Source organism: Schistosoma haematobium, chromosome 2, assembly GCF_000699445.3.
Source record: "Schistosoma haematobium chromosome 2, whole genome shotgun sequence".
Taxonomy (NCBI): Eukaryota; Metazoa; Platyhelminthes; class Trematoda; order Strigeidida; family Schistosomatidae; genus Schistosoma; species Schistosoma haematobium.
Window position 1 is genome coordinate 3,835,242 of NC_067197.1, and position 54,285 is coordinate 3,889,526.

Genomic DNA, 54,285 nt, shown 5'->3' on the forward strand with positions numbered 1-54,285 from the left:
CCAATCCTTGCCTATACGTCAGCATCTGATCTTAATTGTTTATCGATGATGCTTCCCAGGTACGTGAAGGAATCTACGTCTTCCACAGTTTCACCAATAATTATTATTGGGTATGTTGTTCTCAATCATTTTATTCAGTAAACAATTAGTTTATGAAAAATTATAAAATACGATTAACTTCTATCATTATGTATTTATAACTCACGAGGAATAGGATATGCAGATTTATCAGGTGATGATTGAATTAAACAATTATTAATATGACGTCGTCCAACACCATGTGCACCAAGTAATACTAATGTTCTACGACGAAATTGTGGTAATCTGACAACTTCTTCATAAGTAACTAAATCTAATTGATCATAAATAGCTGAATGTTTATTTTTGTATTTATCTTTAAAATGACGTTTACGACGTTTAAACCATGCACCACAATGTGTAATACCCATTTCATGTGATAATTCAGCTGCCTTATTTGCCATATGCCATTCTTGAAGTTCTGGACTAGGAATTAAACCCGCTGGTGCTTGACAGTCCGAACCCCATAAAGGAGCTTGAACCAAATAAAAAAAGAACGATGTTTATGTGCAGATATAATTCAAAGGATAATAAACATTCAGAAGATTATCCAACATGGATTTTAATGCAGGAGTAACTCATCAACTTTGAGCACATTACCTCAAGGAAATCTTTCAAAATAATTTACGTTCAAAATCAAAACGTACAACTTTTCATCTTTCTATAGTTCTAATCCCTTTTTCTCAACAGCAATTAAATGTGTACGATGGTAGAACGTCAGGAGTAATAAGTACTTGCCTTATTTTATAACGTCACAAATCACGAAAGGTTTTCAATGAGATTTCTGTAGACTATGACCTACGTTTTGCGCTTGTTAGGATTTATTTGCAAAATATATGCAAAGAATTGAGAAGTAATTCGAACGTTCAAAAATGTTTATACAAGAAACATGATTATCTAAAACAGCTTCCAAAATTTTAACGAAAGTGGCAATTATTAACTGGCCCGATTTTGTAAACTACTCGACAATCAATACAACGTAGTAGTATAGAGTCTCTGTAACTTGGCTTAGTAGCTCCACATTGAACATTTTAATTAATAAAACCAAATGATATGATAGACATTATTATTATTATTATTTATTATTTAAACACATAAACATTGGTACAAGGAAGCACTAAATAGATATACATCACATAAATCATTCAATTTGTGTGAGGGCTGTGAAACTGCCCGGTTGCCCAAATCGAACCAGGTGGTTTACTCGGGGAGACACACCCGGAGCTTTTGATCTAAACATCTGATCCACAAGTCAGTGCAGCAACGTCAGGAGATGCAGTCTCATGGTAGTCAGTGACCACCATTTGTTCCCTCAGGATACTGGAGCCCATGTGCACCATTGGTTTGGGATCAGGGTTTTCCAACTTCCCTATGTGGACTCTCCTTGTCCACTAACCCGGTTCAAGCGCTGGACATTCGCTTTTTGTCCTTTCAATTTCGTAACTAACAGCGTGGCCTCAAGGAGGCATTGAGTAGAACTTCCCTGTCAGCAGTTGTATGCATGTGGTCATGTGAGAGCATTTAGAGAGGGAGAGCTGACTCTCCCCACTCTTGGCCGTACAAGGACATTTAAAGGCGATATGATAGACAAATTACTGATCGTCTGTCTAAATTTAATAGCTCTATAACTATTGGTAGGGGTTTGTATTACCTTACTGCCAACAATAATCTAAACACACTACAAGCTAGTAATTCGCAGGTTAAATCGAAGCTTTCAAATAAAGTACATAAATCTCAACAGGAACTGAACAATTCCAGTCCAAAATATCAAAAAGATGGAATAGCATAAGGTTTTATGAATACATTATGAATCCATTAAATAAATGAGTGAGTACTATGAATCAATAGCTCAATGGTAGAATTTGAAGAAATAAGTACCGGGGTTTAAACTATCAATCTGACTATATTAACATTGAGGTCACAAATACATTGAGATGACAAATCTTTCAAATAGAATGAAACAAGTGTTTAGGATTCTCATTGTAAAACACAATTCAATTATACAAATGATCATAATGAAACTATTTTCACATAAAAACAAATGAGTTGATACATTTGAATGAAAATATCTACACATTCTTCAAATATAGAAACATATATTGTTAGTATGGGGATTTGTAGAGATTGTAGTATTTTGATAGTTGAATTCACGAGTTGTTCTAAACTAGATCATCATTGAAGGATAAACTGTGTCGGTTGTGAGATCGATTGATGATAGACAATAACACCTTTAGATGCTGGATCGGTGGCCTGCAGGTTAAGTGTACGCGCGCGAGACTGAAGGTCCTGGGCACGGTTCTCGCGTGCGGCATTGTGGATGAGCACTGTTTAAGAGTCTCATACTGGGGCGAAAAGGCCGTCCAGTACTTCTAGGTCTAGCTAAGTTCAACTCGTGAATACAACTGTTAAGAAAAATATTAGTCATAGATTCAATCACTAACAAAGAATATATAAAAGGTTTCCTTAGTATCATTAAAAACAGTTAAATTATATGATAAATTTAATGACAGATACACATATTAGCATTGTAAGATATGGTAGATAAATGTATTAGTCTATATGTTGTCTACACATTAGACTGGCATAACAAGAAAAGAATTTAACAAGATACAATGTCAGAATTAAAGAAATGTGAACACAATCATATTCATGGCTTCATGAACTGATTCTACGTTTTAATTTGACCGTCCCCAGCTTTCTTCCGACCTGTGTCTACACTAAGAAATATCGTATATCGAGATAGATTTTGATTAGAGAAACATAATATATATGTGTTAACCATTTCAGTAGGTGGAGTGTGACAGCTTCCTAAACAGATTTTTTTCATTTCTCCCAAGTACACTGAGTTCAACCTCAACATTGTTCACATTCATGTCTAAGACCTTTAATTACAGATTATTATTGATTTATATCACATGAGTTTTGTGGATATTATAGTAATTTCAATGGTTAAGATCATGATTCAGTTGAAGCCAGACCACCATGGAAAACCTGGAAGCACTGGATGGTCGTTCCGTCCTATTGTGACATTCCTGGGCAGTGCGCATCCACGATCTCGGGATTTGAACCCAGGACCTACTGGTTTGCGCACTGCTGAGGAGTCCCACAATAGGACGAAACGGACTTCCAGTGCTTTCATTTTAAATGAGTATATGATAAATGATTATAATGAATATCTATTTCTTACTTGCCACCAATAATGATCATCTTTACTAATAATTTGTAATATATCTCCAACATAACTCCGCCTGTAGCTCTAATAGGGTTACTGCCGGTCCCAAGCCCGGGTAAAGGAGGAGGGTTGGGCATGGGGTTAGCGTCCCCATCCCGTAGAAAACTAACTCGCTAAAAAAACGCTTACCAGAAAAAATTATTCAAACCATTTAAACTCTGCCCTGGGAGTTAGAAGGTCTTCAGTTAGAAGAATTAACAACCAGAGCAAAAATTTTTATAGGTACATGGAACGTTCGAACAATGTGGGAAACCGGGAAGACCAGTCAAATAGCAATGGAAATGAGGAGATACAACTTAGCAGTACTGGGAATCAGCGAAACCCACTGGACCCAAGCTGGACAGAAAAGGCTAGCTACGGGAGAGATGCTGCTATACTCCGGTCACGAGGAGGACAATGCTCCACACACTCAGGGAGTCGCTCTTATGCTGTCCAAAGTAGCACGAAATGCACTTGTAGGATGGGAGTCTCACGGATCCAGAATCATCAAAGCATCATTCAAAAAAAGAAGGAGGGGATCTTAATGAATATTATCCAATGTTATGCACCCACCAATGATAGCAACGACGACACTAAAGATCAGTTCTACGAGCGGCTACAGTCAATCATTGAGAAATGTCCAAGAAAGGACCTAACTATTCTGATGGGAGATCTAAATGCCAAAGTCGGAATAGACAACACCGGATATGAAGATATCATGGGACGACATGGACTGGGACAGAGAAACGAAAATGGAGAAAGATTTGCAAATCTATGTGCATTCAACAAATTGGTCATAGGAGGCACAATATTTCCACACAAGCGTATACACAAGGCTACATGGATCTCACCGGACAGCACTACAGAGAACCAAATAGATCATATTTGCATCAACAAAAAATTCCGAAGGACAATGGAAGATGTAAGAACCAGGAGAGGTGCTGACGTAGCTTCAGATCACCACCTAGTTGTAGCCAATTTAAAACTGAAGCTAAAAAAGAACTGGACAAGTGGACCAACAGCACTACAAAGGTTCAATACAGCCTTCCTTCGAGATACTGACAAGCTCAATGAATTCAAGATAGCTCTCAACAACAGGTTCCAAGCCTTACAAGATCTACTGAAAGAAGAAGAAACTAGTATGGAGGACAACTGGAAAGGCATCAAGGAAGCATTAACTTCAACGTGTCAAGAGGTTCTGGGCCTAAAGAAACACCATCATAAGGAATGGATCTCTATAGAAACACTGGACAAGATCAAAGAAAGGAAGAACAAGAAGGCAGCAATTAACAACAGCCGAACACGAGCAGAGAAATTTCAAGCACAAGCTGAATACATAGAAGCAAACAAACAAGTGAAGAGGTGCATTAGAGCCGACAAGAAGAAATACGTGGAAGAACTAGCAACGACGGCAGAAAAAGCTGCTAGAGAAGGAAATATGAAACAGCTTCACGATACAACGAAGAAACTAGCAGGGAAATACAGTAAACCAGAGAGGCCGGTCAAAGACAAAGAAGGCAAGCCAATCAGCGAAATTCAACATCAGCGTAACAGATGGGTGGAATACTTCGAGGAACTCCTGATTAGGCCGGCTCAAATGAATCCACCGGACATCGAAGCAGCACACATAGATCTTCCTATAGATGTCAACCCACCAACGATGGAAGAAATTAGAATGGCCGTCAGACAAATCAAGAACGGGAAAGCAGCAGGACCCGACAACATACCAGCTGAAGCACTGAAATCAGACATCGAAGCAACCACAAGCATGCTGTACCTTCTATTCAAAAAGATTTGGGAGGAGGAACAAGTGCCAATGGACTGGAAAGAAGGACACCTCGTCAAGATTCCAAAGAAAGGAGATCTGAGCAAATGTGAAAACTACAGAGGCATTACACTACTGTCAATACCAGGGAAAGTCTTCAACAGAGTGTTGCTGAACCGTATGAAGGATGCAGTAGACGCCCAACTTCGAGATCAACAAGCTGGATTCCGTAAGGATCGGTCGTGCACAGACCAAATTGCAACACTACGGACCATCGTCGAACAATCAGTGGAGTGGAACTCATCACTGTACATCAACTCCATTGATCATGAAAAAGCATTTGACAGTGTAGATAGGGGAACATTATGGAAACTTCTTCGACACTACGGAGTTTCTGAGAAGATTGTCAACATTATCCGGAACTCATACGACGGACTACAGTGCAAAGTAGTGCATGGAGGACAGCTGACAGATGCATTCCAAGTAAGGACCGGAGTCAGACAAGGCTGTCTACTCTCTCCCTTCCTCTTTCTTCTGGTGATCGACTGGATTATGAAGACCTCAATATCTGAAGGAAAACACGGCATACAATGGACAACTCAGAATCAATTAGACGATTTGGACTTCGCAGACGACCTAGCCCTCCTATCACGTACACACGAACAGATGCAGATGAAGGCAGCCAGTGTAGCAGCAGTCTCTGCATCAGTAGGCCTCAGCATACACAAAGGGAAAACCAAGGTCCTCAAATTCAACACGCAGAACAGCAATCAAATCACTCTTGATGGCGAAACTCTGGAAGATGTAGAGTCCTTCACATACCTAGGAAGCATCATCGATGAACAAGGAGGTTCAGATGCAGACGTAAAGGCGAGGATCGGCAAAGCAAGGGTCGCATTCCTACAATTGAAGAACATATGGAACTCAAAACAACTTTCAACCAATATCAAAGTGAGAATCTTCAATACGAACGTCAAGGCAGTTCTACTGTATGGAGCTGAAACTTGGAGAACTACAACAACCACCATCAAGAAGGTACAAGTATTTATAAATAGCTGCCTACGCAAGATACTCAACATCCACTGGCCGGATACCATCAGCAATAGCCTTCTGTGGGAGAGAACAAAGCAACTTCCAGCTGAAGAAGAAATTAGGAAAAGACGATGGAAATGGATAGGACATACATTACGCAAACCGTCAAACTGCATCACGAGGCAAGCCCTAACTTGGAACCCTGAAGGGAGGCGAAAAAGTGGAAGGCCAAAGAACACATTGCGTCGGATAATAGAAGCAGATATGAAAAGGATGAATTACAACTGGACGGAGCTAGAAAGGATTGCCCAGGACAGGGTTGGATGGAGAATGCTGGTGAGTGGCCTATGCTCCTTCACGAGGAGTAACAGGCGTAAGTAAAGTAAGTAAGTATATCTCCAACATGAAAATGTATACCAGCTTGACTACATGGTATTAAATCATCATTTTCAGGACTATAATCAAACATTGCACGAACATAGATCTAAAGAAAAGAAAATATATATAATTTAACGGGCTTTAAAATGTATTTTTTTCAAAAGAATTTTATTCATCGGTTGAAGTTCATTTTCTTTACAGAGTGAAATGACTAACTTCAGAGAATCTTTAGATTTATATTCTATGAGATTGATTAGTTGTTCATTCATTCATTCATGATAATAGATGACATTAAACCTTACAGATTCATAGATCCTCTCTATGAATATGAAGCTATGAGTTTAAAGTTCTCTAGAATCGTAGAAACTAAAAACTACAGCTACCAAATGTATCTCAGTTTCCAATAGTTATACATAAAATTCCAGTAAGTTTTCCGTAACTGGAGGTAATCACAAGAAAACTTTGAATTTAAGTATCATGTTAGTGTAACTTTTAAAGTATGAACCCATTACATCCGCTATCTCATTTCACGGCATCATTACCGAGCTATTCGGATTGTGATTGACCTCCTGTAAAAATCGATCAACATTGGAGACTAGATATGATGTTAGTTATTACACAATTGATCAATCCGAGAAAAGAACGAGTTGGAGTAACCGATTCCCACGTTTTCGAAAAAAGCCTAATACAAGTTCAGTTCTATGTGTTTGATAGTAAGCGTGGTAACAATTCACCTTCAAAAATCGATATTTACCTTTAAAAGCACAGCTATTTATTAACTACACTGAACAATGAAAGTCAAAATGATAAATGTCTATTCATTCTAATACATAATATGACAAAAAATAATAAATTATATTTTCATTATATTTCTGTTTTAACTTGTGACCGCCGTTTAGAGAGCAGTGGCTTATCGATCAAATCAATGACGCGTGAACCTGTATGAGTAGTCTAGTGTCCTGCTTGGTCCTGCTTTCCGCCTAGCCCAGCCAGTTAAGTTCACAACATCAATCTCAGCGTCTGCAATATGAATCATTATATTTAAAACATACTGAGTTTATATACCAACCAGATAGACCACCACGTACCATAAAATAGAAAGTACACGTTTGTACAAGATTTGGCCGAAAGTGGCTGTGAATGTGAGAGGTAGTGATTAATAGACAGGGCATAATTCAAGAATGGTAAATCGTATAATAATGGTTCATAGGTCAAAATAAAGCTCATGACAAGAGAGACATGAATATGCATACTTTACTTATTCAACAATTATACGATGAAAATGTACATATAGTTTTGATCCATAAATGGATCACAAAAGTTACCATACATTATGCATATCGGGACATAACATTTACTGACGATGTTTTGTAACCAAATGTAAGCCACTTCATGAGAGTTAATAAAATAACTAACATTAAATGAACACAAGTGTAAATAGTATAAAAGAAATAATGCAGAATAGTTTATTTGTTTTTCAGTACAATCAAAATCATAATAGGTCTGAATATGTCAATGTTAAGTTATTCTTGGTCAAGGTGAATTTGTATGACCAGTCACTGTATTCATTTTCCTCCTCATTGGAATATAACAAGGAAATACATTTATATTTAAATTCTTATCTAATGCTCCATTTATTTAAAATGATCATGTCCAATCTTGACATTAATGTTAATCGACTAGTTTTCATTCGTGGTAAACTTTTGTTATGGGATAACCTACTGAATCTTTTTGATGATCTGCCATATTTCTTAACAAAGAAATAACACAATATCAATTGACTTATGATTTCAATTATTGAAATTATTACAATCTCCGTAAACCCCCTTCTGAAATAACACAATAGTCTAATGATGAATTCATTTTCAAAAGTGTATTACGTTTTGAGTAGTCTATAAAAGATAAGATAACCAAGTAATCGATCTGTCATATTTTTAATTTATATACAGTCAGTCAGTCAGTGGTCTTGAGTGCTGTTAGTGGTTTGAGGGCGGTTATCACTTCCCGGTTGCCCACACCATGGAAGGGTTGTTCTGGAGGTGCCTGAAAAGGAAATTGGATTAGAGGTAGTCTTAGTGACCTGGAAGCGTGACCACAGTGCTCAAGGGACAACTGCTTAAGGTCGGTCACACACGACCTTTTTATGGGTAATTTTTGTGTTAGCTCCGTACTTGCTGAGACCATTACCGCCAGAGACAGATATCCGTGGGATAAGGCGAGGTGTGCATTTTTAGGGTCGACCTTTTCTAACCCCACTCCTCCATTTGGGAAGGTAGCATCGCTGTCACACCTCTGTACAGTCAGCAGTACGACTTCGCCTCCGGACCTTAGGTTTGTTGCTTATAGTTTTACCGCCCTTCAACTGACCTGTCTGACATGGTAGGACCTAGAGGAACGGTTGTTCCAGCCAATATAGCTCGGTTGCTTCATCCTGATAGGCAAGCCAGACCACCACGTCAAGGTAGCAACAACGGTCGGGAATTTATAAACACATATCATATTATTGAGTTGGTGGATGGTTGTAATAAAATGTAAGAAAACTCTGGGCTTCAGTTTCATGTCAGATGACACTCTTTAGCAAAGCGTATTTACAATCTTGGATAATTGATACTTTCTGACATTTCAACTCAGTTTATATAACATTGAGTGACTTAAATCAATGGTGACATTGCAGTTTGATCACAATAGAATTCGATCAGTACTATATCATTACACAATTTAGATACTGGTCTTGACTCAATGATCAATTACATATATAATACTTGTAGTTTTAAATAGATCAAATCTAAGGAATTTTAAATAGACAAAGAATACTGTCAACGAAATCAAATTGATTCAGTCTATTAGATGAAAAATAAAAAAAATTCATTATCCACAGTTCACTTTGTTATGATTCAGTTGGTTAAAAGTCCATTGTTTTTTATGTCTACGTATAACATTCAACCTTTGCTGAAGATATGAGAAAGAAAACATCAAAATTCACTTATTCATCAAAAGCTTTGAAGAACAAAAACCGTAAACTTGACCCCTCTACATAAGACAGATTACGACATCATTGTAGAAAAAATGGTGACACTTTAATTTATGGACGACCTTTGAGAGATACTGAAGTGACCATGAAAGTGAACACCTACAGATTAGGACTAAATGACAGTTATAAAGCAGTTAGAATTCTCATGCACAATTGATGGTTTGTGTTAGAAATTAGATTTAGGGTTTACATCACGAACTGACATCAGCTATAATACCAAAACTCTATTTATTCAAATGGACGGATGAATCTTGCGCCAAAAGTTCGTGACTCGTTATCTCATATCTTATATCTTATATAGTCTTGCCGAAAATTTTATTATAACAAATCAAACAAAGTTTTGATATTCGTAATGAATTTTACATATCTAATCATTAATTTGAAAAAAATAACCATTTACTTCACATTGTAATGGATGTGTTCTGTAACTGGGAATAATCTTCAAACTCACATTTCCACGAACACTACGCTTTGAATAGAAAATTAAGTATAAAATATCTGATTACTCATAAGTAAATAAGATTGGTTTAACGAAAAAATAAGGAAACGACGGTGGAAATGGATAGGACATACTTTGAGGAAATCACCAAACTGCATCACGAGACAAGCCCTAACTTGGAATCGTGAAGAGAAGGGAAAAAGAGGAAGGTCAAAGAATACATTAAATCGGGAAATAGAATCAGATATGAAGAGGATGAATAAGAACTGGAAAGAGCTGGAAAGGGTTGCCTAGGAGATGGTTGAATGGAGAGTGCTGTTTGGCGGCCTATGCTCCTCCACGAGGAGCAACAGCCGTAAGTAAGTAAATAATAAGGTAAGTAAGTAACTTGAGTTTACCGATTCAACTGGCTTTTATTATGAATATTTTATTAGCATTTTAGCAAGAAAAAAATTACCAACGTACACTTGAAGTTCGAGCGTAGTTTTTTCAAAGTTATTCAACAAATAATAAATTAATCCGTTCTGTTAGTTATATGTGTAACAGTTTCTTTATTATTTTTTATTGATATCATGAATCGAACAATGTTAGATCATCATTGAAAACCAGGAAGCACTGGACGGCCATTTCGTCCTAGTATTAGACTTCTCAGCAATGCGCATCCCTTACTAGGTTGAAACGGCGTCCAATGCTTCCAGGCTTACAAAGGTGGTCTAAAATTGATCGATTTCTGGTCTCAATCGAAACTCAACAATCTCCACAATCAAAACTGATTATTCCTTTATTATTATTATCAATGACCTTATGCAATATTATATTTTTGGTACAAAAAGAGCTCCAATCAATGTATTTCAACAAGTTTCATCTTCATATTTCTTGATCGATCCTGAGATAAATATCGAGTGATGTTAGCGGTTTAGGAAACGACATCTCAATAACGTTCATTCATTCTAATGCATATTGCCTAACACCACGATGTTTCGGATTGCACTATTTTGCAACTTGTACAGAAAGACGTCGTAAATCTTTCATAAATGCAGATGAATAGGTTATGCGATTAGTAGACATAATGATGCGATAAAACAAACAAAACCAGATAACTTGTTGAAGTATCTATATGACAGTAACAGGTAGCCCAAGTATTCAAGCAGTTTGCCAGTGTTATTTTAAAGTTTTCGTCATTTTCATATCTTTGCATTTTCAACTTACATCTGATCAAGTGATCATCCGAGATAAAAGTCAATGGAAAATGTTGAGATATTCGACATTTCCTTACAACTCTACTGACTAAGTTATGCACTTGATTAATTAAGTTTGTCAAATTGCATAAAGCTTCGTCGATTAACCCAAGTTCCTATACCACATCAATATAACGATAGAAATTTAGGAAGATGAGTAACAAAACAGATCTATGTGATACAGTAAGAATAATGGTAGGAAAGATTGGACATTGAGACTTTGGTTCCTGAAGAAAGAATGACAAGGTATGTAACAAGAAATACTGAAACTCGAGATTGACAGAAAGATAAAAAGTGAATGAATGTAAATAATTGTGGCTAATTTGTAGCCATTTCAACCAACGTCCACAACCATTGATCGTAGTTATCAAAAGGAAGCCAACACGTCTAGGATTAACAGTCGATGACTTCATGAACTGATATTACATTTTAATTTGCTGGCTTTTGCTTAACCCACCACTATTTCAGTCAACTATTCGCATAAACGTTGAAGAGGGGTATAGATTCATTTTCGGGGGGGGGTATGAGCAAACGACAACCGTTACTTCCACTACAAATCTAATACAATGATAACATTTACACAAGTATCATTAATAATCCCAAAAAGCTCATTGGTACACACACAGAAAAAAATATGAACTAGTTTTGGTACGAAAACGTTTACTGTCTCGAGAGAAAGAGAGAGAGGAAAGCTCTTGTAGGGACAAATATTACCGATTAAATATTGTTCACATAACCTTGAATTACAGCAAAATAAATTGTTGAAGGAAAATAAAACAATTGACCTTAAATAATCAATGGAAAAGTTGTGGTAAATGGGATTTAAGGGTTTTTCATTTCAATCAGATCATGAAATAATAATCATTTCAATGAAGTCACTGTAACAAGTACACAAAGTAGAGGTAAGTGTGTATGTGTGTGTATTTTAGCCATTTGATGATATAAAAGATCATACAAACGGATGTTGGCGTGTTGATATTGGCTTGATCCAAAAGTATAAGTCATTATTCTTATGTTGGACTCTTAGTGATAGAACTAACTTCTTCATAGGTATGATATTAAATTACAAAAAAATGAAGTACAATTTATGCTTTCAAAATATCCATGTTATTGTCAAATCATATTATTGAATGTTGATATTTGTTTGAAATGTAATCAGGCATTGTAAAGCTCTACGGAAGATGAAAATGTAACTTATTGTTATGGCTCAAAGCCGCCAATCAGAAGTAGCGAATAACCGATCGGACCAAGGACGCGTAAAACACGTGCGAGCAGCCTAGAGTCCTTATTGGTCCTGCTTGTTGCCTAGCCCAGTCAGTTAAGTCCAGAACACCAGTCACAGCCTCTGCAAGATGAATCGTTATATTTCAAACATACTGAGTTTATATACTAATCAAACAGACCACAACGTAGCATAAAATAGAAAATAACATTTGTACAAAATTTGGCCAAATGTAGCTGTGAATATGGGAGATAATAATTAATAGACTGGGTATAACAGTAAGTCGTATAACAGTAGTCTTTAGGTCAAAATAAAGTTTATAATAAGAGGAATATGATTATGAATTGTTTAGTTATTTAACAATTATACGATAAAAATATACGTTTAGTATTGGTTCATAAAAGGATTTCAAAGTTACCAATCATCATGTTTATCGGGACCTAACACTTATGCTCTTTCTTCTTTCTAAACATTTGTAAACGTGAAATAAAACTTGTCATGAAGTACTAATTAAAAAAAGTTTTATAAAGTTAGTTGGTGATTACACGTTTGACAAAGTTGTTAATGCAAGATTATTTATTTACTTTTTTATTTATTTATTTAACACATAGATATTGGTACAAGGAGACACCAAATACATATGCGCCACACAGATCTCATTCAATATGTGTGAGGGCTGTGATACTGCCTGGGTGCCCAACCCGGTGCTGAAGACAGGGTGCTTGATACCTGTGTGGTTGCGCCACGGGATTGTGCTGTGCTATTCAGATTGTAGCGTTAAAGCCTATACGGTATCTGTTTCTCCTGCTAAACGGGGTTGAGCTGTTCTGTTTGGGTTGTCACGTGAAAGTCCGGATGGTGTCTGGTTCCCCTGAAAACCAATGTAAAATTACCCTGGCCCACCAGGGTATATTATATAACTGATAAATTATGAGTCAAGATCAATGATTTATTTTTTATCAAAAGTGTTGAAAAATGGGAACTTTCAGCTTACATATATCAAACTTAAAATCTATAGAACTAGAAATTTTGAGTGGTAAAAGTTCAGTGTTAAAACTTTTGAAATCTTTTCAATCGACATGTATTTGTGAAATGCAAAATTTATGAATAGCCATTACTTAACCGTAATGCGTTTATTTATTTAATTATCTAAACATATAAATATTGGTACAAGGAGACACCAAATAGATATGAGCCTCATAAATCATTCGATTTATGCTTTGATACGGCCGAGAGTGGGGAAACTCAGCTCTTCCTCTTGAAATGCTCTCACAAGGCCACGTGCACACAACCACTGCTAGCGAAATCCTACTCACTGCCTTCTCACGGCGATGATGCTATTTACGAAATTGTATGTCCGGCACTTTAACCGGGTCGGTGAATATGATGGATTCACCTAGGAAAGTCAGAAAACCCTGATTTCAAACCAATGGTGCACATGGGCTCCAGTATCCTGAAGGATCCTATTGTTGGTCACTGGCTACCATGAGACTGCATCTCCTGACGTCTCTCCATCGCCTTATGGATCAAATCTTTGGGTCGAAGGCTCCGGTTGTGGCCCCTTAAGGAAATCATCAGTTTCGGTTTGGGCACACGGGCAGTGGCGCACCCTAATGAGTTGTGATGTCTAGAATGAATATTTCAGCACAAACTTCAGATAGAAGTGAAGTGTTTGAATTTCGCTTTATGCGTTTCACTGTTTGTCCTGTACACCTTGACGTTCAAGCCTCACGACCAAACTATCCAGCTCAGAGAACAAAACTCTATCAAAATCATCCACCTCAGCTACAAATATCCTCCACCAGAGAGTTTTATTAGTTTTAAAGATTGAATTTGTTTATAAATGAAGATTATCTCTTTTAATTTCTTACCATTGGTTCATCTGTACTCTTTTGAAATTGTACCAGACGTACACGTGTTACTTGTGGTTGATCTGTATCTGATTCCATATGATCATCTTCATCACCATTTAAAAATGATGACAATGGTGGTGGAGTGACACAAATAGCTTCAGGGCCATAAACTTCTTGAGCTATTACATCATACGTTTGTAATAATGCCTGAAATAACAAACTTTTTATCATGTTAATAGATATAATGATAATAATGGAAACTGTATACTGAAATTATTGAACATTTAAATAATAAGATTTTGAGAGGGGTAAAATCTTTGTAAACTAAGTCATTTCATTTACCAAAGCCTCATATGAAAGAACCACAACACGAGTTTTGTTTCTTTACAGAAGTATATTGATTGATCAAGATTTAAAGAGATATTTAATGATTATTCGACTAGAACCATTTTCTAATTGATTAATAAACTCAATGAATACAAAATGACATAGCAAAATAGAATGTCAATAACTGAATGATTCTAGCAGACTTCAATCTCCCTAGAGCCAAATTCGCGAAACATTCGTATTCGCAAACTCAACTGTAGCTCGGTTCTTTAACCTCATCGAGAATCTGAGATTATGCAAAAATGTGAAGTCAGCAAGTCGTTGGAAAACCTTTGGATACAGTCGTGCTTAGACTGGGTATTTACAAACGAAAAATTTCTAGTTGGCAACCTCTCAATTCTGGCCTCCCTGAGGAAAAGCGATCAAGCCGTGATAGACTTCGGTTTCGTCAGGTGGATTGGGATGTTCACCCTCAACTTGATCTGGATTTTCATTGAGCCTTTTTACTGCACACGCTCTTGTGTGCTACAAAGCACTCAGTTCCTCAAACGGTCCTCAATAGCTACAATCATCAAGAACCTCACTCTTTGTTTTCTAGGCCACAAAAGACACTTTTGAGCAGAGTACAAGCGAACTGACAACAACGGCGCGTACAGGTAATACAACCATATAAAGAACGTATGCACGAAGGCTATAAGAGAAGATAGACTCCAGTACCAGATAAAGCTTATGGATAAATGTGTCTCCAATCCGATAAGCTTGTACCGTTATGCAGCTTCTCGTCGTCAAGCCAAAACTGAAGTTTCCTAACTGATAGGCCCTAATGGCCCAAACAATAACAACAGCGACGCCTCTAACCTTTGGGCTGAACAATAATAATTGACAGTAATGATTGATAAGTATTGGTTTGTAGTAAAGAACAAGAAGAAGAAGGAATAGAATAAGACAGAAATAGAGGTGAACAGATTAAACAGAATTATGACTGAATGCTTAGTCGTTTGCTACAACTAAGATTAATACCAATTCTACAACTTGATACAGAAAATTTTACTTTTCAATATGGATATAAAACTTGTGTGGCAACCACTATGATGACTCACATTAGTTGCTTGGTATGTTTAAAAAAAATGAGAACAAAGTATCCACGTTAATTAAAGAGTGGTTTGCATTATATATTATTATAATCTTCGAAGATAACTAAGGAATTCTTTTATATTTCGAGACAGAGTTAATTAGAATTCTTTTTAGTTAGAAAATAGGCATAGTTGATTGATGTGAAGCGTTGACATACTTCCGTTTTGTTTTGGCGGCACTGTGACCTGATAAGCATCTTATTGTTTTCATGGAATTCATTTATTCTGTATATGGTGATTAATATCAGATAGACGTGTCAATATTAGTCTACATATATTTTTGTTATTTGTGTATATAAGCAGCTTATATTGATGAGCTTAGTCAAGCTTCTTCATACTTCTGGATGAAAATGCTACTTTCTCAATTATCCAGACGACAGAAAATTTTATTATTTGTTCTTGTCATCAGTGTAGCTTGTGCGGCGATTGTTGGAATCGCATTATTCGTATATTTCTCGAAGAGACATTCATCTGGTATGTTTTTCAAAACTATTTCATTTTACTTATATCATGATGATCTTGCTTTAGTTGGTTATTTGATGACATAACATGGTACATAAGATTAACTTTGACTGTATTGTTAGTTGTTAGATTATTATGCTACCTCTTATTGTGTGTTTTTTGTAAATTCGAACATCTGGTTAAACAGAGTTTAGTGAAACGAATCAAACCACAAGAAAACTGGATTCTTGATTGTATTTTCACATTTCCTTACGAATTACCATGGAATTCCATTTTCAAGTTATATTTTTATTTCGCATAGTCCTTGAATTTCTAAGTGACTAGTGATTACATGTAAATGGAATTTACATTTCAAAACATCAAGATTCTCTGTTTGGAATAACAAAGCGGAAATCAAAGAAGACATGCGCTTCATCATGAAAATATATCCACAAGACGTATCTATTTGTCAGAAGACAATTTCATATGTAGTGATGGTGGCCAGTATGAACAGAATATACGTTCAGTAATTTCTACTGATTATTTAGGACCTACTCATAACAAGCACACTGTGATGTTATACTAAATAACAGATTGATTGAATTGAAGGAAATCATTATATTCTCCATGAGGTGAATTAAGAACATGAAAACTGTTGACAGTGAAGACATATCGATTTTAAAACACGATGATCATAGACAGTAATAATAAATATATATACATATATAATATAAAGTTCGCCTATGAAACATAACAGAATAATAATGATGATACACTTCACACCAACACTGCCACATAGTTTTCTCCCAGTGAACTGAATTATTCGTGAAATGGTACATTGGCTTTTGGTCTTGGTAGAGTGAACTGTGTTATCCGGTACGGCAGTTGCTAAATATTCCTCTTATCTTTGAATAATTAATTGTAAGATTTTTAGAGATTCAGTCAATGAATGTTACCCTACATTCCTAAATTTACGATAATTGTACTCATTCTCAAGAGTGTGAATTTATTACTTCGTTGTTTCGACTTGAGTGATAAGCATGAAGTAACACTTACTCTGTATGAAATTTGCTTTGTCCTCTCTCGTTTAAAGTAAAACTGTGCATCAATGATAACTGTTCAACTGCTAATACCACTGGTAGTATCGATATAATCTGTGATAGTTTTGAGCAACACTCTTGTGACAAACACTCCCAAAATGATTATCCGGATAATCTGCCAGTTAAAACAGATGATATCATCATGAAGATGTGTGAGTTTCATATATTTTGTCTCGTGGTTACATTTGTTCAAACGTGATCTATTTACAATTAGTTAACGTCGATTTGGTTTGTGCTCGTTTTCATTGAATCCCATGCTTTGTATTCATAAGTATGTGATGGTTGTTGTTAAGAACTCGTCATTCGTTAAGCAGCATATATACGGAATTACACAACCAGGTACATCTAGTCATATTTATAAACGAAGGCTAGTTCTGAAGTATACATCACCATGGAGGTTGGTGCTGAATAAAACGAATAAGCAACGTGATACCGAAGTTACTAGTTTTCACGAGTCCAAAATAGATGTTGTCGTGCTTGCATTCTGACTTGCTACTTTTCAAATCTTGCTGTGAACTCTTATTTGAAACAATTTAGGAAAACTAGATCCGAAAATTTTTAACAAGTTTGTTAAAATGAAACAGTATGCTTGAATGAATATGACAGCTAGAAAGGTAGCATTAGCAGTTGGAACACAATTCATAAAGCGCTGATTGGATCAATGTCGTTCATCACCATTCAAAACATTATATATCTAATACTTCAATTCAAGTTTCATGTACAGTTAACACTTCATGCACAAATCCAATCAGAATCAAGCCCAACAATTCATCCGAGCACTTCATTGCTTTTAATCTGTTCATTTTTCTGAATATTGATCATTCCGCTCAAAATTCGGTGTTGTTAGCAGTCTAAATTAATGTAGCTAGAAAGAGAATGTACAGACCAGTTGTCTGCACATTCAATAAAGACAGAACATTCGAAACTGAATAATGGCTGGATTGTACCAAATAATTTGATGCTGCGTTCTAGTGTTTTGTATTGTTATTCAAACGTTTTTGCTCTGATCATGTCTCGAGAATAATTGTGTCTCAACTGGTTTAAAAAGCACTTTGATATTAGCTTATCTATTGGTGAAAACGTGTGTTCAGTTACGTGAACCGCCTCAATGCAATCATTATCTATGGAATATATAGTGTTCTTCAAAATATCTACACGGCGTTCTGTATGAGAAACAAGATGAATCTCAAACATCGAAGTGAGTGTTGGAAAACGACAAGTACTGTTCAACACAACAACATCGGGAAAATGAGTTGCTCAGGTTTGTATGCCTGAATCTCAACAACTGAATTCAGCGTCCTCTCCTGCATGAATGAACGTGATGACTGATATGTGGAATACAACGAGATTAATAAACGAATTGAATGATTTAATGGAGCAGTGTACTGCAAACCATCATGTATTGCCAAATATATAAATAGGTATTAAATAGATAAACATCACTAAAACCCACTTGACATTATCAATTTATGGATTTCTTTCACTTTTAGTTGAAAGTAAAGAATTTAAAAATTTATCGAGTATTAATGCAGCTAAAACTTTCTACAACACTTGCACGATTGACTATTCGAAGGAAAAATCGTTCATTCAGTCGAAAGTTCGTGAAATGGCAGAAGAACTTTTCAACGGATGGGCAATTTCATTAGATAATAACCGGGCAGCCTTTTTCTGGAACCAGATTCTTGCAACTGAAATGTTTAATCTGACTGCTTTCATTTTGCCACTGATATTTCAAAGTGGTAGAACAACTTTCTTTTCCATCAATCTAACTGAAGGTTATTCACAAGGAGATGATCGATTAATTCATGTAAGATTTCAAACAATACATGATTTAGTTATTTTCATGCATATTAAGTTCTAAATACATAGTTTAGATACTCTGTTCAGCTTACAATGCCAGCAATCTGAATTCTGATTGAAAACCAGTAAAATGACTGAACAGGTTATCAAGTACGTGAGTTATTCTTGAATAAATTTTAAGCGAGTCAGATTTTTCTGTGAGCAATTTCCCATTCAGTCCATTGATGAGTTTGACAACAGTACCGTCATGTACTGATAACTTCTAGTACATTGGTCTAATGATTTGTCCTAAAGTGCAAGTTGGCGTATTTTCTCGCTGTTCCATAAATCAATAGAATCTACTTATAAAGCACAAATTCGACTTCAGTCTATTAGTAGTTCCCATTACTTTATTCGGTTTGTGTCACTAAACACAGTTGTAAATAAACACACTCGTAATCAACGAAATTGGTACAATTTACTGTGACTGTTTCCTTTATCTCCAAATACATCGTCGAATTGCTTATTTTTGCTGACCTGAATGGGACGGCCACATGAGTATGTAGAGTTGAACGACGAAATTTGTTGGACGATATTCCAAATCTGTGCACCTTAGTTCGATGATGAAACACCATTTGATTTTGCCAATGACGTTATCTAATTCAGCGAATCAGACATGTTTATTTTCCTCATAATGAGCGAATAGGACTGTCAATGAATAACACACATTGAATGAAGTATGCGGTGAATGAGAGTTTGATGATTTCTGACAATAACTTGCGGTTATTACATTTTTCATTTTGACCCTTTCTAAAAGTGAACGTAAATTTGTTCTTCCAGATTTACTCAGGATCGCTCGACGCATTTGACAAGGAGAAGCTAAACATGGTACGATGAAACTGACATACGTATTCAATCATATTCATTGCAGTGATTAAGAAATTTTTGTTTATTAGTTTTTTGTTAACATGTTGCTAGTTGTGATATTCAAAACACGAAATAGTTTGTCAAGTTTATTTGAACAATTAGAGGAGTAAACGCGGTTCGAAGAAATTCATGAAATGATTCGACTAAGGGAATGTTGTGTACACTATTCCTCATGTCGATGTTTGAATGGATTTACACGTCAGTCAGGTCGAGCTTTATTCGCAGGCATCTATTGATAAAATGTTCATCAGCACTTCACCAAAATAGAGTCTTGTCTATCTTTCGAAACCTCAACCATGATTACGTGAAACATTTAAATGTGACTGGCAACTGATGATTTGAGAGTAAATAATGAGAAATACAGGAGGTTACATATACAGGTAAGCAGAATGAGGAAAGCCAAACTTCCGATGATACGATTTGACTATTTTGAGCGCCCAATAATTCAATATTGTTATCAATTGTGTGGATCTTGTCGACGATTAATTACAATTACCAGTTGAGATTTGTGAATTGAACAAGAATAAACCCAGTAAACATTGTCATAGGTCTATCAGAGCAGAGTTGATAAATAGGATCTATAGCTTCAATGTCAGTAAAGTTGTGTTGGTGAAACCAATAATCACTATTGAATAAAAGTCACAAACTGAACATTGTCAGTCAGGTTTGTACTATGGTTTCGAACAGAGTTGATGCCGAATGCTATTCATGATCTTGATATCTTACCGTAATTGCGACCCTGGTTGTATTTTGATCTGTTAGTTTTCATTTCACTTCAAAGACTCCCATAAACAATATTCGTGGATTCTCCTGCAATGTCATTGATGTGTTTTCTCAATTTCCTCTTCGACTGAATGCTTGTTTGTTGTTTATCAGAGTAGATTATTGCTATTATTTTACTGTCAATGTATTCGAAGTACTTTGAATAGGCAGTTATATATATATACCTTATTTTGCTAATGGTCTTAATCGTTATCCAAGTTTCAGCTTTGTACAATGGAGCCACCTTGACATTAGTGTTGAAAATTCTGTCATGTGTGACACTTCTTCTGAAATTCAGGTCAACCTCAATTTCAGAAACGTTTTCCTTATCCTGATGCTGTGTGCCTCACATCTACAAAGATTTCATCTCTCTCCACCGGGTTCTCATTTACACGCTGTCGAATTCTCTCTCGTGATCAAAGATGGTCTACTGAATCTTTGTAGTATCACCTGTACAACTCCTCAACGATTACTCATTATCATGTTTAGTTTGACGACGATCGTGTGATGGCCTGATGATATAACAGGTCCTTTCTTTGTTCTGACGTCTTCCATGAATATTGTTAGCCGTCTATTAACGAAAGTACGTCTTATCTGGCTTCGTGCTGGTTTGAAGGTTGGGATTTTCATAGTTCGTATGTGAATTTGTAAAAGAGAACGTGACTGCGTGTAACTTAGTTTTCAATAACACATGCAGACAACAACCACTCGCCATTCCTGTTCTCTGCACAAGTCCACGTCATGATATGAAGCGTTCATACTTGGTGTTCCCCATCATGCCCATGGTGTTTATCCTCCACATCATCATATTTTTGAATTCTTGTGGTATATGATAAGAAACAAATTTGTCTTGCGTTTTTCATCTTCAACAGTCAGATCGATCGGACAGCGAAGTCAAAGAACAAATTTTCAAATATCTACAAAAAGTAGGTGCTCGTGAAGATAATAAAAGATTGATGGAGGAAGTCTTCGAATTGTATTCAAAAATTAAAATCGTGAGTAAACCGATAATGATTTGTCAATTTTTATTCACAGTGGTAATTTCAAATAATTTTTATGGATTACAGTACTTAACAGAAATAAGTGAAATAAGTCGTAGTTGAGTAGAACGTATATTCAGTCGGTGGAAATCCATGGCATTTGGCTAGTACAATAGAGATCATTATCAGTCATCATCAGATAGGGCTTTAGATACAGAATTTCAGGAACAAGTGTATACACGAACACTCAATTTCCTACTTCACAATGACATATTTGAGTATCTTGCTTACTGAGTATAAAACAGTATGTGATTTTGTTATCAGAGAGATAAATATGAAACTAATGAGTCATTTTCACAAACGATCACTGACTTCAAATACCGTAGTCAATCGAACCAATACTGGTAGTGTCGAAAAACACGAGGCTGTCAGAAAAATCAACAATAGCAATCATGGTCCTATAACGTAGACTGCAAAATTAGATCAATAAAATTCCTGGGAATATTGACGCCAGGACCAGTCTAAACTAACAAGCATTGAGCAACATTTTTGTCAAGTTCTGAAATCAATGACAATTCATAATCAAGCTATTTAAATCTCCTTGAATATCGTGCATGAAATAACTGGTATCGTTTATGATGTCTTAGATACAGGATGAAACCACGGTTGGTGAAGCAACGCCTGTCAGGATTGAAGAACTGGAAGATTTCTGTTCGATAGTAAGTTGAGAATGAGGTCGATTTCACAGTAGTATGCTAACTCACTGACTACACTAATAATGTGAGGAATTCGATGTTCTTTACCCCGATTCGCAAGTGTGTGAATACAAAGGTTATATGATATTTTCAGGTGTTTGAGATAACGATGGATTGAAGGTCAGATTGAACTGAGAGTTTTGTGTATTACTATCATTGATTAAAATATTCTATTAAAAGTCACTTCATTCGCAGTAAATATGTGGTTGTGTCCATGGTTAGAACGAGGTAAAGCACAATAAAAAATTAGGAGAACTAAGGATAAAACACTTCCCTCTATTTTGGTTCATGGAAGCAGATAAAACATTCTCGTGAAAGCTTTTGAGCGTTATGTAGGCAGTGAATGGAGACTTGGTAAGGATTACCAATCCATTGTTTAATGCAGTCTTACATAATTTGTCAAAATCATACAGTGAACACACCGTTTGCAAATCTTTTATCAATCGTCCTTTGAATCTTTCATGTTTCTTCCATTTCTCAATTCTCTTATGATTCCCCTCCTGTCTTCTCAAGTACAGTCTTTTCAATCTTATTTAGACTGGCATCCAACTTCTGATTATTGTTACATACTGCTTAGGTCGACAGATAAACCCAGTATACACAACAGTATGCAGTCTACGTAAATGACTGTGTCAGCCAACATGAAAACAGTGGAATATTGTGTTAATGTGTGAAAATATTGTTGTCAAACATAACATGCCTCGTTGAACTTGTAAATTAAATTCAAATTATTTATTTTGACCAGATCAAATGGAAGGTTTTATTCGAAAATGTATACATGAATGAATCGTATAACAAATCACAAGTTATTGTCCAACATAAAGCAGCATTGCGGAAGACTTGCGAAACTCTCAGATCAGAAATGGAAAATATGCGTAGAAAAAGGTAAGTTTCTCAAAATTGTTTTTTTGTATTTATAGGAATTGGCGAAACTATAATTCATGGGCGACCTTTGGACGAATCATAAGTGACCATGAAGTATAATATTCATTCAGGAAACAGTTAGTGCATAGTAAAAATACAGTATACAAAACCAAAGAATTTAAAGGATACACTGCTTGAACATGGTTCAAAACTTGTCAAGGTTAGAAAGTGGGTCAGATGTTCCAAAATCCTAATGCATACGGTAGATAAACTCATCCATATGGCTCCATAATTGTCGACTGTTCGAGCCATGATATGACTGTAAAATTCTGTCAGCCTCGACCACATAGCTTCAATATTATTTGTGTGCAGTCCGGTTGTGTAAGCTTGTCATTATTATCACGTATACATTTCGACAATACTCATACCACTGAACAGCAGAAGCTTCAGCAACATTTACAAATGTTGCAGCTTTTGTTATTCGAGTGCTTTTGTTATACAGTTTGCAACAATTATGGTGGCTTGCCTTAGTCTTAGTCTGGATCGAGCAAAATAGTTCCTATTCTATCAGACTTCTTCCTTCAACATATATTACATCAAAAGACAACATCATCATGTTAGTCTGCACAAAGTCCACATGTCACTTGATTACCTTAATTACAAATAAAGGAAAGTCTTGCTAGTCCCATTTGTTGCAGCCGCTCAGTTGTCACGTCTTCTCTAACATCCGCTGTGAACAGATTGTACGTAAGAGTCAGGTATTCAAATTGACGCTGAGATTTTCATATTCCCTAAACGCATGTCATCGTCTCGTCCATAAATTATAATCTCACCGAAACAAGTTGCTTTCATAAATACCATGTTATCATATCCTGTCTGCATCTTGTTGTTCTCATTCATGTACACGAATTTCAAATTAATTTAGTTGAAAAAGTGCATCATGCATGAGAATCTCAGAGATTCATCTATGTTTATTATAAAAAATACTGTTTGATGTAGTTATTCCTAACAACAGACTGATTTATTCTCATTGGTTACTTAAATCAACATTATAACTGGCTGAATTCGAGTCTCAATATGTACACCTTAGGCGTGAAACGAGACAACGATAATAATTTTCATTGCAAAATATGATGACAGTTTGACATGTCTTTCAATACACACTAATCATTTTGTCCTCATCCAAAATTCATATGGACTGGAGCTGTATGATTATCAACAGGATCCTCTCAATCTGTAACCACAATTTGCTTCATAGCATGTAGGGAGAATGAAGTGTGTGGAAAATGACAAGATTATCATATGAGCTGGTTCAAATCACTTTAATCACTGTATATATAGGGAGTATACAAATGACTATTATATCAGTCGATTTCCCATCAAAACTACGGACAAGGAAATATGTGAAGAGTGTTTATTGTGTTCATTCCATATCACGTCTCTCTGATAAACCTACATGTTAAACTATGTTAACATCGACTCTTAGGAACGACAATCACTGTTGATTTTAAATTAAATGCTATTTGTACATGAATGAAGTACGGGGTCTTTGTAATTTTTCTTACAGAGATGTACACAATATGTTGGTGATAGATTTCTTGTACAAAATGCGACCTTACTTGAAGAAATATGTCGAAGATTTTTATCCTTCAGATATTGGTAAGTACCATTGCTAGTTACATAAGCAAAATTATACTGGACGTTTTCTGGGCTGATTGCTTCATCTCTAAATAAAGTTGTAAAATAGATAAAAGGCAAATAAACATAAACCATGTTTTGTTATTTGCCGATACATCCAACAAGATATGTGTCAACTTTATTTGAATACACGCCGGAAAACAAATCTGGACAAAGTAATTGGGAGAACTGATCAAGTAGCCGGTAAACTATTTCGCAGATAAATTAGCTTCATTTATCCACACTTAATGCATAGTGAGACTTCTTAAAGTGCCAAATCTTATACTTCAGTCAGATTGTTCCTCACTGCTCATGTTTATTTCGTTTTCCGTATGATTTGAACGATAAAATATAATTCAACTGAAAGTCATGACGTTGTTTGTCATTTCAAACTATACCGTTAATAGAAAATATACAAATACAGTAGAGGAATTATGAACACCATGATCCATATGATCTGAGAATGAAATAGGTTGTGTTCCTTTCAATTAATTATGATTATTCATGTTGAAAGTTATCTGTTTATAACTTGAACTATGTGTAACAACATTTTGATGTATTTCAATAAACATTTCAGATGAAAAGTCACCAAGTTGCATTCAGGAATTGAAGGAGAATTTCTGGTGGACAATAAACAAGCAGCACGAATATTCTAGTATAAGTAAGAGTACAAAAGACGAAGTGAGTTCCGATTTCATTAATTTATCATTTACCAATTGTTCATAATTGAAAGTATGACAGGTTATTACAATGACACGATTTACATATTGTGTTGAAGAAAGTAGCGGATAATGTAAGGCATAGTTTGAAAATTGAATTTTCTCTGTGAACATAAATTTGATTGAATGGTTCAACTAAGTCTGTGTTATTCTACAACTGGAACAATTATGAGATATGCTGAATAATAGGAAAGAGTGTAAATCAATTCTCCCGTTATCTATTCAGTTCCTAACTAGCTTACAGTCATATAATAAAATACAAATAATCTCTGATAACGTGCATCGGTTATTTTGTCACTTTGATCGTTATGTCTGTTTGTACTCAATAGGTGATTCAAATGTTTGACGGAATGAAGCGCAAATTGACTGAATTATTCTCTCAAGGATCGTGGAGGAGTGAAGATGACAAACAAAAAGCTATTTCAACGGTTTGTTTAGTTTTGATAGTGTGAATAAAAACCGATTGCATTATTCAGGTTTCCAATATGAAAGTAGCAATAATGGATTCAGAATCCTTGAGTGAGGAATACAAAGGCCGCGATAAAATACTCGAAGTACGTTCCTCAAGTGTAACACTAAATATTTTATTATTGCTTAACGTAATGATCAATGACTCAGCTAGATAATTGGCTGACTGTTTATGATTGAGAAAATATTATTTCTTTCTATCAATCTTTTCACCATCTGACTTGTGTGATTGTTTCCAACTCATGAATAGAACAAAATCAGAATATATATAGACAAGTATTACCATATTTCGAAGTGTTGAATTTGTCAAGCTAGATGGTTTGATTGCAGTGCCTTATTTATTCGTTCTGAATGGCATCTTCAGTGCTCACTCCATGCAAACGTATTAGTGTTTCTCTTGTAGGTTCCTATTTCTAACGTCTCTGTTTCACATTCAACACTCACTGTAGAATCCAAACTACGGTTTGGATAGAAGAATAGCCGACCGGGCACTTTAGACACGCGCCCTTTCCCGTCGAAATCAAGTAATCGGGTAAATAGCTGTTCTATAATTCATCATAAATTTAAATGTAAACCGTTACCTAAACAAATATTACCACCCGGCTATTCAACCAATGATTGTTCAATCAATCAAATCTAAATTACAATAAATAAAGAAGTTGATAGAAGATGAGGGAAAATTACCAGTCACAACAAATGAACGTTATTCTATCCTGACTGGATAGAACACACACAAAAGGAGGAGCAAATCAATATGGCTACCGCCAAGAACAAGTGTCAAGTAAAACAACACAGATGCAGTTCAGGAAGAGACACAAACTTAGTGAATGCGTAAGAAAAACAAAAACTATCATAAAAAAATACAAGTAATAACAATTCAGATGTAATCACAATACAACAATGTACAACTAAGGGTATCAATAGGAACAAAGTACAAGTATATACATGGAGGGATTTTCACCAACACACAAAACCTTCAAAATGGATCTTACACTCACTTCATTTAAGACAGCCTAGTACGTTCGCCTTACGTTGTCTAACGTCACCGACACGAAGCGTTTTTGCTACCCAAGACGCACTGCAAACAAGCTTATTTTGCAGCTAAATAGAAAGACAGATCGAAGCAAATACTACTAAACGAATGGAATAGCATATTAATTTGACATCGCGTAAGCATGTAAAACTATCTTGAACTAAAAATGATGTGTCGAGCTTCGATGTGTCGAGTTCTTTAGTAAACATTCACAGACGTTCATAAACGCTTATAAATAATAGTATGAATGTTCATTATTACTTGCAAATGAGTGGAGTTTATCGGAGTGATATCAATATGTGACGACAATGCTTCATTTTCAACTATGTTGATAAATACGTGAAGAAAAATTCAAGAAAACGTTTGCACCTACATTTCAAATCTAACATTGTATGAGAACAATATTGCAACCAATATGATAAAGAACTTGCGCTAAAAAAGAATAACTAAAGTATAAACTAGTATACGTTTCCTAACAGCTAGCCGTGCTAAACACTAGGATTGTAAAATTGAAACGGGAATGGATGCATATATGATACCATTAATCATTTGATTCTGTATCGATCATTTAGTCAACGATTGCAGTTGCGTATGTCCTTCGTTACACTACGTGTTTCACTTTCTTGATTCATTATCTATTACGTCTGTAAATTGCATTTCGATTTGAGACTTTGCATAAGAAATAAATATAGAGAGTAGAAGAAACTTCACTTGTTCTCACACATTCTTCTTCTTCAGAGGTGTCGTCATTCAGAGAAACTATTTCAATGTGTCCTGGTTAACCTTAACAATGACCATTATTTCTGTAACTGAATTAAGTCAGTTTTACAACAATAGAAATGAAGGTCTTTCATCAAGCTATTCTACTTAATATACCTCAAATCTCCGAGCATATGTAGATCAATCTTCAAAAGACTGAATTGTTTATGGTTTACACAGTTGTTTGCTTCATGTTTGTCCAGTGTATGTTATGCTGTCACCAACAGAATGTAGACTATCGTGAAAATATAAAAAACGCACTAGTCGTTTTGAAATGAACTATCGTTTAGTATGCATAGTTCATATCTGATGCCAGTATTGTTTTAATTGATCTTCTAAGCAAAAGTGGTCCACCATATTAGTCAGTCAGTTTGTCGTCCTTATTTTATGTACATGCCATAGAATTTTAATGAAATGACTTCCGCATTTAAAGAAATGAAAGTTGATATGTTGAAACATCTGTACGATTACGATTTCCTTCATTGAATAAATTGGTCACTTTGAAAATAATTTTAAAAAATCATTTTATTTCAGTTTCAGAATAAATTTTCTGCAGACAACTATCTTATAAATGCATACTACTCGATGAAAGCTAAATTTCTAACATCATTGAAGGCCACTTCGCGCAGATACGAAATGTGAGTTGTTCTTTGTTACTATGGCTTTTTAATCACTACTGACTCTCATGTAAAATAAACTCTTTGTTCATAGAACAAACACTATTTATGGCATCGTGATTCACAACTGGTTATGTTTCATATAGTGATTTTATGAATCATAGTAAAATAGGTGACATCATTCAATTCATTTGACAGTCAACATTGAAATTCTCTTTCGTTTAGAATATTGTCGTAACAGTAGAAGAAAACGAAACGTGTTTGTCAGTATTTCAGTGTAATGTATTTGCATAGCATTTAGGGAGCAAACTTCAGACTGTACAATCTACTTTGATCTAATGTAATCAAATAAGGCAAATTTACAACGATTCAATGAAAGTGTAAACACATTTAATTAGGCGATCGAATATGATCACGGATGTTTATTGATACTATTAGATGGGATTCAATAAGTTGTTATTCTAAAATAATTGACAAATTCTCGTTTAATACACCCTTATTAAATTTACCAATGTACATTTACCTTGCAAACTATGTATGTCAACGGAATGGAAATATAAGGCACTAGTTTTTATACTATTCATCTAGCGTTACTTCCCCTGCACGCCACATATAGGTAGATTATGTGTACTGTGTTGACTTCCAGAACTTAAGTCCATCGACACATAATCACTACTGCATGTGTAGTTTTACTGATCCTATCCACACATTCTCAAAGCTGAACATGAGATAACTGGGAAGATAGATTTTCAACATTGAACACGATGAGAAGGCCAATAACGGTGAACGGGGGAATACTCATTCAATTTGATGACATGGCTCAGCATTGCAGACGTGATTGTTCTATATATCTTGTCTTTATTCGCAATAAATATATTATTCTCTCTCCAGCTCAGATGTGTTCTACAAAAGTGCCAAGTATCATATTGCTAATTGTTACGACACGATGATTCAGTATAGGTAATAACTTGACTTCCACGTAAGATCTTATAGATTAGGCAGTCACATCATGACATACGTACAATTTTAGGACTGGGTCTATTATCTCAGCGGTGCTAATAACGATCTCTGAAATATTATCATACATATTCTCTCATTTTGTGTTGTACTTTGGATGCATCTATCATCAAGAGGAGAGTTGGTCTCAAATAGTTGCATTGCATGATGCATAAATGGTTTGAGATTCCTAAATTCGGTAACCCTACTTGAATCCCGTTTCATGGAACAGGATATTCACAGTACAACATATCATTAATAAATAGACTAAAATCAAATTAATTTATTGACAGGTTCATTCATCCACTCATTTTTCACGGTTTATTAGTTTATTGATCTCTCTGAATAAATTAATGTTCGTTGTTTGTTTATAAATATTTAGACCTAGTTTCTTCAATTTCCAACCGCACATATTTGACAAAAATCTTACCGTGGTTATGACATCCGGATTATTACATCCACCGTTTCTAAATACATCACAAATAATGCCGGAAAAGTATGGAATTCTTGGTTGGCTTCTTGGTCGTCAGATTATGTCTGCAGGTAGGTTTCAAGATATCAATCCATATCCGTGAACCACAATGGTATCACAATCAGGTATTAAGAATTGGTCACTAACAATTGAGAAGTGTGCGTGTATGTGAACTGTTTCTGTGAACAAACGAGGCCTCTATGAACTGAGACCAATGTTGCTTATAGTTGATAGTTTACCGCAATTTCAATACTGACGGTAATGTGGTTTTTCTGTATTACTCATCCGGATGCAAACAGTAAGAATGAAGATGTGCCATCCACATGCAATCTATCCAAATTCACAAGACAGTGGTTCGGTTAAGTTCTTCACCCGAATTCAAGCAGTATTAACAACGAATAATTGTTATTTAAACTTGTATTATTAGATTAGACGGCATCTGATTTCTGTGCAAATTGAAACTTTTTATTCCGAATATTCCTCATATTGATGTCGAACTATTCTTACATGAATGTGGCAAGTAGAATCCGGGTGTAGTTATTCTGATTTGATATATAAGTGATTGTATCTGCAATAAGATGGACAGTAATATCTTCAGGTATAAATATACTATTTTAGGTCATTAAGAGTTAGCATGTTAAGAGGAATGGTTTTCATTGCGATGTTGTCTTGTTAGCTGTAATATATGAAATACTATTCACACTTGACATAGAAACCACTATAGCACTCATCCTATTTACAATTCACGTTATATATACACGTATATTGATTCTCGAAAACCCAGTGCAATAAACGGATATTTACATTACAGTTTTCAGAAATGAACACGTACAAAATCAATCAGAATATCAGTCAAAGTGTTCACCATATGCTTCTACACCGTTAAGAACTCAACTATGTTGTTTATCAGAACAAATCAACTCTGAAAGACTTCAGAAAGAAGTAAGAAAAATTTAAACGTGCTTTTAATCCAAGAATTATTTCGAATCTTCACACAGTTTTCGGCATTTCAATTTCGAAATGATTTTTAAGGTATCCATACTGAAAGATGACTGGTACATATGGAAGGTGTAATTCATTCAAATTGTAATGAATATTATAGTAATAAAATACAGAGATATAATACATTTGCCATCTGTACATAGTTTCCGAATGATAAGTCGATCAGTCCTTCAGTAAAATAGAAAAATAGTTAAAAGCAGATGTGAATATTGATATCAATAACTTGCTAGAAATATCAAGTTAAGGAAAACTGTAGAATTGTATTCATCCAATATGTGAGTTCAGGTGAAATGTAAACCAAAACAAAATTAAATAACGGTTCGCCGTGTCTATTTTCTCACTGTTGCCTTTGTCGAGTTTCTTGGGATTATTGTCAATAATATTAAAAACTTCAATTAACAAAACGTCTTACAAAATGACCTTTTCTTCACAATCGGAAGCTATAAAGATCTAGTATAGTGTTATGTTGTTACTTCAGGGAAGACAAGTACAACGACTTAATCTTATATGAGGATCCACAAAACTTGATAACTTTTGACTCGTTCAATTTGTCAAGCTAACATAGTTGAAATCACTTAACATTGTTGTGCTTAAATAATCCAACAAATGCAGTGAATCACATATATGAGCAGTTGTTAGTGTAATAGTCATCTAATAATCAGTTATCACATACTGCGCAAAGATATTCAATGTCTTCTCTGAAATATAACTAGAATAATGAACGTGATTAATTGAAACGTTCCGACATCGCCAGAACTGTCGACAACTGGTAAATCTCATAAGTAACCACGTTGTATTTCAATCTACATACAGGCACCTAAGAATTCAACTTCTTTGAGCGTTTCTCATGCCTAATCGTTACATCTTACTTGTCAACGACACTATTTAAGTTGAACTTAAAAAACGTGATGTATATGTGACAGACGTTATATAAATTTATGTGATCTAAACTATTTTCATACCAACTAGAATTTGGAACAATTGTCAGCTGGTATAAATGGTCTTATGTTATCGTTCGAAGTAAGTGAATTTGAATAACACAGTATTCATTTTATTCCTCAATCGCTAATATTGACAATTAACACATGCATTCTGTATACGCTCTCTAGATTCAGAGTAAACGAACTCGTTGCTTGAATTTGAATTTCTTTGAATAATTTTCGAATGCAACATACAGTTGACCACGCTTGCATTTCACATTAAAGTGATGAATAAATCGATGATCTTTCGCTAGTGATTGATTAGTTGTCTAATACGACGAAATAATGATATATTTATGATCATCAAGAGTACAGAACATAAGATATTTAACTTTCTAAGATTTATTTTAGGTTGGTTCTCCAGTGTAGATAAGTAAAACTAGTCGATGTCATGGATATGACTGGTCAGAGCAATTTGTAGATGGTGAAGATAGAATCTGTCATGGATGTACTGAGAGAATGATGAAACTTGCCAATGTCAGAGAGATTCAGGCAAAGGCGACGATCATAGGGATACTATTGGGCAGCAGGTTGTGGGTGACGCTTCATAGAGTGACTCTTGTGGACAAGATAGAATCTTGGGATGTCCTCGATACGAATAAGCATGAAACAGGATGTCAGATTCTTTGAGTGCAGAAACGTCGTACTTTATAAATGACGGAAACAAAGTTTACTTAAACGTCACCACATGCCTTTTGTTCTTCGAAAGGAGCTTGTGGTTATTGAGTTACCCGGTAGATGTTCACTGTACAGAAGGATTCGAGTTATTGGCAACATGTTAGCTTGCATAGTTGATACGAACACAGCAAAACCGTTGATAGACGAAGAAAACTGTGGTAGAATAAGTCGTCTATTGTTCAGCGCCAGAAAGTAAAAGCACAAGGGCGATAAAACACTCGAAAACCAGACTCGAAGAAATTTCTAGCTGGAGAAGGCACGGAAAGATTCAAATGAGTGACCGAAGTGTATAGATGCTTATTACTTAAACACAGAAAGCTCTCTCGTCAACATTCGTCTACCCAATGCCTTGTTCAACAGCGGGATACTTTTCAATATATAATATTCTTTATTGTTAATTTACTCACATTTATTTCAGACATACAAGAGAAGTTTAACTGGAAAACGTGAAAGCTTAAATGAAAAGAAGTTGTTTTTCTCAGCATTTGCGAAAGTAAGTTAAGCACACTGTTCAAAATTCATTTGAACACAATCTCACTTTCCAACGATTCATGCTAAATGTGGTGAGCTGTAGTCAATATTGAGCTTAGTAGTGGCACATTTAAATTTCAACCATCTTATGAGTAAAAATGTTATGCACGAAAGAAGCTGACTACAGAGACATCTTTGAGTAAGCGGAGTATACCACTTGAAAAACAAAACTGTGAAAGACCGATTCAGAAATGGGCTCTTGTTCTGTCGGATTTATATTCAAGTTTTGCAATCTCAAATACAAATCTGTTTCACAGAGTGATAATCAACACTATGTCTGTTAATTACAATCAAAATAACAATGATTATAATGAGAAGTTTGTTGGACATGGCAACGAATATATTAAATTGACAAGGACTCAAAATTTTTATTCTCATTAGGAAACTGTAAATGTGGTTGCTTTGAACTTGAGCATTCACGAACATTGAATATTAACTGTGAAGGAGAGATTGCGTGACGTGATAAGATGTAGTGTTGTATTTGAGATGAACTATGATCAGAAAGAGAGTGGACTGGCTTGCCAAGAACTCACGATTCTAGAATTATAGGGTTGATTTTCAAGCAATCGGTGGCAACAGGTACAATTTGTTCACTCTGTTTTATTTTAATAAAACAGTTTACAAGTAAGAACAAATTATCACTCCTTCAGTCAACTGTCATTTTTCTGCTTCAACAATAACTTCACTGGGAATTTTACAGCCTAATATGTCAATCATAATAAGAATTTCCATTCATTGGCAGCCGCGGTCCAAGATCTACTGACACTATAAAAGAAGGACAATTACTCGCTGAGAAACGACAAATATGTCACATCTTGCAGAACCAAAAATGATCATGTTGATTTTCGCGTTGGTTCATTTATTTGAATGAATAACAATTACCCAGTACTTCGGTGTATCCTCGCTCCTTAAGTTGTTTATCTTAATGTGTAAGAAAACGTAGTTGAAAGCGTCTTTTCAGTTTTCTCGAAGTAACTTTCCTGTCTCATGACGTTGTGAAATGATCATTAGTTGCCTTCATTGAATTATAACTACACTGCACCAATACACTTTTGATTATTCTCTTCATTTCGCCTATCCTCAATAACTGAAGATGGTGTGTGGCGGCTTATCATCACAAATTGTTGATGACGATTTACAGTCGTCAATCCGGGTCTACAAATCCAGGTAATTCATTTGTATTTTCATAAGTTCATTCAAATATGTGGCCATGACATATATTTAAAACATTGGCAGTCAGTTGTGGGCTGTAACCACTATCATCGAATCTTTGATTTTCACTCAGTTATTTGATACAGAAAAAGCTCATGCTACAAATATGCTCTAATTTCAAGCTTAGTCTCAACAATGCAGATGTGATTGTAAACGTCATCCAATGTAAATATTTAGCATACATTCGTTGACATTAAATAAATACTGTCAACATTTGCGTAGTGTGTTCATGAATGAATTGTCGCAATAGCATATTAACTTTTTCATTAATAGTTCCATATAGTTCGTTCTAATTTTCTTCGTTTTCAGTGTGAACGATGTTGTGAAACACAGTGGAGGATTTTCAGAAACGTACCAATGTAAAAGTGGTTCTGCAATGAATCCTATGCGCAAATGCATTCTTTAAAAGAAAACATTAATCGTGTGTGTGTGTGTGCAAAAATATTCGTTTTTCTGTTTAATCGATTTCGTAATTAAAACTTTTGTAATGTCTCACTTTAATTCTTTGAATAATAAACATTTTAAAATTGCAAGTGAACTCGAATATTTGGTTGTTACAGTCGGATGAATCGATGAATCGCCAAATTATCTGACTGGAATTTTCGCAAACCGTACATATTCAAAGAGACTGAATAGTCTCATGATGATTTTTGATAGTTTCTAAACATTATGTCACTTTAAATGTACTCCTTACTGGAATACGCGCTCGTGAAGTTTTCTAAAGTAATATCATTTCTGCATTTCGTAGGAAGTTCCACTGGTACTGTAGTGGATCTTGATAAATCACCGGGGATTCGCAAAACATTTTTCCGAAATTACACTCATTGTAAGAGCTACAATCAGACGTCATGTGCAATAAAATATAAGCCTGTAGGCAAACATACATACTGTAACAACACAGTGGTACGCTTCTTCGTTCAAATATGTAAAACGTCGACAATTGATAATATGTTTTATATAATAGTGCACAGACTTTAAAATTGGCACGAAGATGATGCTGTCAGGTTAATTGCAATTATAGAGAATTTGAGAAAAACACCTTAGTGCTGTCCTACATTATACCCGTCGGTAGCGCGGCTTCATTCCTGGAAATCCGTTTGCCGATTTCAGCATAAATAATATTGAACCAATCGTTGAGATGCGGCCTGACAAAATGAAGATGCTTGTCCGGTCAATTTTCTCGCGTGAGTCACAGAAAACATTCTCGGTCACCATATAACGGTGACCGTGAAACTCAGGAAGAACGTTGCTTCTAAACTGGCAATGCATCTGTAACAGCTTAGTTTGGTTGATCGAGAGTTGACTTCAAACAACCAAGCATATACCAAAACAGTATAGTTCAAGTACTCATTCACCTCCTTATTTTGCATAGGCGTTATATATCCTATTCTCTTATATTGAATGTGGAGAGGCTTTGTTTGTCTGAACAAATAATCCCACGCTCCACTGTGACTGCGCGAAGATCGAAATAAAGACCTATTCACTATTTGGCAGGTTTCTTCTATCAATAGCACGAGGGTTACATTAAGACACGAAACTGGTGAGTCGTCTTGAACACTAATTTAACCTCATTTCTATTATTATCCGTAAACTATGTTGGGTAAATAAATAGTTTATTTTTTATTATCTTAAGTTATTCGTGTTATAGTTGCCTTCTCTCGTGCTAATTTTACTTCTGTATTGTAACATACCACATGTCAGACTCAATAGAAACCCATAATCTGGAGGATTTGTCACCAGTGGAGATAGACACTGTTATGACTACGAAATCCCGACTTCCAGAATTTGATCGTAGTGATCCTGAGTTGTGGTTTGCTCAACTAAAGCATCCTTTCACTAGACACAATATCGAATCTGAAGGGATTCGCTATAGAGACTTGTGTTCTATCCTTCCTCCTTAAGTCGCTAAAGAAGTCCGTGACTTGATTTTAAGTTCGCCATCACCACAACCCTACACCATCTTAAGACGAGAGATAATGAACCGTTTATCATTATCAGACAGTAAAAGAATCCAAAAACGTTCCCAAGGTGAAACACTAGGTGATAGGTTGCGGTCACAGTTTTTACGCCACCTTCAGTTCTTAGTGGGTGATAACCCAGTAAAGCAGTCCTAAAACAAGGATGGATACAAGCTCTTCCATGCTACGTCCAACACTGTTTGGATGCACAAGATCCTGAAATCTAATTATCTCATTTAGCGCGTATAGCCGATAGAATAATGGAAAGAGGTCCTCCAACTGGATCAGGCACGATAAATCACACACAAAAAGTAGAATCAGCAAACGCCCCGGTCATAGAAGGACCCATTGAGAGTGTTAAGAGTCTCGCTGAGGCTGTCACCAGAATGCAAATGGGTCATAGAAACAGTAGCAGGTGCCACAACGACCACGATCCAAGTCACAAAACAGGTCACAAATGTCCAGACAATCTGGGCGGTTTTGTTGGTTCCACTGGAAGTTTGGTGTCAACTCAACCAAGTGCATACAACCATGCACCTGGCCAAAACATAATTCCAAAACAGCGGGAAACGAGTAACCCCTCCTCATGTCACGACGACTGAGGAGGGGCGCCTAAACAGTCGCTCGTTTTATGTTAGAGACAGAAACTCCGGTATGAATTTCTTGGTGGATACTGGCGCTGCTCTTAGTATCATCCCTCAAAACAAAACTGAGCTGAGTCGAGAAACATCCCCAATTACACTTCAAGCCGCAAATAAAACTAAAATCGCGACATTTGGGCGGAAAAATTTAACCCTAGATTTGAGGGTTCAGGAGGCAATTCCCTTGGTTTTTCACGGCAGCCGACTTAGATCTGGCAATACTGGGGATGGACTTTCTAGAGAGATACGAATTTCTAGTTGACACTAAGAAATGGCGCTTAACATTGAAAGAAACTTCGAATTATAAAAAAGGAAAAGAAAGTCACATCACATCTCTCAACTTGATTCAAACTCCATGATAACAAATCACATTTGTTTGATATTAAAGAGATGGAAATAGTGCGCGCAGTACGAATAACTTTCGGGTTCATTGTTGAACCAGTTTCTCAAATGTCAAGTAAACGTTTCCTAAAAACATAATACTCACCGTTATGAAGTGTTATAATCTGTCTGTAGCTATACTATTCTGAATCAGAACACGAGACTATGACAATAACTTTTCTAGTTCTGAGCTTCTTCAAAGCTTTTTGTTCTTGTGGGGTCAGTTGGTTGTTTTCCTTCATCTGTTGAGTAAGCTGTACTATAGTCAGACTTATTTCTTAATGTGTTTCTTCGCTGATTCCGGAAGTTTTGAGTGATGATTCCAGTGCTGCGAAGAGTTCCAGTTTTGGGGCGTTGCTTGTACCTACTTACTTACTTACTTACGCCTGTTACTCCTCGTGAAGGAGCATAGGTCGCTCACCAGCATTCTCCATACAACCCTGTCCTGGGCAATCCTTTCTAGCTCCTTCCAGTTTTAATTCATCCTTTCCATATCTGCTTCTATTATCCATTGTATTCCGTGTTTTCCTTCAGATGTCGAGGTCTTCATAATCCAGTCGACCACCAGAAGAAAGTGGAAGGGAGAGAGTAAACAGCCTTGTATGACTCCGGTCCTTACTTGGAATGCATCTGTCAGCTGTCCTCCATGCACGGCTTTGCACTGTAGTCCGTCTTATGAGTTCCGGATAATATTGACAATCTTCTCAGGAACTCCGAAGTGTCGAAGAATTTTCCATAATGTCCTCCTATCTACACTGTCGAATGCCTTTTCATAATCAATGAAGTTGACGTATAGTGATGAGTTCCACTCAACTGATTGTTCGACGATGATCCATAGTGTTGCGATTTGGTCTGTGCATGACCGATCCTTTCGGAATCCAGCTTGTTGATCTCGAAGTTGGGCGTCTACTGCATCCTTTATCCGGTTCAGCAACACTCTGTTGAAGACTTTCCCTGGTATTGACTGTAGTGTAATGCCTCTGTAGTTTTCACATTTGCTCAGATCTCCTTTCTTTGGAATCTTGACGAGGTGTCCTTCTTTCCAGTACATCGGCAGTTGTTCCTCCCCCCCCCCAAATCTTTTTGAATAGAAGGTACAGCATGCTTGTGGTTACTTTGACGTCTGATTTCAGTGCTTCAGCTGGTATGTTGTCGGGTCCTGCTGCTTTCCCGTTCTTGATTTGTCTGACGGCCATTCTGGTTTCTTCCGTCGTTGGTGGGTTGATATCTATAGGAAGATCTATGTGTGCTGCTTCGATGTCCGGTGGATTCATTGAAGCCGGCCTATTCAGGAGTTCCTGGAAGTGCTTTATCCATCTGTTCCGCTGTTGTTGAATTTCAGTGATTGGCTTGCCTTCTTTGTCTTTGACCGGCCTCTCTGGTTTACTGTATTTCCCTGCTAGTTTCTTCGTTGTATCGTGAAGCTGTTTCATATTTCCTTCTCTAGCAGCTTTTTCTGCCGTCGTTGCTAGTTCTTCCACGTATTTCTTCTTGTCGGCTCTAATGCTCCTCTTCACTTGTTTGTTTGCTTCTATGTATTCAGCTTGTGCTTGGACTTTCTCAGCTCGTGTTCGGCTGTTGTTAATTGCTGCCTTCTTGTTCTTCCTTTCTTTGATCTTGTCCAGTGTTTCTGTAGAGATCCATTCCTTATGATGGTATTTCTTCAGACCGAGAACCTCTTGACACGTTGAAGTTAATGCTTCCTTGATGCCCTTCCAGTTGTCCTCCATACTAGTTTCTTCTTCTTTCAGTAGATCTTGTAAGGCTTGGAACCTGTTGTTGAGGGCTATGTTGAATTCATTGGGTTTGTCAGTATCTCGAAGGAAGGCTGTATTGAACCTTTTTAGTGCTGTTTGTACACTTGTCCAGTTCTTTTTTAGCTTCAGTTTTAAATTGGCTACAACTAGGTGGTGATCTGAAGCTACGTCAGCACCTCTCCTGGTTCTCACATCTTCTATTGTCCTTCGGAATTTTTTGTTGATGCAAATATGATCTATCTGGTTCTCTGTAGTGTGGTCCGGTGAGATCCATGTAGCCTTGTGTATACGCTTGTGTGGAAATATTGTGCCTCCTATGACCAATTCGTTGAATGCACATAGATTTGCAAATCTTTCTCCATTTTCGTTTCTCTCTCCCAATCCATGTCGTCCTATAACATCTTCATATCCAGTGTTGTCTATTCCGACTTTGGCATTTAGATAGTTAGGTCCTTTCTTGGGCATTTCTCAATGATTGACTGTAACCGCTCGTAGAACTGATCTTTAGTGTCGTCGTTGCTATCCTTGGTGGGTGCATAACATTGGATAATATTCATTAAGATCCCCTCCTTTTTTTGAATGATGCTTTGATGATTCAGGATCCGTGAGATTCCCATCCTACAAGTGCATTTCGTGCTACTCTGGACAGCATTAGAGCGATTCCCTGAGTGTGTGGAATGTTTTCCCCTTCGTGACCGGAGTATAGCAGCATCTCTCCCGTAGCTAGCCTTTTCTGTCCAGCTTGGATCCAGTGGGTTTCGCCGATTCCCAGTACTGCTAAGTTATATCTCCTTATTTCCGTTGCTATTCGACTGGTCTTCACGGTTTCCCACATTGTTCGGACGTGCCATGTACCTATAAAAATTTTTGCTCTGGCCTCGCTGCTTCCGAAAGAACTCGGCTTTCACCATGAAGCGTCATAATTCTTCTAAATGAAGACCTTCTAACTTTCAGGGCAGAGCTAAAATGGTTTGAATTATTTTTTCTGGTAAGCGTTTTTTTAGCGAGTTAGTTTTCTACGGGATGGGGACGCTAACCCCATGCCCAACTCTCCTCCTTTACCAGGGCATGGGACCGGCAGTAAATCTATAAGAGCTACAGGCAGAGTTGGCGTTGCTTGTGTTGTTGTTTACTCCTTTTCGGAGTAGGTGTTCTTCCGTATTTTTTAGGGGTTGTTTTGACAGATTGATCACGAACGTGTTTGTGTTTTCTTTCATGGGTGGATTTGAGATTTTGATTAGTTTTCTCCTTAAGGTGTTTCTTCTTTGTTCTTCCTGTCGTTTGCGTGATATCTCGATGGCTGTTGCCAAGATTTCCAAATATTCTGACGTGAGTGTCCTTTGTATCTTCATCTTTTTGTCCTCTATGAACGCTATGAGCTACAAATCTTCACCAACCCAGAAATTGCAGAAAACTGAAATTTTCTCAACACGAAAACGACTGGCTCGAAAAACAACTCGGGAATCTTCCAAGCCGGCACGCGTTAACGGCAACCGTAGCCGGTGAACATAGCCGTCTGTTATATGTCGCAGATGTGACAACGAGAGTTCGCTACCTCGTCGACACTGGTGCAGAAGCTAGCCTTCTCCCAGCACATCCTAACGACCGACTTCACGAATCGGCTTTAAACTTACAGGCGGCAAACGGAAAACCTATCGCTATGTTTGGCAAAAGGTACGTTTACCTGAACGTGGGTTTACGCAAACCCATTCACTGGATCTTCGTTGTTGTAGATGTTTCTTTGCCAATCATTGGTATGGACCTTCTACAACACCATTATCTAATCATCGACACGCGCGAACGGAGGCTAGTAGAGAGAAACACCAATTTTTCCGTTTGCGTAACCTCCTTTTCTGGTTGCAGATTATCCCCAGTTACAATTAATCAAATGATAGACCCACTTTATCAGCCACTACTCGATAAGTATCCTGGGATACAACAAACTCAACCGAAACTACCGTGTGTAACCAGCAACGTTACACATCACATCACGACTACAGGACCAGCTGTATTCTCTAAAGCACGACGACTAGCTCCTGAAAAGCTGAGGTTGGCGAAAAACGAGTTCGATCACATGATGGACTTAGGAATCATACGACCGTCAAATAGCCCATATGCATCTCTGTTGCACATGGTCGCCAAAAAGGATAGCAACGATTGGCGTACAACTGATGACTATAGGCGATTGAATGAGAAAACCATTCCTAATCGTCATCCGTTGCCTCACATTCACGATTTGACAGCTACTTTGAAAGGTACAACTGTCTTTTCGAAAATCGACTTGGTTAAAGCGTATAACTAAATCCCCATGGCCACAAACGATACACCGAAAACCGCCATCATTACTCCCTAGCATTCGTGCCCTCTGTTTGGCCATGGAACTTCGCAATTGGAAATTAAGTAGGCGGTGGTCAAAAAAAATAATATTCTAGTGGATAGTGGTTAAGCAGAATGATTAATTTATAGTTGACAGTTAATCTTGTATCGCTTATACCAGTGGATAAGTTACAAAGGGATATGCGTTCGTGTTACCTTGTGGCTATACTCACGAGTGGTTGATATTTTAACAGACATATTACACAGAAGCATTCACATGCTGTTAGTGCTTGTTAAAGAACCACGATAGCCGATTATAAACGTAGTTGATCAGTTAGCTCTATCGATTGAACTAATTATTTAGGTTTAAATGCTAATCAACATTGACATGAAGCAACGAAAGTTCACTGTAATAGATTAACATAGGCGATGATAAAAATGAAAGAGAATAAGTATAGTATGCAATAATAAAGGTTATAGTGATAGGTTGCGTTATTCGAAGTCTTGTTCACCAGTGTAGATCGTCAACGTAGATGATCTATGTCGAAATGATTGGAGGCCTACTCGAGTTGGACAGAAATACATTAGTTAAAGTAGATACAAGCGAAAGTGAGACCACTGACGAGGATCGATGATTTGCTTGATATTCAATGACCCGACTGCCGGATGATTTGGCTAGGGCTTAGTGACAATTCGCTGGCCCTACAACACAATCGAATTCAGTCCAGCTTCTGAAACGCTTGTTTAGTATTATACGTCGAAACACCACGCTTATGTCGGCTGAAATATCTCTTGAGTATGATGCACTACAGACAGAACTGGGCAATTGTAGAAAACAGTTATTCATTGCCACACTTTAATAACTGAACTGTTAAGTTATTCTTAATATACTGTATTCATGACCCTATCTACTTTTAGACAAAGACGGTGAGGGCTAGCTGAACAATCGGTATACCAGACCAAGTTGATGTGACCTTCCAATGGCTTACAGCATCTTATATACTTTTGAATATTCTCTCAAACACCTACTTAAACTTATTTCCATCACAAAACTCAGAGGTAACACCCAGAAACTGGAGACTCTACACGGTAGAACGGACTGAAGATACACTTTCCATTCCTTAAGGGTAACCAAATGCTGGTATTCACTGTCAACTGAGGTAATCCAAGGGACTTCCCAGGAGTTTGTTAAAAGAAAACTTGGCATATTCTTAAGGACTAAATATAGTATCTTAATATGGTTTGGCTTTTTTTTTCTTTTACCTCTTTGCCGATAATATACCGAGGTTCCTGAATGGAGGTGATGGTGATCTATATCGCCAGATCTATACAAAGAGCGTTTAGAAAAGTTGAAACTCTTTACTCCATTCCATCGCAAACTAAGGGGAGATCTAATTTTGATGTACAGAAAACTGGCGAATGATTTTCGACCTAACTTACTCTCTTTCTTCCCATTAGATCGAGACATCTCAGAGGACATAGCAGGCGGGTAGAAAAGCCAAGAACGGACAAAATACCCGTAGCATACAGGTTTCCACACCAAGTCATCAATACTTCGAATCTGTTATCTTAAACATTGATGTCCGCACCTTCAATTGACTCATTCAAATGAAGATTGGACATTCATAAAAGCACACTAGAAGGAGGAATAACATAGGCCGTAGGCCTTCTGTCCTTGCTACACAAATCTGAATTTGAATTATTTGACTGGGCGCCTCATATTTTAGCGTTCAAGGTCGTTGGAACAAAACGGCGAGTGTTTTTAGTGAACCTGACAATGCTGACATACTTACTTAGTAGGTTCTTCTGTTCACCGTCTCCCAGATGGGGTCCAACAGGAAACGCCTAGAAGCCGCAATCGCAAGGCTCGATCGGTTTCCAGCGGTAAACATAACCCGACCTCACAGGTCGTCGACGACCCCACAAAATCCAGCACTTGGTTTGACGCAACTGTTGTTGCTTCTACCAGCACCGTTGACGAATGGGTACAGGTTGTAAGGAAGAAAAGTAGGAATATAAAACGTAACCCTGCTCCCGTAAAAGTAGTTGAAAAATCGAAAGCTGATCATAGCGACAGATCAGCTATTTTTCATGGAATCAAGGAGAGTGAGAGCTCTGAACCTGAAGCTGGTTTTGAGCATGACATTGTACCGATTAGGCAGCTTCTTTATCAACTCATGCCTCAAAATGTCACCGGGGTCACCTTGACAAAGGTGTACAGATTAGGGTGTCTAGCGGACTTGAAACCAAATCATTCAAGACTGCTCAAAGTAGTATTCAACTCTTCGAACGAACGTGACTTAATTTTACAGAATGGACACAAATTAAAGGGTTCAGGAGTCTTTATGCGAAAGGACTTACCGTTGGCAGACCGTGTAAAAAGACGAGAAGCCGGAAAACAACTACAACTTAGGTTAGACGCTGGCGAAAAGGACCTGAAAATTGTAAATTTTCGAGTTGTAAGGCTTCGACAGAGAATGATGCCGAAACTACTCTGGGTGAAGCACGAAGGCACTTAAACAGGCTTTGCATCTGTTACACCATTGCCCGAAGCTTGCTTAATAAGCGATCGGAACTAGGTGTACAGATTGACTCTACAAAGCCAGACATAATCGCAGTCACAGAAACCTGGCTGACACAGGCTATAGATAGTATGGAACTTGATTTCGACGGTTTTATGTTAGTAAGGGCCTACAGAACACAAAAGCGCCCAACATAGCTTTCTCCACAGGAGCAGATGAATTCGTAAATACACATAGAAGTGGTATAACCAGGTAACTTAGATCGGGTCAAGTACGATAGACGTCTGTCGCACTGAACTCCCTATCCACAACTCATTATCTGAGTAATCTTGCATCCTTATGATGCTCTATCCTGGTCCTCACAAATTTAAGTCTCTGATGCTAGTCAACATACAAGTTATAACAACTGAGTTTAAAACCAGCTTATCAAAGAAATTATTGTGTTCATTATAAAATTTTACCTGGATTTCGTAAATTCTTCTTCGAACCTTTTGTACTGTAAAAACATACCTTCCGTATTTAGGCAAAATTTTACATATTTGTGCAGCCTATTTTTGTGGTTCGTTCATTACAGGGGGAAATATATTGTATATATTAATTATTACAATTAATGTATATAAACAATACAACTGTCTAAGACTACTAAATAGATTTACAAACTGAGTTGTAAATCTTGTTGACGTCTTTATTATTGTTGGGGACGTTAGATCCCCAGAACTCACTTGGGAAACAACCTAATTTTGTAATTTTATTTAAAAAATTTGAGTTTCTTTGTTTTCGTGCCAAAGGCGCTCTTGTCACCTTCATGTCGTATTTCCCACTGGGAAATATCTTGAATGCTATTGGTCCGTTGTGTCATTTAGTATGCTATTTGGTAATTCTCCCCATGGACGGTTTTGCACTGTATATACAGGTTTGAATTGTGTTTGTTGTTATCGCTCGTCTCTGGGTTTTTTTCGCAGAATATACTTTCCATTACAAGCTTGGACTTCTCCCTCTAATTAGTGGGGCTGGGACGCATCAATAGCTAGCTTACTGGTCCTTGGTCACCAAGTCTTGTTTCTCGTTCGCAGATTAAGTGAATTTGTGATAGCTTCAAACCAAGCAATTATTGAATTAAGTTGCCAATTATAAAAATAAATAAAAAACTGTTGGACATTCAGTTAAAGTTTTTACACTCCCATGTAGTAGGTAAACCATGGACGTGTGATTTAAAAAACTTATTTATCATCAGAATAATAGAAAGTGATGATAACTCATTTATAATTTTAAACAAATACAATTATAACAAAAAACACATAGTGTACCTTCATTATTTATTTTCTTTTACAATCCGATGAGGCCAGTTAGTCAACTACAATGTAGGACCAGGCACATATATGCATCGATCCAAGTTGTCATACCTCATTAACACAACAAGATGAACACTGGATTCATAAAAGTAGTTAATTCAGTTGTGGTAATATATAAAAGAAAGATTACAGCAAGGATATAGTACAGGAAGAAAGAATTAGTTCGTAGAAAGAATGAAATGAAGCGATTTTAATCTCTTAGTTTAAGGGAAGACATAGAGTGTGTACACCGACACCATTGTGGTATGGTCGCCGGCATCCGATGGAGTAAGTTCTACTTTGACAATATATCTACTTTTATACTTGTACAGTAGAATAACTATGTGTATTTATTTAACTATCGTCATCTGAGATGTGGTTGTTTCAATAAGACAGCACTTTACTTGTCCGCCGACTGTAATACACACCACTTAGTGTTGACGTGGACTGTACACAGTCATTTTGCAATACATAGAATATTTTACGAAGTAGTATTTTTCTAACTTCTATTTAGCATATCACAGAACAAGAATAGCAAGAGAGAAATAAACGTCTATGGTCTATTTGGTTACAAGCATACAAAGTACGTTTAAAAATAGATTTCGAAGGGAATCATGATAATACCAAAACACAATTCTCTGAACGTTTAAATTTAATGCAGTCTGTAAATCCTCGAGTAGTTCTACGTAATTATCTTGCCGAAGAAGCTATTAAATCAGCTGATAAAGGAGATTATACAGTTGCACAACAATTATTCAACTCATTGACCACACCTTTTAAAAATCCTGATATGTCTTTGAATAACGAGGTAAGCAGTAAAAATGCCAATTTACGTTTACTTGTTTTTAATCGAATTTTTCATCCATTCATCAAAATACCATTGATTTCAATTGATCAAGGTGAAAACCAATGTTAATTTTTCCTGGCTCTTAGTACGAATCAAGTCATTTTTAAACCAGTTTGCAATGTTTAAATGACTCGAATATGCTGTATTTTGACGTTGTATGTTTAGCAGTAGTCAGTATGTAACTGTGCATCACGAAGAATATTAGGACAATAGTAGTTGTAGTGTCTGTAACAGTAAAAATACATTTGACATAAACAATGATTTATGAGAGGCAATAATGAATTCACTAGAAGGTCTGAAATTATTTCGAAACTCTGGATCTAAGAGAAGACAAAATAGTGAATGTATCTGCATTGTTGCTATTGGTTACTGGTTATATCACCTAACGCCTCAATTGGTCGATTTTCCACTTGTAGAATAATCTTTAATTGTTTAGTTCTATTTAAACTAGCCGTTGATTATCCTGAATGATAACCAAAATTCTGCAATTAAGCTGCTACAACCTTGGACTCCAGCGCCTATAAAATTATGATCGTGAAACATAAGTCTCTGTCATCCCATAGCTAAATAGATTTATTTACTAGCCATATCATTTAAAATTTTACAAATATTATCAAATCATGTACATTTATGTAACGCGGTATTATTTTACTTTCGGAAAATATCTTTCCTTTTTTGTAGTCTTTTCATCTTGTATCCCGGGTTAAATACCGTCCTCCTGATTGGTCTCGTAAACTACGTGTTTCTTGTTCATCTTAACAGATAATAACATGTAAGCTTTGAAAATAAATATCCATCCATAGTGTATTTTAATATCTTGCTTCAATATACGATACTCCCAGATGTTCAACAATTTGGTTTTAAATTTCATTAACAACTACATCAAAAACACTAAATATTATACCTTTGTTTTATACTATCACTCATTTGTGTCAAGTTACTGTGTTGTTTAGGAGCTGTATTTTGTTAGTTGACTTCCGATTCTGTTGTGCTTCCAAAAAGAAAAGAATATGTTCTTGATTTGTGTTGGGGTTTGTGTGATCATGCCGTTACTACAAAATTAGTTGTTCTATCTAGTTTGATAGTTGATTAGTTTGTCCATATTTGTTTTAAGACCAGTGACCTTCTTCATCAAATTGCATAACAACTAATAAACAATAATCAATACCTTAACACCTAGTGTCCTAATGGGAAAGTGAGGAGAAAAGGTAAATTCATTCTCTCTTCACACTCAAAAAGTATACTATAGTATACCTCGAAAACTCGATTTCACAGCATTACAAATAGAAAATTACCACTTATACACAACTCAGTCATAAGTGATACAAAAATAGAGTAATGAAGACATAATTAGTTGTGTCTAATACCATAGGGTATATAGTACGAGTTTGTAGATTAGGCAAAAGCTAACGATTAGTAGAATATAAGAATCCCATAGTCCAAACTTCTATTAACTATACAATAAAAGTATGAGCAACTGTTTCTCGTTTAATAGTTTTCGAATCCAATCTTCCTGAAATCCTCTTCTAAATAACACGTTCATATTAAGGTCAGTAGTTACAGGAAGCTACACATATCAACAGATACAAAGCACACTCTTACACTTTATTACATAGGACTTCGATAGTCCACTTTTTTCTTAAAACTAAACACTTGAAATAGGTGATTGCTTTAATTCTTGTCCACTACATATTTTTCTACTCTCTCCTAAATTTGACATGGCAGCATTCATGTACCCTGCATATTTTTGTACTACCAACATATCGCCAAACACCGGTCAAGGCACATTCACATGAGCTCATTAGACCATAAGGATGTCATAACGCTTGTATCAGTATTGAGTCCTTCAGCTAATCGGTTACTCTATTTGTTAATGAGAGTGACTATTCTAGGTAGCTTATGGATTACAGTTTCTTTTCGATTTGAAACAATTCGTTAAATTGATGTATATCTAGTTGCATTTATACACGAGAATTTCAACAGTGTTTACATAAAATCTACAATATCTTAACTCGTTCTGCAATGTTCAGATGTTTATTGACTTCATGTCATAATGTTTTAATAAATCTTTGTGAAAGTGAATCGTAATAAGCAGTATTATATGTATTACACATAGACTTTAAAATACACCACCATTGTGCTAAGACTTGACAGTACAATAAGAGTTTAAGCAGTAACAGTTTGGAATATGAAGATGAGAGTTTTAATCAATAGTAAAAGATCATCAGATATTGATCCATAGAGGTCTCATATATGTGGCAAAAGTAAAACAAATCTAAGAAGTCGATTTATTCAAGTAAGTGTAATACGAGGTTTCATGTTTCACCAATTAAGAATTCTGGAAGATTAAAATATCTTCGGTGTGTCAATCATAATGATAACAACTAAGGACATAAGTGGGTTCGGGATATTTTTATGAAAAGTTCGAAGGTTCCGCTTCGCTTTACAGTCAATTAAATAGAAACCGTACCCGCATAAACCATTGGTAATATTTCACAAGAGTGTTTAGCAAATTACGAAGAAATTTTATTTAGGTCCTCAGGGTCGATGTAATATTTTCCTTAGTGTTCAGGTTGTGGAGTCATATCATCGCGTACGAAGGAGTGAATGCCGAAGAGTAGGAAATTCCATTTATAAGTCGGTAAAGAACGATCAAGTTAACTGTAATTCGCCTAATCCAGAGAGGTTAAAACTTTAGCTTACCACAGCTTCCGTGATGATCTATATTAGCGGAACACTCCGAAGAATCTCCTCTGAATCCTCTTCAAACACCCTCAATTTTCAACAAATCGTTATACCTTGAATTACTGCAGACTAGAATAACATATTCAGCGATGGGTTTGATGCATTTTCATGTGAAAATCTAGATTCAGTGTTAAATAAATTCATCATATGAGCTTTCTTGATTTTAATATTTGGGTTGCAATGTGCTCAGAAAAGCCGTTATACCATGCACACAAATCACGTACAACGTTGGGGAATTTCAGCACGTCTTTGTGTACAACCATATTAAGTTAAGGGCTGCGGCCAATTTAGATGACTAAACTTTTGTGAACATTCACTGACAGGCTCCACAGCAGACCATTCTCACAATTCGTTTATGGCTCCACAGATTACCGCCGAAACATAGCTATCTTTGATGGAAGTCGAGCATAAATTAGCCACATCAACAAAAAGAAAATGTCCGTCGTACTAAGAGAGTTAGCACACGTCATTATCAAAAAAGGAAGAGTAACGGGGCAACCATATTTCCTTTCATAGGCTTAGAGTACCGAGATTCAAAGCGGACGATTTGCCTACGTTCTGTTACAGAGGTTTGGACCAGCATAAAAAGGAAATATTATACATCAAATGGGAAATTCCTAGAGGGTTGTGTGAGACTATCGAGGGTCTTACTAAAATCAAAGTATAGAACCATCACCGACGTATCTTTGTTATCCATTTGATCAAAATGTTTTAAGTGGGAATCGAAATAGGAGCGTTCTGTCATAGATTCATGTTTGGAAAGGCTAATAAAGCCTTCAATAGGCAAAACTGGTAACAGCCGTTTGTGTATGAACGACTTTTGATCACACGGCGGTCACGTTAATAGGCCCATAGTTTGCAATGACGCTACTTGATCTCGTTTTGAATCCGGGAGCATAAAGAGGTGCTTTCTACACAGACTGTTAGACTCCATATTCGACACATCAGTTTGTCAGTCCAAGGCAAAATGATGCGGATTCTCTACTGCCATAAATCAAGAACCATCTCAGGATACTGTCAGGTTTGCCATCGTAGGACAGTTTCGGGGTAGTTATATCCTGAGTGATATTGGCGAATGTAATTAACTAGAGACAGATGTCAAAACTGGAAATATGTTAGTAGAGGTTTACGTCTCTCTATTATGACACAGTGAGATACGATAGTTGGAATGTTCACAATACCATGATGGTCGTCCACAATATTACTGTTAGTTCAAAGAACATGATTGTACCGAAGAAATTCAATTTCATGGCGATATTTAAAAAGCCAGCGTGTGGGAATATCTGGGGTTTCTCTACCCAAGACCGAACTGTTTATAGTCAAGAGTTACTTGCATCGAAATGATTCATTTCTGAAACATCTACAAGTCGTGATGCTTGCGGTAGCGGTACGTTAGTCTTCTCAAATTTACCTTGGAGGTAAATGACACGTTCGACATTTGTAACAATGCAATCATTTAATTGAAAAACAAGCTTATGTACCATGAAGTTGAAACTTCAACCAACTCATTATAATTGCAGCGATACATAAGATGTGTAGTGACCTACTTTTATCAAGAGAACGCGATTGGTTTAATGGAAACAATTATTATTATAACCAATTGTACCGATGATTGTTTACCTGTGCTAAAGACAGCCATACTATTACCACTCGATTATTCGTGACCCTGCACAGGTTCGGTTGCGCTCGGTAACCACGCCTGTACTCCTTTGGCACGATCTAGATATTCTTTCGATGCCACGAGATCGCCAACAAATACATCTCGACTACAGCCATCAACTGCCTTCTGATATTTGGCTTACGGGGGATTTTATCGGTTAACTGGCACGTAGTCTTCTTGTAGTGGTGTTCATAGTCAACCGCGACGCAGATGTATGAGATTAGATTGTGCATAAATTATTATAGATGGGCAACACATACATTATAGGCAAAAGTAGACATGTTCACATGGATATACAGAAGAAACCTACAAGTTTAGCATTTGAACATCCATTTTAAATATCCAATCTCCTTGAGCGAAGCTGAATGTCATTGTGGGACAGATGTTCCAGATTAATCGATTTCTGATCAAATTTCTGACGATGTCATATCGGATGTTGACAGTCCTATTGATTCGTATTTTCAATAAACTTGTGGAAGATATTTCAAAACGAATGAAAAACGGATGACAAAATATCAAATGTTACTTGTCTCCGCAATGTAATTGTTTTCAGTGAAAACCTTGGCCAATATGAAGCACAAGCTCTCATTGAGTTCAAATCTAAATACAGTATTGATGACCACATGGAAATTGTTGTTTGTATTCGTGCATCAAACACTTCCTTTGAATTCGCTTGTCCGTGTAGGCAATATGTCTTAAGTGATTCATGTTCTGATCACAGTCCGAATGTTATTTATAAGAGTCAGTTTCAATATATCTGTGTGTTAAATGCAGATACTTACTGATCTTATCGAGTACAAATCACGTATAAATATCACATTCAAGTATTTTGGAGGTAAAGAGAGAATATGTAGTATGGTGTCGAGTCGCGGTTGACTATGAACACCACTACAAGAAGACTACGTGCCAGTTAACCGATAAAATCCCCCGTAAGCCAAATATCAGAAGGCAGTTGATGGCTGTAGTCGAGATGTATTTGTTGGCGATCTCGTGGCATCGAAAGAATACCGAGATCGTGCCAAAGGATTACAAGTGTGGTTACTGAGCTTAACCAAACTCGTGCAAGGCCACAATCAACCGAAGAAAGTATGTCTTTTGTACAGATAAACAAGCAAAATGGTTCAAATGGTTCAAATGGTTGTGGACGGAATAGAAGAAGCTTTCGCTTAACAGGCTTCCGTGTCTAGTAGCAGGGGATCACCAAATCCTCCAGGCAGGAACCTAGGTATGTTAACAATAAAAGAGGAAAAGAGATTGGTAAATCATAATGTGATGCTGTTCTTGGTCCTTAAGAATAGGTCAAGTTGCCTCTTGAAGGACTCCTGAGAAGTCGCCTGGACTAGCTCGGCTGGCAGCGAATTACAGATTTTGACAACTCTTAAGGAGTAGAAATTGTGTCTACATTCCGTCTTGCTATGTTGTGTTTCCAGTTTCTGGGTGTTACCCCTTAGGTTGTTATTCGAACTAAGCTTAAGTAGGTGTTTAAGAGGATGTCCAGAAGTGTTAAGAATACTATAAGCCATTAATAAATCACCTCTAAGACGCCTATATTCTAATGGGTAAAGGTCTAGTGAACGGAGGCGTTCTTCGTAAGGCTTAGATTTGAGTCCTCGAACTGATTTCGTGGCTCGCCGTTGGATACGCTCCAAAGTGACCTTGTCCTTTTGGAGTGAGGGGGGAGTACTATGTTTCCGTACTCTAAATGGGGACGGATGAAACTATTGAAGATTGTGTGGAAAGTTCTTCCGTCAAACTGGCCAAAAATGCGCCTCAACGTTACCAGTGCAAGGTTTGCTCGGAAGGCATTTTTGTCACAGTTAGCGTAAGACTTTAAGTCATGGGGCACCAGGACTCCTAAATCTTTTCGACTTGGGATACTACTAGAGAGGAGTTTCCTAAGTTGTAACTGTAGTTTGCAACATGTCGCAGATGGACTACTTTACACTTTGAAGTGTTAAAGGTAAGTCCGTTATCGTCTGCCCAACTTTGAAGTCGAGTCAGATCCTCCTGAAGTGCCTGTGTATCGTCTTGGTTGCGTATCTCTCTCCAAAGTTTCACGTCGTCGGCAAAAAGTAATAAATCTGACGTTACCTGTTGAGGAAGATCATTTATGTAGATCAAGAAGAGAAGAGGCCCTAGTACTGAGCCCTGGGGGACCCCACTAGGACATTCCATAGCCTGAGATAAAGTGAAATTAACCCTAACCTTAAAGTGTCGATTTTTAGGTATGAAGTAAGCCAATCGATTAGGGGTGGTTTGATACCTAGTCGTTTGAGCTTGTTGATAAGACACATGTGGTTAACCTTATCAAAAGCTTTTGAGAAATCAAGGTAGATGACATCAACCTTTCCCTTGCAATCGAGGATGCTTGTCCATCTGTCCACCGCAGTCAGCAGGTTGGTTATACAAGAGTAACCCTTCCTGAAACCATGCTGTTGGGGTGAGAAGAAATTTAAGGACAGTAGATAGTCATTTAAACCGTCGCATATCAGAGACTCCATGAGTTTTGAAGGTAATGACAGAAGAGCCACCGGCCGATAACGTGAAGGTTCATTGCGTCGACCACCTTTGAAAATTGGTGTGATGTGAGCCAACTTCCAATTTTCCGGTAATTTGCCTCGGCTAAGCGAGTGAGAAAACATCACGCTAAGCGGCGTTGACAAGATTGAGGCTGCTCTCTCAGTATGGCAGGATGAACCGTATCCGGGCCAGGAGAAGTGTCTAATCTTAAGTGCTGCAATTTCCGGAACACCAAGTCAGCGCTTAGGTCTACTTCGGAAAGTCCTGTGGAATTGCAGATGAAACTGTCGTCAGTAAAGTTGATGTCAGCCGGTTGAAACGTTTGAGAGTAATGTGCCGCCAGAAGGTTAGCGGCGTCGCCATCGTTGTTGGTCGGGCCGTTAAGACCTACCAGTTGAGAAACTCCTGTTTTGGCTTGACGAAGAGAGGCTGCATAACGGAATAAGCTTCTAGGGTTAGAGGCGAATTTGTCCATAAGCTTTGTTTGGTACTGAAGCCTATCTTCTCTTATAGCCTTCGTGCATATGTTCCTGATATGTTTATATTGCCTATACGCTCCATCGTTATTAGTTCGTTTGTATTCCGCCCAGCAGTGCCTTTTGCGGCTTAGCAGGCGAAGGGTACGGTTCTTGATTACTGTAGGTGGCTTGCAGCTTTTGGGAACCGTTTGGGGAACTGAATGGTCTGTAGCACATAAGAGCGTGTGCAGTAAGAAGTCCCAATGACCATCCACATCGAGTTGAGGGTGAACATCCCAAGCCACCTGTTGTAGATAGTCATGTAGAGCTGGGACATTCAGCCGTTTAAAGTTCCAACGCAAATTATTGTTGGGATACCTTAGCTTAGTTTTGATGACAAAACTGAAGGCTATGACGGCATGATCGCTCTTTCCCAGAGGAGCCAGGATTGAGAGGTTGTCGACTAGGAATTCTTCGTTAGTGAATACACAGTCTAAGCGCGATGGTGTCTGACTGTTTCTCCAACGAGTTGCCGACCTCACGTTTTCATATAAGCCCAAGTCATCGATGAGGTTGTAGAACCGAGCTTCAATTGAGTTGTCGCCTCCAGTGTACGTGTGTTCCGCGAAGTTGACTCTAGGGAGATTAAAGTCCCCTAGAATCAGGATGTGTGTGAAACCGAGACGGATA

At 36.9% G+C, this 54,285-nt stretch overlaps 1 protein-coding gene across 1 annotated transcript; it reads left to right on the plus strand.

Moving 5' to 3' along the window:
• Positions 1–26,049: 26,049 nt before the first annotated feature.
• Positions 26,050–46,281, plus strand: MS3_00010721 (uncharacterized protein; the record flags this gene model as incomplete). The annotated part of the gene is made up of 7 exons (XM_051219115.1): positions 26,050–26,139; positions 28,506–28,609; positions 29,967–30,127; positions 30,868–30,998; positions 32,028–32,078; positions 33,135–33,209; positions 45,901–46,281. 7 exons carry the CDS (start codon positions 26,050–26,052, stop codon positions 46,279–46,281), a joined length of 993 nt encoding a protein of 330 aa, XP_051067290.1.
• Positions 46,282–54,285: the final 8,004 nt, after the last annotated feature.